At 38.7% G+C, this 72,089-nt stretch overlaps 2 pseudogenes; both read right to left on the bottom strand.

The window, feature by feature from the left end:
- Window positions 1–18,454: 18,454 nt before the first annotated feature.
- On the bottom strand, window positions 18,455–31,637 carry LOC148106947 (kinesin-like protein KIF2A pseudogene; annotated as a pseudogene).
- Window positions 31,638–32,444: 807 nt separating this feature from the next.
- LOC123797344 (kinesin-like protein KIF2A pseudogene) lies at window positions 32,445–35,290 on the bottom strand (annotated as a pseudogene).
- Window positions 35,291–72,089: the final 36,799 nt, after the last annotated feature.

A 72,089-nucleotide genomic window follows, 5' to 3' on the forward strand; every position in this document is an offset into this window, starting at 1 on the left:
ATCAAGAAGCCCACATCCCAAAGGTCCCTATAAAACAAGAGCACACTGCCTGGGTCCTGGTCAATAACTTGGACTCTGGGCAACCCTGCAACCTCTTCTCATCAGAATGACAAGGAGGAGAAATCCCACCGAGTAAAGAAAAGATAATGAGTCTGTGGCCTCTGCCACAGAACTGGTGGATATGGATATAACCAAATTGTCAGAAATGGAGTTCAGAGTAACAATGCTCAAGATGATGTGTAGGCTTGAAAAAAATATTAACGAGGGGCAACTGGGTGGCTCAGTCGTTAAGCGTCTCCCTTCGGCTCAAGGAGTGATCTCCAAGTCCTGGGATCGAGCCCTGCATTGGGCTCTGCTGGGAGCCTGCTTCATCCCCTCCCACTCCCCCTGCTTGTGTTCCCTCTCTCGTTGGCTGTCTCTCTCCCTCTGTCAAATAAGTAAATAAAATCTTAAAAAAATATTAACGAAAATATTAATGAGAATATAGAATCTCTAGGGGCAGAAATGAGAGAGAATCTGGCAGAAATTAAAAATGCTATGAATCAAATGCAGTCAGACTAGATGCTCTGATGGCCAGGCTAAATGAGGCAGAAGAACGAATTAGTGAATTGGAGGATGGGATGGTAGAAGAGAAAGTTAAAACAGAAACTAGGCTAAAAAAAATCAAACCTCAACAATGTAGATTATGGGAGATTACTGACTCAACGAAACGTTCCAAAGTCAGAATCATAGGCATCCCGAAGGGGGTGGAGAAAGACAAAGGTCTGGAAGAGATATTTCAGCAAATTGCAGCTGAAAACTTCCCTAATCTGGCAAAGGAAACAAGATTTGTGTCCAAGAAGCAGAGAGGACCCCTCCTAAGGTCAATCATGGCAAACCTACACCATGTCACGTCATAGTGCAATTTGCAAATATTAGATCCAAGGATACAGTTTTGAAGGCGGCCAGGGCGAGGAGATTTCTCATGTACAGAGGCAAAAATAACAGAAAAATGTCAGACCTGCCTGCACAGACCTGGAAAGAGAGGAAGAGTTGCCAGGGTATTTTTAAAGCTCTATCCAAGAAGAACATGCAGCCAAGGATCCTTTATCCAGCAAGGCTATCATTCAGAATTGATGGAGACATAAGGAACTTCCAGGATTGGCAGAAACTGACAGAATTCATAACCGTGAAACCAGCCCTACAGGAGATATTAAGGGGGGTTCTATAAAAATAAAAAGGCCCCAGAGTGATACACAACAGAAATTTACAATCTATAGAAACAAAGACTTCACAGGCAACATGACATCATTAAAATCATATCTCTCAATAATCACGTTCAATGTGAATGGCTTAAATGCTCCCATAAAATGCCAAGGGTTGCAGATTGGATAAAAAGACATGACACATCCATTTGCTGTCTACAAGAGACTCATTTTGACCCTAACAATCCATCCAGACTGAAACTGTAGGGATGAAAAACCATTTTTCATGCCAATGGACCTCAAAAGAAAGCTGGGGTAGCAATTCTCATATCAGACAGATTAGATTTTAAACTAAAGACTGTAGTTAGAGATACATAAGGACACTATATTTTTCTTAAAGGATGTACCCAACAAGTGGATATGAAATTATAAATATCTATGCCCCCAACAGGGGAGCAGCTAGATACACAAGCCAACTCTTAACCAGAATAAAGAGACATATAGAGAATAATACACTAAGTAGGAGACCTCAGCACTCCACTATCAGCAATAGACAGATCACCTAAGCAGAAAATAAAAAAGAAACAAGAGCTTTGAATGACATGTTAGACCAGATGGACTTCATAGATATACACAGAAAAACTACACCCCAGAACAACAGAAAACTCATTCTTTTCGAATGCACATGGAACTTTTTCCAGAATAGACCGTATACTGGGTCACAAAACAGGTCTCAAACAATACCTAAAGAATGAGATTATTCCCTGCATATTCTCAGACCACATTGCTTTGAAATTGGAACTCAACCACAAGGAAAAATTTCAATGAAACTCAAACACTTGGAAACTAAGAACCATCCTGCTCAAGCAGGATTGGGTAAACCGGGGAATTAAAAATAAATTTACACAATTTATGGAGACCAACAAGAATGAAAACACAGCAGTTCAAAACCTATGGGACACTGCAAAGCTGGTCCTAAGGTGAAAACACATAGCCACCCAAGCCTCACTCAAAAGAATAGAAAAATCTAAAATGCAGTTTTTATATTCTCACCTCAAGAATCTGGGGCTGGAAGAGCAGAACAGGCCTAACGCACAAACGAGAAAGCAGTTGATCAAGATTAGAGCAGAGATCAATGAATTAGAAACCAGGAGCAAAGTAGAGCAGATCAACAGAACTGGAAGCTGGATCTTTGAAGGAATAAATAAGATTGATAAGCCACTGTTGAGACCTATGCAAAAGAATAGAGAAAAGACCCAAATTAATAAAATTATGAACGAAAGGGGAGAGGTCACAACCAACACCAATGAAATTGGAAGGATTATTAGAAACTTTTATCAACAGCTTTATGCCAATAAATGAAACAACGTGGAAGAAAGGGATGCCTTCCTGGAAACCTATAAACTACCAAGACTGAACGAGGAAGAAATTGATTTTTTAAACAGGCCAATTAATTAGGAAGAGATTGAAGCAGTGATCAAAAACCTCCTCAAGAACAAGAGTCCAGGGCCTGACGGATTCCCTGGGTAATTCTACCAAACGTTCAAAGAAGAAATAATACCTATTCTCCTAAAGTTGTTTCAAAAAATAGAGACAGAAGCAAAACTACCAAACTCATTCTATGAGGCCAGTATTACCTTGATCTCCAAACCAGGCAAAGACCCCATCAAAAAGAGGAATTACGGACTGATATCCCTGATGAATATGGATGCCAAAATTCTCAAAAAGATCCTAGGTAATAGGATCCAACAGTACATTAAAAGGATTATCCATCATGATCAAGTGGGATTCATCCCTGAGATGTAAGCATGGTTCAACATTTGCAAATCGAGCAGTGTGATACATCATATCAACAAGAAAAGAGTCAAGAACTATATGATACTCTCAATTAATGCAGAGAAAGCATTTGACAAAATACAGCATCCTTTCCTGAGTAAAACCCTTCAGAGTGTAGGGATAGAGGGTACATTCCTCAATTTCACAAAAACCATCTATGAAAATCTACAGTGAATATCATTCTCATGGGGAAAATCTGAATTTTTTTCCCTTAAGATCAGGAACATGACAAGGATGCCCACTATTGCCATTATTATTCAACATAGTACTCGAAGTCCTTGCAACAGCAATCAGACAACAAAAAGGGATAAAATGTATCCAAATTGGCAAAGAAGAAGTCAAACTGTCTCTCTTCGCAGATGACGTGATACTTTATATGGAAAACCCAAAAGAATCCACCCCCAAACCCCTAGAAGTTATAGAGCACTTCAGTAATGTGGCGGGATACAAAATCAATGCTCAGAAATCAGTTGCATTTCTATACACGAACAATGAGACTGAAGAAAGAGAAATTAGGGAATCCATTTCATTTACAATAGCACCAAAAATTCTACATTATCTTGGAATTAACTGAAGCAGAGATGTAAAGTATCTATATTCTAGAAACTACAAATCACTCTTGAAAGACATTGGAGAAGACACCAAAAAATGGAAAAATATTCCATGCTCATGGATTGGAAGAATAAACATAGGTAAAATGTCCATGCTACCCAGAGCAATCTACACTTTCAATGCCATCCTGATCAAAATACCAATTTTTCAAAGAACTGGAACAAATGGCCCTTAAATTTGTGTGGAACCAGAAAAGGCCCCGAATCGCCAAGGAATTGTTGAAAAGGAGAAACAAAGCTGGGGGCATCATGTTGCCAGATTTCAAGCTATACTACAAAGCTGTGATCACAAAGACAGCATGGTACTGGCACAAAAACAGACACATAGACCAATGGAACAGAATAGAGAACCCAGAAATGGACCCTCGGCTCTTTGGGCAACTAATCTTTGACAAAACAGGAAAAAACATCCAGTGGAAAAAAGACAGTCTCTGCAATGAATGGTGCTGGGAAAATTGGACAGCTATATGCAAAAGAATGAAACTTGACCAGTCTCTCACACCATACACAAAGGTAAACTCCAAATGGATGAAACACCTCAGTGTGTACAGGAATCCATCAAAATCCTAGAGGAGAACATAGGCTGCAACGTCTTTGACACTGGCCACAGAAACATTTTTCATGACACATCTCCAAAAGCAAGAAAACAAAAGTAAAAATGAACTTGTGGGAATTCACCAAGATCAAAAGCTTCTGCAATCCAAGGAAACAGTCAAAAAACTGAGAGGCTGCCCACAGAATGGGAGATGATATTTGCAAATGACACTACAGTTAAAAGACTGGTATCCAAGATCTACAAAGAACTTCTCGAACTCAATTACACGTGATACAAATAATCAAATCAAAAAATGGGCAGAAGATATGAACAGACACTTTTCCAATGAAGACGTACAAATGTCTAACAGACACATGAAAAAATGTTCAAAATCATTAGCCATCAGGGAAATTCAAATCAAAACCACACTAAGATACCACCTTACGCCAGTTAGAATGGCAAAAATTGGCAAGGCAGGAAACAACAATTGTTGGAGAGGATGTGGAGAAAGGGGATCCCTGTTACACTGTTGGTGGGAATCCAAGTTGGTACAGCCACTTTGGAAAACAGTGTGGTGGTCCCTTAGAAAGTTAAAAATTGAGCTACCCTATGACCCAGCAATTGCACTACTGAGTCTTTACTCCAAAGATACATACATAGTGAAGAGAAGGGCCATATACACCCCAATGTTCATAGCAGCGTTGTCCACAATAGCCAAATTGTGGAAGGAGCCAAGATGTCCTTTAACAGATGACTGGATTAGGAAGATTTGGTCCATATATACAATGGAATATTACTCAGCCTTCAGAAAGAACAATTTCACAACATTTGCAGCAACATGGACGGGACTGGTGTAGATAATACTAAGTGAAATAAGTCAAGCAGAGAAAGATAATTATATGGTTTCACTTATTTATGGAACATAAGAAGTAGGAAGATCAGTAGGTGAAGAAAAGAAAGAAGGAAGAGGGGGTAAACATAAGGGGGAATGAACCATGAGACACTATGGAATCTGGGAAACAAACTGAGGGCTTCCGAGGGGAGGGTGGTGGGGGAATGTGATAGGGTGGTCATGGATATTAAGAAGGGCACGTATTGCATGGTGCAGTGGGTGTTATACACAAGAATGAATCATGGAACTTTACGTCAAAAACTTGGGATGTACTGTATGGTGTCTAACATAACATAATTAAAAATTATTATAAAAAAAGAATTTTTGTTCACCCTTCCTGTGAATGAGAATTTTTATCTCAGGCATGTGACTGAGTTTCAAAACTCCAAATTTTAGAGACTCCCATGGTGGAGATCCATGCTTTTCCTCGGGAAGGAGGTGTCTCAACACACTTCTGCCTTTTGTTGTACCCCTCCAAGGAAAGCAGTTGCTGGACAGTGCAGCAGTTCACAGTGTATGGCAACATAGAGCAGAAAGCCAGCATCTAGACTCAGTGTTCTCTGCTGGCTTCCCTGCTCCTTTTCCCTGGAACTCTGGCACATTCAGGCACCACCCATTCTTGTGACCCTGGGGATCCTAAGGTCACGGTGGGATTCTACCACTTTTCACCACCTGAACACCTTTAATCCAGGCACGTCCCCCACTGTAGCAGACTTCTAAAAGTCCCAGTTTTGTATTCTGCTGCTTAAAATATTTTGCAGTAGCCCCCTTAAACAGGCTCCCTCCCCTCAGCTGCATCTGCAGCTATATCACACTGGATTCAAATCTCCACATCTCTGACCTTCCAAATGATGGTCACTTTTCTATGTGTAGACTTGCAATGTTTGTTTTCTCTGATCTCTGATTGATTTCATGGGTGTTCAGATTGATTTGACAAATATCTAGCTGTATTTGTGGGACAAGACAAACGTAAAGACCCCCTACTCCTCTGCCATCTTAACTCCTCCTTCAGGTCAGCCATAAAAAGGAATGAAATATTGACATTTTCAACAACATGGATGGAGTTAGAGAAAATTATAAAATGTGAAATAGTTCAGTCAAACACAAATACCATATGATTTCACTCATAGGTGGAATTTAAGAAACTAAACAGATGAGCATAGTGCAAAAAAGAAATAAAAAGATGTGCAAACCAGAAAACAGACTCTTGAGTATAGAAAAAAAAAAACTCAGGGTTACTGGAGGGGAAGTGGGTAGAGGGATGGATTAAATGGAAGATGGGTATTAAAGTGGGCACTTGTGACAAGCACTGCATTTTGTATGTAAGTGATGAATCACCAAATTCTACACCTGAAACTAATATTACACTGTATGGTAACTAAGTGGAATTTAAATAAAAAATTTAACAAGGAAACATAAAGAAGTATATGCTAATAAAGTGAACAACTTTGCATCAATGCATAAATTTCCGCAAACATGCAATCTTCTAAAACTGAATCAGGAAGAAATAGAAAATCCAAATGGACCAATTACTAGTAACAGAATTGAATCACTAATCAGAAAACTTCCAAGAACCAAAAGTCCAGGGCTAGAAGGATTCACTGGTGAAATCTACCAAGCATTTAAAGAAGTGTTAATACCTATTCTCTTTATTCCAAAAAATCAAGAGGAAGGAAGCTTTCAAATACTATGTACAAGGCTAGAATTACCCTGATACCAAAGCCAAACAAGAACACCATGAAAAAGAAAATTACAGGTTAACATTCCTGATAAACATGTGTACAAAAATTCTTGACAATACATTAACAAACTGCATTCAGTAATTGAACATTAAACATTGAAAGGATTATTCACCATGATCAAGTTGGAGGTATTCTGGGATGCAAGGAAGGTTCAACAACCACAAATAAATGAACTTGATACACCACATTAACATGAGAAAAAATAAAAATTACATAATCATCTTAAAATGTGCAGTTAAAGTATTTCACAAAATTCATCAACCATTTATTATAAAAATTCTCTAGGAAACATACCTTTGCATAATGAAGGCCATATATGAAAACCCACAGCTAGCATCATACTCAATATGAAAAAAAGAGAATATTTCCTCTAAGATCAGAACCAGAATAAAGATGTCCACTCTTTCCACTTTTATTCAACACAGTAATGGAAGACCTAGCCTGTCCAAATTGGCAGGATGTAGAATTGTCACTATTTTCAGATAACATGATAATAAATACAGAAAACCCTAAAGTGTCTGTCAAAACACTACTAGAAATAATAAATGAACCAATAAGTTTGTTGGATACAAAATTAATATACAGATATCTGCTGCATTTCTATACACTAATCACAAATTAATAGAAAAAGAAATTAAGAAAGCAATTCTATTTACAATTGCCCCTAAAAGAATAAAATACCTAAGAATAAGCTTAATTAAGGAAGTGAAAGACCTATACTCTGAAAACTATAAAACATTGGTCAAAAAATTGAAGACAACATAAACAAACACAACCACATTCCAGGTTCATGAATTGGAAAAAAAATTAATGTTGTCAAATGTTCATACTACTCAAAGCAACCTACAGATTCAATGCAATCCCTATCAAAATACAAATAGTATTTATCACAGAACTAGAACAAATACACCTAAAATTTGTATGGAACCATGAAAGATCCTGAATAGCCAATGCAATCTTGAGAAAGAAGAACAATGTTGAAGGTATCACAATTCCAAATATCAAGATATACTATAAAGTTATAATAATTAAAGCTGTATTGTACTGGCATAAAAGTAGACACATAGATCAATGGAACAGAGTACAGAACCCCAAAACAAACCCAATATGGTCAACTCACCTATGACAAAAAGACAGTAATATAAAGGGGAAAAGGGAGTTTCTTCCATAAATGGTGCTGGGGAGACTGGTCACCTACATGCAAAAGAATGAAGCTGGACCACTTTCTTACACAATACACAAAAGTAAACTCAAAATGGATGAAGTCCTAAAGGTGAGGCAGAAAACCATAAAACTCCAAGAAGAAAACAGGCTGTAATCATATTTACATGCCCTTAGCAACATTTTTCTATGTATGTCTCTTCAGGCATCAAAAACAAAAGCAAATATAAACTGTTGGAACTACACCAAAATAAAAATATTTGGCACAGTGAAGGAAACCATCAACAAAACAAAAAGGCAACCTACTTAATGGGAAATGATACTTGCAAACGATATATCTGATAAGGGGTTAATAACCAAAATATATAAAGAACTTATACAACACAACACCAACAAACAAACAAACCACGAAACAAAAAACAAAACCAAATTATCTGATTTAAAAAAAATGGGCAGAGGACCTGAATAGACATTTTCCCAAAGACATACAAATAGCCAACAGATGCACAAAAAGATGTTCAACATCACTAATCATGAGGGAATGTAAATCAAAACCAAAATGAGCTATCACCTTATACCTGTCAGAATAGCTACAATAAAAAAGATTCTAAGAATTAACAAGTGTTGGGGAGGATGTGGGGAAAAAGGAACCCTCCTGCACTATTGGTGGGAATGTAAATTGATGCAGCCACTAGAAAACAGTACGGACATTCCTCAATAAGTTTTAAAAAGGAAAAAAAAAAAGCAGAAGAAATGATCCAGTAATTTCACTACTGATTATGTACCCAAAGAAAATAAAAACAATAATTTTAAAAATATAAGCACCCCTATGTTATTTGGAGCATTATATGCAGTAGCGAGGATATGGAACAAACCCAAGCACCCATTGATAGATGAGTAGATAGAGAGGTGGTGATACACACACACACACACACACACACACACACACACACACACACACACAGAAGAATAGACGAGATTCTGCCACAAAAAAGATGAGATTCTGCCATCTGTGACATGAGTGGACTTAGAAGATATTATACTAAGTGAGATATGCCAACAAAGCAAGATAAATACCATTTTATTTCACTTATATGTGTACTAAAAAAAAACGGAAAAAATGGACAAGCAAACAAAAAACATTAATAGACCCATAAATACATAGAACAAATTGATGGTTGCCAGAGGAGAGGAGAAGGGGATGGTTAAAATGTTTCAAGGCGATTGTGAAATACAGGCATCCAGTTGTGTAATGAATAAATTATGGGGATGAAACATACAGTGTAGGGTATAGTGTCAATGATACTTTAATGGTGTTGTATAGTAACATATGGTAGCTACACTTGTGTTGAGCATAGCATAACATAAATTTGTCCCATTACTAAATAGTATATCTGAAACTAATGTAACATTGTGTGTCAAACATACTTCAATAAAAAAGGTATTTATCTTTCTCTGACTTATTCTAATTAACATTATATACTCTAGATCCAGTCTTGTTGTTGTAAATGGAAAGAACTGATTCTTTTTTATGGGCTGGGTAATATTAAATTCTATGTATATATACCACATCTCCTTATCCATTCATCTATGGATGGACAAGGGTTGCATACATATCCTTGGCTATTGTTTTTTTTTAAATATTTTATTTATTTATTTGACAGAGATAGAGACAGCCAGCGAGAGAGGGAACACAAGCAGGGGGAGTGGGAGAGGAAGAAGCAGGCTCATAGCAGAGGAGCCTGATGTGGGGCTTGATCCCATAACGCCGGGATCACGCCCTGAGCCTAAGGCAGACGCTTAATCGCTGTGCCACCCAGGCGCCCCTATCTTTGGCTATTGTAAATAATGCTGCAATAAACATAGGAGTACATACATCTCTTTGAATTAATGTTTTTGCTTTCCCACCAACAGTGCATGAGGGTTATTTTTCTCATGTCCATGCCAACACTTGTTGTTTCTCATGTTTTTATATTATACATTCTGACAGGTGAGAGGTAATATCTCATTGTGGTTTTGATTTGAAGTTCGCTGATGTTTAGTGATATTGAGCATCTTTCTATATGAAGGGATTACAAGTACACCTACCACCAGAGAAGGCAAGATGGCAGTGGAGTAGGAGGACCCTTGGCTGGCCTTATCCTACAAATACAACAAAGATAACTATAAAATCATCCTAAATACCCCAGAAGTTGATCTGAAGACCGGCAGAACAAACTTCACATCTAAAGGTAGAGAAGAGGCCACATTGAAGAAGACAGGTACTGTGGAGACATGCTTTAGGGGACAAATGGATCCTGGCTGCTGTGGAGTGGAGGGAGCCATGGTCATGGAGAAAGTTGAGAAAGAGAAGTACACAGGGGAATGCACTAGGAGAATGATTCCCATTAGACATTGGCTTGCAAAGTGAGAGGGACTGACTTTCATGAGTTCTTGCAACCAGAGGGGCTTGAAGACTGAAGTTTTAACTTTCAGCAGGCTGGGCTCTGGGAGAGTCCAGAAGCATCGAGGCTACTCTTTGAGAGGAGGCAGGCAAACAACCTGGGGACATGCAGTGTGGAAACAGAAATATGAAGAGCACCTGGGGCACACAGTTGGAAGATTACTTATTCTTCTCAGAGCATGCCCCTGAGAGGCAGTATTCATGGAGAGACCTCTATGGGAACAAAGAAGCTGGGCTGTGCATTTACCTCCACTGCCCCTCAGCATAAACACAGAGCCACCTGAGGAAAGCACCACAACATGGAAACTGGCTGCCTAACTTGATTACATTAAGCCAACCCTGCTGCAAGAAAGTGGAACTGCCCTACTCAGTCACAGTTACCTCAGTTCCAGCACAGTGGGCCCCTCCCCCAGATCAGCATAAACCTCTGCCCACGCTTCTTCCAACCAGAGAGTTTTGCAGAACCTCAGTTCCACTAGAGCAATGGACAGATCATCTAAGCAGAAAATCAATAAGGAAACAATGGCTTTGAATGACACTGGACAAGATAGACTTAACATACATTCAGAACATTTCATCCTAAAGCAGAATACTCATTCTTTTCAAGTGCACATGTGCCATTCTCCAGGATAGATCACATACTATGTCACAAGTCAGGACTCAACAAGTACAAAAAAACAGATCATACATACCATGCATATTTTCTGACCGCGACGCTAAGAAACTAAAAGTCCATCATAAGAAAAAATCTGTAGACCACAAATACATGGAGGATAATTAACATGCTACTAAACATGAATGGGTCAATGAGGGGGAAAAAAGAAATTAAAAAAATACATGGAAACAAATGAAAATCCTATGTGGGGAAAAACTGAGAGCTTTTCCTCTATGGTCAGGAACAAGACAGGGATGTTTACTCTCACCAATTTTATTCAACATTTCATTGAAGGTCTAGCCATAACAATCAGGCAACAAAAAGGAAATAAAGGGCATTCAAATCAGCAAGGAAGAAGCAAAACTTCCACTATTTGCGAAAGACATGATACTTTATAAAGAAAACCTGAAAGACTCCACCAAAACACACACACACACACACACACACACACACAAAACCAAAAACCTGGCAGAACTGGTGAACAAATTTAGTAAAGTCAAAGGATACAAAATCAACATACAGAAATCTGTTGCATGACTACACATCAATAACAAAGCAGCAGAAAGAGAAATCAAGGAATTGATCACATTTATAATTTCACCAAAACCATAAGATACCTAGGAGTAAACCTAACCAAAGAGGTGAAAGACATGTACCCTGAAAACAATAAAACCCTGATGAAAGAAATTGAAGATGACACAAAGAAATGGAAAAAAAATATGTGCTCATGAATTGGAAGAACAAATATTGTTAAAATGTCTGTATTACTCAAGGCAATCTACACATTTAAAGCAATCTCTATCAAATAGCCACCAGCATTTTTCACAAAGCTGGAACAAACAATCCTAAAATTTGTATGGAACCATAAAAGATCCTGAATACCAAATCAACTTTGAAAAACAAAAGCAAAGCTGAAGGAATCACAATTCCAGACTTCAAGTTATACTACAAAGCCATAATGATTAAGATAGTATCATACAAAAGATAGACACATAGATCAGTGGAACAGAATGGAGAACACAGAAATGAACCCAAACTACATGGGAAATTAATCTTTGACAAAGAAAGAAAAGAATATCCAATGGGAAAAAGACAGTCTCTTCAACAAATGATTTTGGGTAAACTGAATGGCTACATGCATGAAACTGGACCACTTTCTTACATCATACACAAAAATAAATACAAAATGGTTTAAAGACCTAAATGTGAGACAGTAATCCATCAAAATCCTTGAGGAGAATACTCCTCAAGGCAGTAAATTCTTTGACCTGGGCTATAACATTTTCTTACTTGTTATGTCCTCTGAGGCAAGGGAAACAAAAGCAAAGATAAACTATTGGGATTACATCAAAATAAAAAGCTTCTGCACAGTGAAGGAAACAATCAACAAAACTAAAAACTAAAAGGCAGCCTATGGAATGGGAGAAGATATTTGCAAATGACATATATGATAAAGGGTTAGTATCCAAAATCTATAACAAATTTATCAAATAACACCTAAAAACAAATAATCCAGTTAAAAATGTGTGGAAGACATGAATAGACATTTTTCCAAAGAATATATACAGATGGCCAACAGACACATGAAAAGATTCCCAACATCAGTCATCATCAGGGAAATACAAATCAAAACTACAATGAGATATCACCTCACACCAGTCAGAATGGCTAAAGTTAATAACATAAAAAACAATAGGTGTTGGCAAGGATTGGAGAAAAGGGACCCTCTTGCACTGTTGGTGGGAATGCAAACTGGTGCAGCCAATGTGGAAAAGAGTATGGAAGCTCCTAAAAAGTTAAAAATAGAACTACCCTATGACCCAGCAATTGTAGTATTTGGTATTTATCCAAATGATACAAAATAATAATTTGCACCCCAATGTTTATAACAACATTATCAACAATAGCCAAATTATAGAGAGTGCCCAAATGTCTTTGACTGATGAATGGATAAAGAAGATGTGATATATACATACAATGGAATATTACTGAGCCATAAAAATAATGAAATCTTACCATTTGCAAGGACATGAATGGAGCTAGAGAGTATTATACAGCGCAATATAAGTCATTCAGTGTAAGATAAATACCATCTGCTTTCACATATGTGGAATTAAGAAATACAACAAATGATCATAGAGGAGAAAAGAAGAGAGGAAAACCAAGAAACAGGCCCTTAATTAGAACAAACTGATGGTTACCAGAGGGGAGGTGGGCAGAGGGATGGGTTTGATAGGTGATGGAGATTAAGGAGTGAACTTATGATGAGCACTGGGTGTTGTATGTAATTGTTGAATCACTAAATGGTACACCTGAAACTAACATTACACTGTATGTTTAGTAACTGGAATTTAAATAAAAACTAAAAAAGGGAAAAAAAGAAAAAAAAACAGAGAAAACAGTAGAAATATTAAATTCAGAGAATTTTTTTAATAATACAGAAGTGTTATATCTTCCCAATTTTGCAAATTGTTTTCTCATTACCAAACAATCTCACCCAAACTAAAATCAGAATACTACATAAAATTTAATGTGCTTAGGATACACCCAACACTGCAATTTATTCTAATGGAATGCTTGTATTTGAATATTTTTTTAATATTTCTAGTTCACAGTCATGTAAGGTAGTCATTAACTTTACAGAGATTTGATAAGTGGAAGGATATATTTCCAGGTTATTTTGTGGTGGCAAGAAAATAAAAGCTGTATTAGCAATTAATGGACTAAAGCAAAATGAACTTTAAGAAAAAAAAAGAAATGAAACAAATGAGCAAAGGGAAAAAAGTGAGAGAAGCAAACTAAGAAATAGACTCTTAACTAAAGAGAACACACTGATGGCTACCAGCTGGGAGGTGGGTTGGGGGAATTTGTTAAATAGGTAATGGGGATTAAGGAGTGCACTTGTGATGAGCACTGGGTATCATATGGAAGTACTGAATCATTATGTTGTACACCTGAAACTAATGTTACACTCTATATCACCTAACTGGAATTTAAATAAAAATTATTTAAAAAGTTAAAAATATAAACACCCTATGATCCGGCAATCACACTACCATGTATATACCCAAAGAATACAAAGGGGGGGGTAATCAGAAGGGGGAATAAAGCATGAGAGACTATGGACTCTGAGAAACAAACTGAGGGCTTCAGAGGGGAGGGGTGTAGGGTAATGGGATAGACTGGTGATGGGTAGTAAGGAGGGCACGTATTACATGGTGCACTGGGTGTTATAAGCAACTAATGAATCATCGAACTTTACATCAGAAACCAGGGATGTACTGTATGGTGACTAACATAATATAATAAAAAAACATAAAAAATGAATTTAAAGGGATACATGCAATTTGCTGTTTGTAGCACCATTATTTACAATAGCCAATTTAGGGAAACCACCCAAGTACAAGTGTCCATCAATTGGTGAATGGATAAAGAAGATGTAAAATATATATATATATATACACACACACACACAATAGAATATTACTCAGCCATAAAAAGAATGAAATCTGCCATTTGCAACAACATGGATGGAGTTAGAGAGGATTATGCTAAGCAAAATCAGCCAAAGACAAATACCATATGTTTTCAATCATATGTGGAATTTAAGAAACAAAATGAATGAGCAAAAGGAAAAAGAGAGAGAGAATGTGAGGCAAACCAAGAAACAGACTCAACTATAGAGAACAAACTGTTGGTTACCAGAAGGGAGATTAGTGGGGGAATGGGTGAAAAAGGTAACAGGCAGGGGCGTCTGGGTGGCTCAGTCAGTTAAGCGTCTGCCTTCTGCACAGGTCATGATCTCAGGGTCCTGGGATCGTGCCCCGCACTGGGATCCCTGCTCAGCAGGGAGCCTGCTTCTCCCACTCCCTCCACCTGCTGCTCTGCCTTCTCTCTCTCTCTCTCTCTCTCTGTCAAATAAATAAATAAGATCTTTTTAAAAAGGTGGTGGGCATTTAGTAGTGCACTTGTGATGAGTACCAGTATTGTATGGAAGTTTTGAATCACTATGTTGTATGCCTGAAAGTAATATTACACTGTATGTTAACTAACTAGAATACAAATAAAAACTTAAAAAATAAAAAAAATAGATTCAGTATGACACATACAATATGATATCATTTATGGAACTTAAAGTATAATACACATATTTATATTCTATATTGCTTATGAATATGTATGTAAATGTATAAAAATGGACCGGGTAAAGATATACACTAAAGCTGAAGCAGTGATTTCTACTTGGGTAGTGAGATGTCAGGGATAGAGAATGACATAGTGGACAACTAGTTATTTCCTAAATACCTTACACCTTCTCATTTCTTTGTACAAGTTGTTCTTTATTCCTGGAATACTTTCTCTATGAGTCTATTTGTCAAAAGACTATCCAATTGCAGGTCAGAAGGAGTACGATGATATATTTGTAGTAGACAGGGGGAAAAACACACACCCTGCCAACCAAGAATACTATACCTTGCCAAACTGTCTTTTCAAAGATGAAAAGGAAATAAATATTTTCCAGAAATGCTAAAGGGATTTCTTAAAATCCCTGGTAAAGGAAAATATGAAGACAAATACAAAATATTGTAACACTGCATAAGTGGCAAGTAATTCACTTTTAATTTTAGTATAATTTTTAAGATCTTATTTATTTATTTGAGAGAGAGAGAGCATGAGCAGAGGAGAATGGCAGAGGGAGAGAGAGAAGCAGGCTCCCCACTGAGCAGGGAGACTGACACAGAGCTCAATCCCAGGACCCTGAGATCATGACCTGAGCCAAAGGCAGATGCCTAACCAACTGAGCCATTCAGGCACCCCTAGTATAAAAATTATAGGAAAAAAGTATTAAAAACAACATAATTACAAAATATGTAAATTGATATACAATATAAAAAGATGTAAATTGTAGCATTAGTAAGAATGTGTGGAGTGAGAAGTAAAAGTGTACTTTTTTTAATGTTTTTTTTATTATGTTAGTCACCATACAGTACATCCCTGGTTTTTTATGTAAAGTTCGATGATTCATTAGTTGCGTATAACACCCAGTGCACCATGCAATACATGCCCTCCTTACTACCCATCACCAGCCTATCCCATCCCCCACCCCCTCCCCTCTGAAGCCCTCAGTTTGTTTCTCAGAGTCCATAGTCTCTGATGCTTCATTCCCCCTCCAGATTACCCCCCTTTCTTTATCCCTTTCTTCCCCTACCGATCTTCCTAGTTCTTATGTTCCATAGATGAGAGAAACCATATGATAATTGTTTTTGTTTTTTTAAAGATTCATTTATTTATTTTGAGAGAGAGAGTGAGCAGGGGGAGGGGTGGAGGGAGAGGGATAGGGAAAATCTCCAGCAGACTCCCTGCTGAGCATGGACCCCCCCACACATGGGGGCTCGATCCAATGACCCCAAGATCATGATCTGAGCCAAAATTCAGGGTCTGACTCTCAACCTACTGAGCCATCCAGATGCCCCAAAAGTGTACTGTTTTGTATGGAATTGAAGCTATCATTAGTTTAAAATGGATTTTCATAACTATGACATTTATGTAAACCCCACAGTAACTACAAAGAAAATACCTATAAAAGATACACAAAGAAAGAGTAAGGAACCAAACTATATCAATATACACTGGAAAAAAAATCGATGAAACACAAAGAAAGACAATAGATGAAAAAACTTGGAAAAGAACTATAAAACAGATGAAAATAATTAACAAAATTGTGACAGTAAGTTCTTTCCTATCAATGATTACTTTAAATAAAAGTAAATTCCCCAATCAAAAGACATTGAGTAGCTGAGTGGACTAAAATAATATATCCAACTAGATGCTATCTACAAGAGACTCGCAATAGATTTATGGATACACAAAGGCCAAAATTAAAGAGATAGGAAAAGATACTCCATGCACACATATATAATCCAACAAAATGACAATAAATATACAAAGCAAGGATTCATAGAACTGAAGGGAGAAATACACAACAATACAAAAATGGTATGGGACTTCAATACTACATTTAAAAAAATTAAACAAGCTATTCTATTTTAATATCTTTTTTTACAATATGTCAATATGTTTATATTTTCCAACAGTTATTACTATTGTTTAAAAATATTTTCAGTTGAAACAAAAGCAAGTTATAGAAGAACAAAGGGTATGATCCCATTTATGCAAAGTTAAAATACAGCTACCTATGTTGTTCAGGGATGCTTTCATAGGTAGTAAAACTGTTTTTAAAAAGAGAGAAAGAGAAAAACAAGAAAATTATGCCACAGAAGTCAAGGCAATGTCTACCTTATGGTAGAGGTTAATGGATCTGGATGTGTTATTCGGCATTTGTAATCAGGAGGGGATATATGGGGAAACTTCTAGAGAGGTAGAAATGTTCTATTTCTCAATCTGATGACAGAAATCTTCACTTTATAAGTATTTATTAGATTATTCACTTATGCTTTTGGTACTTTATTCATACATTCTTCCTATTTTAATAAAAGATTAAAAATAAAATTGCCTTAGCAATTAAAATAAATAGGACAAATACTTGTGTTCAACAAAATTAAGAGAATGTCTACAGTAGAAATAGAATACATAGAGGAATTTTGTCTCTAAAATTTAAAATCACAAATGTACTATGTGATAATAGAATTTTAAAGCCATATGTATAGTCATTTAAAACAAGAGCAGTGGGAACAATTTATGGAACAAATATAAATATGCCCATCACAATCTAAAGTTCCAAGGACACTTCATGACTATAGGGAATAAATTAATTTACTAGTCAATAATGTTTTTTGTCCTTTCATTTGTAATAATGTCCAGTAAGGTTTGTAATACTAGTGACATGAATAATAAAATGCAACTCATATAGAGCACCAGAAAGAACTGTGCTATCACTACTCACTCAAACCCTAGATTCCCCATGTACAATTTTTAATTTTTAATATCAGAAATATTTTTTGCATACAGAAAAAACAATTTAAGAAATACAGACTGGTTCTCCCATACTCACTTAGAGTCTTATTATAATAGGAAAAACTTGCATGATTTAAATGTCATGAAATAACGTGAAATATAACTAGGTGAAACAGAGAAATGTAATCATGTTCTAGGATAGAAAGACCAAGTCTACTAAAGATCTAAATCACTTTCCAAATTACACAACACATTTCCATTTATATAACTTATTTTAAAAATTTTTTCAATTCAAATTCAATTTGTATTATTAGTTCCAGGGGTACAGTTTAGTGATTCATCAGTTGCATACAACACCCAGTTATCATTACTTCAGAACTTAGTCAAATGACTCTACATATCATCTTAATGAATAACATGCATTTTTTTAAAATTGAAAGAAAAATGTAATAAAATTTATCTTATCATCTATTAAATCAAACTAAATATTGCTCTATTCCCCTCAAATTTCAAACTGAATAACTATGTCTCATACCTATTTGCATATCTTAATGTATTAAGAGTATTTTCACAGGAATTGTAACAATCATTCAGGTATGATAATTTTCACCTATGAATGAATCTCTTAATGCCTGAGTGAGTTTACTTGCTCTGAAAGGAGTAAGATGTTTATTTCTACCTAAGGCTTTGATGTACTCCTTGAGTGCTAAAAGGCTAATAATTTCAGCACCTTCGAGCTTGGTTTGCCTGTCTACAGTGGAAGTATCAGCTTCTCATTCATGTTCAGCAAAATCAATGAGAGCAAAATTGCCATGTAATTTTCCTTTCTTTCCATGAATAAGTTGAAACACGGCATGGCTTCAAGATGAATGTGCATTTGCAGATGTTTGACCAGATGTTCTTCAACTCTTGCCTATGGCAATGAGTTTCAGTACATCTTCAACACATTTGACCTCCTGTTCCTGTAATCCCACCACTTGAACCTGCTGTTCAACATCTTCTAGCACTCTTAATTTTGTTTTCCTGTTTAGCAAGTCAAACATGTTTCCACCGTAAATTTCAAAAAAAAAAGTTGCATATGCTCAAAGTTCTAACTTCTTATAGTTTGGCTTCCTTAACATTAAAAAGACACCTTGACATTTTTTCTATCCATTTATCTGTTGATGTATAGCTGGGCTCTTTCTGTATTTTGGCTATTGTGGACATCGCTGCTATTAACATTGCGGTGCTTGTGTCCCTTCAAAACATTCTGTTTGTCTACTTTGGATAAATACATAGTAGTGCACTTGCTGGGTCATAGGGTAGTTGTATTATTAACTTTTTGAGGAATATCAAAAATAATAAAATCTTGCCATTTACAATGATGTGGTTGGAACTAGAGGGTATTATGCTAAGTGAAATAAGTCAGTCAGAGAAAGACAAATACTATACGATTTCACCATTATGTGGAATTGAAGAAACAAAAAAAGATAACATTGGGGAAGAAAAGGAAAAATAAAATAAGATAAAAAGAGAGAGGGGGGCAAACTATAACAGACTCTTAACTGTAGGAAACAATCTGAGGGTTGCTGGAGGACACGTGGGTGGGCGGATGGGGTAATTGGGTGATGGTCATTAAGGAAGGCACTTGATGTAGTGAGCCACTGGGTGTTTTTTTAATTATTATTATGATATGTTAGTCACCATTCAGTACATCATTAGCTTTTGATGTAGTGTTCCATGATTCATTGTTGCGTACAACACATAGAGCTCCATGCAATATGTGCCCTTCTTAATACCCATCACTGGGCTAGCCCATCCCGCCCCACCTTCCCCTTAAAACCCTCAGTTTGTTTCTTGGAGTCCATAATCTCTCATGGTTTGTCTCCTCCTCTGATTTCCGCCCCTTCATTTTCCCCTTCCTTCTCCTAATGATCTCCCTGCTATTCTTTATGTAGCACAAATAAGTGAAACCATATGATAATTGGCTTTCTCTGCTTCACTTAATTCACTTAGCATATTTCCTCCAGTTCCAACCATGTTGATGCAAAAGTTGGGTAATTGTCCTTTCTGATGGTTGAGTAATATTCCAATGTATATATGGACCACATCTTCTGTATCCATTCATCTGTTGAAGGGCATCATGGCTCCTTCCACAATTTAGCTATTGTGCACATTGCTGCTATGAACATTGGGGTGCATATGGCCCTTCACTTCACTACATCTGTATCTTTGGGGTAAATACCCAGTAGTGCAATGGCTGGGTCACAGGATAACCATATTTTTTAAATTATTGAGGAACCTCCATACTGTTTTCCAAAGGGGCTGTACCAACTTGCATTCCCACCAATAGTGCAAGAGGGTTCCCCTTTCTCCACATCTTCTCCAACATTTGTTGTTTCTTGATGTGTCAATTTTTGCCATTCTAACTGGCGTAAGGTGGTATCTCAGTGTGGTTTTGATTTGAACTTCCCTGATGGCTAATGATGTTGAACATTTTTTTTTTCATGTATCTCTTAGCAATTCATATGTCTTCTATGGTGAAGTATCTGTTCATGTCTTCTTTTTTTAAAATTTTTTATTATGTTATGGTAGTCACCATATAGTACATCATTAGTTTTTGATGTAGTGTTGCATTATTCATTGTTTGCGTATAACACCCAGTGCTCCATGCAATACATGTCCTACTTAATACCCATCACCGGCCTAGCCCAATCCCCCAACCCCCTTCCCTTTGAAGCCCTCAGTTTGTTTCCCAGAGTCCATAGTCTCTTGTGGTTCATTCCCCCTTCTCCTCACCCCCCCTTCATTCTTCCCTTCATTCTCCTACAGATCTCCCTGCTATTTCTTATGTTCCATAAATGAGTGAAACCATATGATAATTGTCTTTCTCTGCTTGACTTATTTCACTTAGCATAATATCCTCCAGTCCCATCCATGTTGCTTCAAATGTTGGGTAATTGTTCATTCTAATGGCTGAGTAATATTCCATTGTATGTATGGACCACATCTTCTTTATCCATTGATCTGTTGAAGAGCATCTCAGCTCCTTCCACAATTTAGCTATTGTGGACAATACTGCTATGATCATTGGGGTGCACACGGCCCTTCTCTTCACTACATCTGTATCTTTGGGGTAAATACCCAGTAGTGCAATTGCGGGATCATAGGGTAGCTCTATTTTTAACTTTTTGAGGGACCTCCACACTGTTTTCTGGAGTGGCTGTACCAGCTTGCATTCTCACCAACAGTGTAAGAGGGTTCCCCTTTCTTCACATCCTCTCCAACATTTGTTGTTTTTGCCTTGTCAATTTTTACCACTCTAAGTGGTGTAAGGTGGTATTTAAATGTGATTTTGATTTGAATTTCCCTAATGGCTAATAATGTTGAACATTTTTCATGTGTATGTTAGCCATTCATATGTCTTCTTTGGAAAAGTATCTGTTCATGTCTTCTGCCCATTTTTTGACTTGATTGTATTTTGGGTGTTGAGTATGAGTTCTTTATAGATCTTGGATACCAGCTCTTCATCCTTAGTGTCATTTGCAAATATCTTCTCCCATTCCGTGGGTTGCCTCTTTGTTTTGTTAAGTGTTTCTTTTGCTGTGCAGAAGCTTTTTATCTTGATGAAGTCCCAAAAGAACATTTTGTTTTTGTTTCCCTTGCCTTTGGAGACGTGTCTTGAAAGAAGTTGCTGTGGCCAAAGTCAAAGAGATTGATGCCTATGTTCTCCTCTAGGATTTTGATGGATTCCTGTCTCACATCGAGATCTTTCATCCATTTAGTTTTTCTTTGTGTATGGTGTGAGAGAATGGTCGAGTTTCATTCTTCTCTATATAGCTGTCCAATTTTCCCATCACCATTTATTGAAGAGAATGCCTTTTTTCATCAGATGTTTTTTCCTACTTTGTCAAAAATTAGTTGACTACAGAGTTGAGGGGCCATGTCTGGAGTTTCTATTCTGTTCTATTGATCCATGTGTCTGTTTTTGTTTGTTTGTTTGTTTGTTTGTTTTTTGGGTTTTTTTTTTGCCAGTACCATGCTGTCTTGATTATCACAGCTTGTAGTATAGCTTGATTTCAGGGAATGTGATGCCCCCAGCTTTGTTTTTCTTTTTCAACATTTCCTTGGTGTTGGTCTTTTCTGATTCTGCATGAATTTTAGGATTGTTTGTTCCAGCACATTGAAAAATGGCACTAGTATTTTGATCAAGATGGCATTAAAAGTATAGATTGCTCTATACCATAGACATTTTAACTATGTTTATTCTTCTGATCCATGAGCATGGAATGTTTTTCCATCTTTTTTGTCTTCTTCAATGTCTTTCATCAGTGTTCTGTAGTTTCTAGGGTATAGATCCTTCACCTCTTTGGTTAGGTTAATTCCTAGATATCTTATGAGTTTTGGTGCTATTGTAAATGTAATTGATTCCTTAATTTCTTTCTTCAGTCTCCTTGTTAGTGTATAGAAGGGCAACTTATTTATGTGCGCTGATTTTGTATCTTGCCACATTACTGAATTGCTGTGTGAGTTCTAGTAATTTGGGGGTGGAGTCTTTTGGGTTTCCACATAACATATCATGTCATCTGAGAAGAGAGAGAGAGTTTCACTTCTTCTTTGCCAATTTGAATGCATTTTATTTTTTATGTTGTCTGATTGCTGAAGCTAGGACTTCTTGTACTATGTTCAACAATTGAGGCAAGAGTAGGCATCCCTGTCATGTCCCTGGCCTTAAAGGAAATCTCTCAATTTTTCCCCATTGAGAATGATACTTGCTGTGGGCTTTTCATAGATGGTTTTTATGAAATTGAGGAATGTACCCTCTGTCCCTACACTCTGAAGGGTTTTAACCAGGAAAGGATGCTGTATTTTGTCAAATGCTTTTTCTACATCAATTGAGAGGACCATAGGATTCTTGTCTCCTCTCTTATTAATGTGTTCTCTCACATTGATTGATTTGCAAATATTGAACCACACTTGCATCCAAGGGATGAATCCTACCTGGTCGTGATGGATAATCCTTTTAATGCACTTTGGATCCTATTAGCTAGGATCTTGTTGAGAATGTTGGCATCCATATTCATCAGGGATATCGGACTGTAATTCTCCTTTTGATGGCGTCTTTGCCTGGTTTTGGGATCGAGGTAATGGTGGCCTCATAGAATGATTATGGAAGTTTTCCTTCTGTTTCTATTTTTTGAAACAGCTTCAGGAAAATAGGAATTATTTCTTCTTTGAATGTTTGGTAGAATTATCCATGGAATACCTCAGGCCTTGGACTCTTGTTTTTTGGGAGGTTTTTGATCACGGCTTCAATCTCATTACGGGTTATTGGTCTATTTAGGATGTCAAATTCTTCCTGTTTCAGTCTTGGTGGTTTATAGGTTTCCAGGAAGGCATCCATTTCTTCCAGGTTGCTTAATTTATTGGCATATAGTTGCTGATAATAGTTTCTCATGATTGTTTATATTTCCTTGGTGTTAGTCACGATCTCTCCTATTTCAGTCATAATTTTATTAATTTCTGTGTTTTCTCTTTTCTTTTGGATAAGTCTGGCCTGTGGTTTATCGATCATATTAATTCTTTCAAAGAACCAGCTTCTAGTTTCATTGATCTGCTCTACTATATTTCTGGTTTCTAATCCATTGATTTCTACTCTAAGCTTAATCAATTCTCTTTTTGTGTGTGTTAGGTCTCTTCTTTTGTTGCATCTCTAGCTGTTTAAGGTGTGAGTATAGGGTCTGTATTTTATTTTTATTTATTTTTTTAATGATTTTTTATTATATTATGTTAGTCACCATACAGTACATCCCTGGTTTCCGATGTAAGGCTCGATGATTCATTAGTTGTGTATAACACCCAGTGCACCATGCAATACGTGCCCTCCTTACTACCCAGCACCAGCCTATCCCATTCCCCCACCACCCTCCCCTCTGAGGCCTGTGTTTTAGATTTTTCTATTCTTTTGAGTGAGGCTTGGATGGCTATGTAATTCCCCCTTAGAACTGCCTTTGCAGTGTCCCATAGGTTTTGTGCTGATGTGTTTTTGTTCTCATTGGTGTCCATGAATTGTTTAAGTTCTTCTTTAATTTCCTGGCTTACCTAAACATTCTTAAGCAGGTTGGTCTTTAGCTTCCAAGTTTTTGAATTTCTTCCAAATTTTTTCCTGTGATTGAGTTCCATTTTCAAAGCATCGTGGTCTGAGAATATGCAGGGAATAATCCCAGTCTTTTGGTATCAGTTGAGACCTGTTTTATGTCCCACTATATGGTCTATTCTGGAGAAAGTTCCATGTGCATTTGAAAGGAATGAAAATTCTCTTGTTATAGGGTGGAATGTTTTGCATATATATCTATGAGGTCCCTCTCGGCCAGCAAGTCATTCAAACCTCTTATTTCTTTTTTTTTATTTTAATGTTTTTTTTATTATATTATGTTAGTCACCATACAATACATCCCTGGTTTCTGATGTAAAGTTCAATGATTCATTAGTTGTGTATAACACCCAGTGAACCATGCAATACGTGCCCTCTTCACTACCCATCACCAGCCTATCCCATTCCCCCCCCACCGTCCATTCTGAAGCTCTGTTTGTTTTGCAGAGTCCATAGTCTCTCATGCTTCATTTCACCTTCTGATGACCCCCTTTCTTTATCCCTTTCTTCCCCTACCGATCTTCCTAGTTCTTATGTTCCATAGATGAGAGAAATCATATGATAATTGTCTTTCTCTGCTTGACTTGTTTCACTTAGCATTATCTCCTCCACTGCCATCCATGTTGAGACAAATGTTGAGAACTTGTTCTTTCTGATAGCTGAGTAATATTCCATTGTATTTATGGACCACAACTTAATCCAGTCATCTGTTGAAGGGCATCTCGGTTCCTTCTACAATTTAGCTATTGTGGACAATGCTGCTATGAACATTGGGGTGCATATGGCCTTCTTTTCACTACGTCTGTATTTTTGGGGTAAATGCCCAGTAGTGCAATGGCTGGATCATAGGGTAGCTCAATTTTTAACTTTTTAAGGGACCTCCACACTGTTTTCCAAAGTGGCTGTACCAACTTGCATTCCCACCAACAATGTAGGAGGGATCCCCTTTCTCCACATCCTCTCCAACAATTGTTGTTTTTTGCCTTGTCAATTTTTGCCATTCTAACTGGTGTAAGGGGGTATCTCAGTGTGGTTTTCATTTGAATTTCCCTGATGGCTAATGATTTGGAACATTTTTTTCATGTGTCTGTTAGCCATTTGTATGTCATCATTGGAAAACTGACTGTTCATATCTTCTGCCCATTTTATGATTTTTTATTTGTTTCTCACATATTGAGTTTGAGAAGTTCTTTGTAGATCTTGGATACCAGTCTGTTATCTGTAGCATCATTTGCAAATATATTCTCCCATTCCGTGGGCTGCCTCTTAGTTTTTTGGACAGTTTCCTTGGCTGTGCAGAAGCTTATTATCTTGATAAAATCCCACAAGTTCATTTTATCTTTTGTTTCTCTTGCCTTTGGAGATGTGTCATGGAAAAAGTTGCTGTGGTCGATGTCGTAGAGATTGCTGCCTATGTTCTCTAGGATTTTAATGGATTCCTGTCTCACATCGAGGTCTTTCATCCATTTGGAGTTTATCATTGAGTATGGTGTGAGAGAGTGGTCAAGTTTCATTCTTTTGCATGTAGCTGTCCAGTTTTCCCAGCACCATCTATTGAAGGGACTGTCTTTTTTCCACCGGATGATTTTTTCTGCTTTATCAAAGATTACTTGCCCAAAGAGCGAGGGTCCATTTCTGGGTTCTCTATTCTGTTTCTTTGGTCTATGTGTCTGTTTTTGTGCCAGTACCATGCTGTCTTTGTGATCACAGCTTTGTAGTACAGCTCGAAATCCGGCATTGTGATGCCCCCAGCTTTGTTTTTCCTTTTCAACAGTTCCTTGGCGATTCAGGGCCTTTTCTGCTTCCATACAAATTTAAGGACTATTTGTTCCAGTTCTTTGAAAAATGTCATTGGTATTTTGATTGGGAGAGAATTGAAAGTGTAGATTACTCTGGGTAGCATGGACATTTTAACTATGTTAATTCTTCTGATCCATGAGCATGGAATATTTTTCCATTTTTTGTGTTTTCTTCAATGACTTTCAAGAGTGATTTATAGTTTCTAGAATATAGGTCCTTTGTGTCTCTGGTTAAGTTAATTCCAAGGTCACGTATGGTTTTTGGTGCTATTGTAAATGGGATGGATTCCCTAATTTTTTTTTCTTCAGTCTCATTATTCATGTATAGAAATGCAACTGTTTTCCGAGTATTGATTTTGTATCCTGCCACATTATTGAATTGCTCTCTAATTTCTAATAGTTTGGGAGTGGATTCTTTTGGGTTTTCCATATAGAGTATCATGTCATCTGTGGAGAGAGACATTTTGATTTCTTCTTTGCTAATTTGGATACTTTTATCACTTTTTGTAGTCTGATTGCTGTTGCAAGGACTTCTAGTACTATGTTGAATAGTAGTGGCGAGAGTGGGCATCTTTGTCATGTTCCTGATCTTAAGGAAAAGGCTTCCAGCTTTTTCCCATTGAGAATGATATTTGCCATAGGCTTTTCATAGATGGTTTTTATGAGATTGAGGATTGTACCCTCTAACTGTATACTCTGAAGGGTTTTAATCAGAAAAGGATGCTGTATTTTGTCAAATGCTTTTTCTGCATCTATTGAGAGATTCATATGATTTATGAATTTTTCGTTCTGGATAAAATCTAAGACACTGATAGATTTGCGAATGTTCAACCACCCTTGCATCCCAGGGATGAATCCCACTTGATCATGATGGATAATCCTTTCAATGTACTGTTGGATTCTATTTGCCAGGATCTTATTGAGGATTTTGGTGTCCATATTCATTAGAGAAATCGGTCTGTAATTCTCCTTTTTGTTCGGTTCTTTGCCTGGTTTGAGGATCAAGGTAATATTGGCCTCATAGAATGAGTTTGGTAGATTTCCTTCTGTTTCTATTTTTTGAAATAGCTTTAGGAGAATAGGTATTATTTCTTCTTTGAATGTTTGGTAGAATTCCCCAGGAAAACTGTCCGGTGCTCGAGTTTTTTTTTTTTTTGGAAGGTTGTTTATCACTGACTCAATCTCTTCATAATCAATTGGCCTGTTTAAAAAATCAATTTCTTCCTGTTTCAGTCTTGGTAGTTTATAGGTTTCCAGGAAGTCCTCCATCTCTTCCAGATTGCTTAATTTATTGGCATAAAGCTGTTGGTTAGAGTTTCTAATAATCCTTCCAATTTCATTGGTGTTGGTTGTGACCTCTCCTTTTTCATTCATAATTTTATTAATTTGGTTCCTTTCTCTATTCTTTTGGATAAGTCTTGCGAGTGGTCTGTCAATTTTATTAATTCTCCAAAGAACCAGCTTCTAGTTCTGTTGATCTGCTCTACTGTGCTCCTGGTTTCTAATTCATTGATTCCTCCTCTAAACTTGGTCAACTGCTTCATCGTGTGTGGATTAGGCCTGTCTCCCTGCTGCTCTTCCAGCTTCTTGAGTTGAGAATATAAAAACAGCATTTTAGATTTTTCTATTCTTTTGAGTGAGGCTTGGATGGCTATGTATTTCCCCCTTAGGACTGCCTTTGCAGTATCCCATAGGTTTTGGACCATTCTGTTTTCATTCTCGTTGGTCTCCATGAAATGTTTAAATTGATTTTTGATTTCTTGGTTTATCGAGTCATTACTGAGCAGGATGGTTCTTAGTCTCCATGTGTGAGTTTCTTCCAAATTTTTCCTTGTGGTTGAGTTCCAATTTCAAACTATTGTGGTCTGAGAATATGCAGGGAATAATTTCAGTCTTTTGGTATCAGTTGAGACCTGTTTTGTGACCCAGAACATGGTCTATTCTTGAGAATGTTCCATGGGCATTAGAATACAATTAGTATTCTTTGGTTCTGGGGTGTAGTGTTCTATATATATCCATGAGGTCCAACTCGTCTAGTATGGCATTCAAAGCTCTAGTTTCTTTGCTGATTTCTTGCTTAGGTGATCTGTCTATTGCTGATAGTGGAGTGTTGAGGTTTCCTACTATTAGTGTATTTTTATCTATATGTGTCTTTATTCTGGATATGAGTTGGCTTGTGTATCTTGCTGCTCGCCTGTTGGGGGCATAGATATTTATAATTCTCATATCTGCTTTTTGGATACATCCTTTAAGAATAATAGAGTGCTCTTCTGCATCTCTAACTGTAGTCTTTAGATTAAAATCCAATCTGTCTGATATGAGAATTGCTACCCCAGCTTTCTTTTGAGGTCCATTGGCGAGAAAGATGGTATTCCATCACTTTACTTTCAGTCTGAATGTATCTTTAGGTTCAAAATGAGTCCCTTGTAGACAGCAAATGGATGGGTCATGTCTTTTTATCCAATCTGCAACCCTGTTGCATTATGGGAGCATTTAGGCCATTTACATTGAGACTGATTATTGAGAGATATGATTAAAATCATATGATGCCATGTTGCCATTAAAGCCTTTGTTTTGGTTGTGACTTTCTTTTCTGTATCACTCGTGGGGCCTTTTTACTTTTATAGAACCCCCCTTAATATCTCTTTTAGGGCTAGTTTTGTGGTTATGAAATTGGTCAATGACTGGCAATTCTGGAATGTTCTTTATTTTTCCGTCAATTCTGAGTGACAACCTTGCTGGATAAAGGATCCTTAGCTACATGTTTTTCTCTGAAAGAGCTTTAAAAATGCCCCCCCAACCCATTCTCTCATTCCATGTCTGTGTAGACAGGTCTGACGTAATTCTGATACCTTTGCCTTGGTACATGAGAAATTTCTTTGCCCTGGGTGCTTTCAATACTGTATCCTTGGATCTAATATTTGCGAAATGCACTATGACGTGTCATGGCATTGGTTTGTCGTGGTTGAGCTTGGGAGGGGTCCTCTCTGACTCTTGGACACGAATGTTTGTTTCCCTTCTAGATTAGGGAAGTTTTCAACTACAATTTGTTCAACTATCTCTTCTAGACCTCTGCTTTTCTCCACCCCCTCGGGGATGCCGATGATTCTGACACTGGAATGTTTCATTGAGTCAGTAATGTCCCGTAACCTACATTCTTGAGCATGGATCTTTTTGAGTCCAGATTCTATTTTAGCTTTCTCTTCTACTAACCCATCCTCCAATTCGCTGATACGTTTTTCTGCCTCATTCACCGTGGCCGTCAGAGCCTTTAGTTTTGACTGCATTTGGCTCTTAGAATTTTTAATTTTTTCCAGATTTTCTCTCATTTCCACCCTTAGAGATTCTATATTCTTATTAACATTTTCGTTAATACTTTTTTCAAGTCTACACATCATCTTGTCCATTGTTACTCTGAATTCCATTTCTGATAATTTGGTCATATTCATATCCATTAGTTCTGTGGCAGCGGCCACAGACTCATTGTCTTTTCTTTGCTGGCGGGGGATTTCTCCTTCTCTTCATTCTGATGAGAAGAGGTTGTGGGGTTGTCTAGAGCCCAAATTATTGACTAGGACACAGGCCGTGCGCCCTTGTTTTCTAGGGATCTTAGGGATGTGGGCTTCTTGATTTTTCAGCCTTCCCTCTGGGGGAGGGGCCTGCTGCGCCGATACTCAGGCAACCCTGTTTGGGTAGAGTCTCCATGTCCCCTGTGAGGGGGATGGGTGTGGGCACACTGTGAGCCCTTATTTCCATGCTTTTTTTCTCTGGCGGCTTTCCCTGGCGGATTGCTGTGCTTCTTCTGAGAGTCAGAGCAGCAGTGGCCGAATCTCAGCCTCTGTCTCAGAACAGAGGGATTGCAGACTGTTCTCCACTGATGTTCTGGCCAATTTAATTCTGTCTCTTTTGGTGCTGCTCAATGCAGTAGCGTCCTGGGATGTGCGCCCCACACCCGGTGTTCCAGCCCTCACTTCCAGGACCAGCTTGTCTCTGTTCTTTGTGTTTCTAACACCGCCAGCCGCCAGCTGCCTGCCTCCCCAGAGAGCTCCCGGAGGTCCTTGTCTCAAGTCTGTTTCTAGTGAGCCCACTGGAGCTCTGTTTCAGTCTGGTGGTGCGCGTTCCCCAGCTCACGGTTTCAGTCTGCTCTCTCGCGGGTGCCGGTCCGCAAGTCTGCCTGCTCCCCAGTGCAAGTGGCTACCGCTTCCTCGCGCCCGAACTCGGCGGCTCCCTCCCCCTTCTGTTTATCTTCCGATATCTGTGCGCGGTTCACGGCTCCCTGCTTCGTACCTCAATACTCAGCGCTGGAGATGTTCATTTGTAGAGATCCAGATGTATCTTCCTGCATCTCAGGCTGATTCCGTGGATGTTCAGGCTGGTCTGGTACCTATCCAGCTTGACTCAGGGGACCGGCTGAAAAAGTGGTCCCCTACTCCTTCACCATCTTAACTCCGAGGGTCAAAGCTCTTATTTCTGTGTTGATTTTCTGCTTAGATGATCTGTCTATTGTGGAGAGTGGAGTAGTGTTTATTATTAACATATTCTTATCTGTATGTTTCTTTACTTTGGTTATCCGTTGGCTTATGTAGTTGTCTGCTCCCTTGTTGGGGGCATAGATATTTATAATTTTTAGGTCCTCTTGTTGGATATACCCTTTAAGAATAATATATTGTCCTTCTATATCTCACATCACAGTCTTTAGCTTAAAATCTAATTTGTCTGATCTGAGAATTGCTACTTCCCTTTCTTTTGAGGTCCATTGGCATGAAAAATGGTTCTCCATTCCTTCATTTTCAGTCTGGATGTATCGTTAGTTTCAAAGTGAGTAGACAACATGTAGATGGGTCATGTCTTTGTATTCAATCTGCAACCCAGTGACATTTTATGGGAGCATTTACGCCATTCACATTCAGAATGATTACTGAGAGATACGATTTTAATGTCCTCATGTTGTCTGTGAAGTCATTGTTTCTATAGATTGTCTCTCTTAATTTCTGTTCTGTATCACTCTTGGGGTCTTTCTTCTTTTATGGAATACCCCTTAATATTTCTTGCAGGGCCAGCTTGGTGGTCACATATTCTTTCAGTTTCTGTTGGTCTTGGAAGCTTCTTGTCTCTCCATCCATTCTGAATGACAGCCTTGCTGAATACAGTGTCCTTGGCTTCATGTTCTTCTCATTTAGTACTCTGAATATGTGTTGCCAGCCCTTCTGGCTTGCCAGGTCTCTGTGGACAGGTCTGACATTATTCTGATAGTCCTCCCACTATACATAAGAAATCTCTTCCCCTCACTGTTTTCAAGATCTTTTCCTTGGATCAAAGATTTGCAAATTTTACTACTATAAGTCATAGTGTTGGTCTGTTCTCATTGATCTTGGGAGGGGTCCTCTCTTTCTCTTGGACACAAATGCTTGTTTCCTTCACCAGATTAGGGAAGTTCTCAGCTATGATTTGCTCAAAAATATCTTCTAGACCTCTCTCTTTCCCCACCCCCACAGGGATTCCCAATAATTCTGATACTGGAACATTTCATTGAGTCAGTAATCTCCTTCAGCTTAGTTTTTGGAAATTGGATTCATTTATCCCATGCCACCTCATTTTCCTTCTTTTCCATCATGTTATCCTCTAACTCACTAATTCGTTCTTCCACCTCATTTACCCTTGCAGTCAGAGCATCCAGTTTAAACTGCATTCCATTCATAGCATTTGTAAGTTCTGCCAGATTCATTCTCATTTCAGCCCTTAGAGAGTCTATATTTTTGTTAATATTTTTCTCAAGCCTATACATCATTTTGATAATTGTTACTCTGAAATCCATTTCTGACATCTTGGTTATATCCATATGCATTAGTTCTGTGGCAGAGGCTACAGTCTCTCCTTCTTCCCTTTGTTGGGGGTTCCTCCTCTTTGTCATTCTTATGAGGTGCGGTTGCGGGAATGTACAGGGTCCAAATTATTGACCAGGACCCAAGCAAGATGCACCTCTTTTATAGGGACCTTAGGGATATGGGCTTCTTGTTCTTCCAGCCTGCTATCTGGAGGAGCAGCCTGCTGCGCTGAAACTCAGGCAACTCTGTTTGAGCAGAGTTGCCCTTCCCCCTGTGTGTGGGGGATGCACTCAGTGAGTACTGGTTTTGGGGGTCTTTTGTTCTCTGGTGGTTTTCCCTGGAAGCTTTTGTGTCTTTTCTGAGAGTCGGAGCAGAAGTGTCTGCATCCAAATCTCTGTCTCAGAACACAGAGATCACAGCCTCCTCCTCATTGAGCTCTCCAGGTCACAGTGACTCCGTTTCTGTCGTTGCTGCTAAAAACCCATAGCATCCTGGGTTGTCCTCCCCACAGCTGCTCTCCTAGTCCTCGCACCCAGGGCTGGGCACATCTCTGCCCTTTGTGCTTCTAAAACCACCAGTCACCCCCGGTTCACATGTGAGCTCCAGAGCTCCAGGTTTCAGTCTGGGGGGCAGTGTCCTAAAGACCTTTCCATGCTGCTACTGGTCTGCAAGTCTGTGTCTGCTCCCCAGTGTGGGAGGCTTTTGCCTTCCTGGCACAAGTTCACAGATGCTCCCTCCCCCTTCCGTTTGTCTTCCAATATCTGACCGCAGACTCTCTGCTCCCCACTTCATACCTCGAGACCAAGCACTGGAGAAGTTCTGTTTGTAAAGATCCATATATATCTTTTTACATCTCAGCCTGATTCCATGGGTGTTTAGAATGGTCTGATAGATATCCAGTTCGTTTCAGGAGACCAGTGGAAATAGGGTCCCCTATTCTTCTGCCATCTTTCCCCTCTCATTGCCACCAGGTATTATATGCAAGTGATGAATCACTAAATTCTACCCCTGAAACTAATAGTACACTACATGTTAACTAAATTGAGTTTAAATTTTTAAAAAATTAAAAAGACATCTCAAGCTGCTAATGCATAAAAATTTCTTTAGAATAATCTTATTTTGTTCCTGAAAAGTCGCCTCCCAAAGTGTCAGTTTTTCCACTTCCAGTTTGCCTATAAGCAAAGCATGTAGCCATTCCACTTCAAATATAGTTTCCACTAGTGGCCTCCCTGTAAACCTGTAAACCATTTCATTAGGAGCTGAGTCATCAAAGGTTTAATAAAATGAAATGTTTGGTTCTCTAGGTACCTTGTTAAATCTACTTTTTGTTTTGGCTCATGTATCATCACAACATCTTTACTAGGGATTTTGATTACATCAAGATCTTTCATTGAAGTTCCTTTTTTATTAAATAGTCATTTTCTTACACAAACACATATCCTATGTTCAACAGTAGAATCTGTTGTTGTTAACGGTCTATAATCCAAACTTCCTCCATAATCTCTGATCAGTCACATAAGTTCATAGTTTGGCTTTGTAACATCAACATCCCAGTCTCACTCTCTCTCTCTCTTGCTCTTATTTTTCCCGCTAAGTTCTTACTATTGTAGTCTCCTTTCTTTCCTTTTTTCCCCTTTCTTTGTAATTTTTCTACTTTTCTCACACAATTAGATATTCTAGGTTGAGGGGGTCCAAATTCCTTTTTTTGCAGCGTGAACTGGATATATATGTGAAATACTGCCATCGTGTTGTGCAGAGGAAGACTGCTCAGGAAGCTAACTAGGCTGTGCATGTGTGGAACCAACCACTTTGTTATCTCTTGGAGGAGAGTCATTCATAATAGAAACCACAGTCTGACGATTCTTAAGAATTTTGTTTAATTTGGCTGATGATGGTGGAGGTAGAGATGTTCTGTAATGGGTTCAATTTCCTCATCAGTTACAAGGTTAGGGTTAACTGGAAAGGCTTCCTCTCACACCATACACATAGATAAACTCCAAATGGATGAAAGACCTTGATGTGAGACAGGAATCCATCAAAATCCTAGAGGAGAACATAGGCAGCAACCTCTCTGACATCGGCCACAGCAACGTTTTTCAAGACACAACTCCAAAGGCAAGAGAAACAAAAGATAAAATGAGCTTGTGGGACTTCATCAAGATCAAAAGCTTCTTCACAGCCAAGGAAACAGTCAAAAAAACTAAGAGGCAGCTCATAGAATGGGAGAAGATATTTGCAAATGACACAACAGATAAAAGACTGGTATCCAAGATCTACAAAGAACTTCTCAAACTCAATACACAAGAAACAAATATACAAATCATAAAAAAGGCAGAAGATATGAGAAGACACTTTTCCAATGAAGACATACAACTGGCTAACAGACACATGAAAAAATGTTCCAAATCATTAGCCATCAGGGAAATTCAAATAAAAAACACATCAAGATTCCACCTTATGCCAGTTAGAATGGCAAAAATTGACAAGGCAGGAAACAACAAATGTTGGAGAGGATGTGGAGAAAGGGGATTCCTACTACACTGTTGGTGGGAATGCAAGTTGGTACAGCCACTCTGGAAAACAGTGTGGAGGTCCCTTAAAAAGTTAAAAATTGAGCTACCCTATGATCCAGCCAGTGCACTACTGGGTCTTTACCCCAAAGATACAGACGTAGTGAAGAGAAGGGCCATATGCACCCCAATGTTCATAAAAGCATTGTCCACAATAGATAAATTGTGGAAGGAGCCAAGATGCCCTTCAACAGATGACTGGATTAAGAAGATGTGGTCTAGGGAGGAGTAGGGGTCCCCTTTCTCAGCTGGTCCCCTGAGTGGAGCTGGATAGGTACTGGACTATCCTGAACACACACGGAATCAGCCTGAAACATAGGAAGATACACCTGGACCTATACAAATGCACATCTCCAGCACTGATTACTGAGGTAAGAAGTGGGGTGCCGTGAATCCGCGAACAGATATCAGAAGATAAATGGAAGGGGGAGGGAGCCTCCGTGCACAGGAGCTGGGAAGCGGTAGTCACGGGGACTGGGGAGCGGGCGGACTCACGGACCAACACCCACAAGAGAGCAGCCTGAGACCGGAAGCCTGGGAACGCACACAAGCAGTCTGAAAACCAGAGCTCCAGATTGTGTGCAAATCACACTGAAATGGAGCTCCGGAGTGTGCTTGGGGTAGTATGGCGGCTGGCGGTGTTAGAAACACAAAGGACAGAGATGTGCTGGCCCTGGAAGTGAGGGCTTGGACGCCGGGTGTGGGGCGCACATCCAGGGATGCTAGAGAGTTTAGCAGCACCAAAAGAAACAGAGTTAAAGAGGCCAGAAGGGCTCAGTGGCGAGTGGACTGTGATCTCTCTGTTGTCAGACAGAGGCTGGGATTCGGCCGCTGCTGCTCTAACTCTCAGAAGCGGTACAGCAGGGGAGCCACCGTGTTAGGTGCCGGAAGCGGTAGCCACTTGCACGGGGGAGCGGGCGGACTCACGGATGGCACCCGCAAGAGAGCGGATTGAGACCGGATAGCCGGGAGCACGCGCCACCAGGCATCTTGCGGAATACCGGAATCCCGGTGCGCTCACTGGATCCAGACTGAGACCAGGAGATCCTGTAGCGCGCAGGGTGTCTGGCAGCTGACGGGCCACCTGCACGGGGGAGCGGGCCGACTCGCGGTCAGCACCCGCGGAACAGCAGACTGAGACCCTGAACTGGGAGCGCGCGCCACCAGGCTTCTCATGGAACTCCAGAATCCCGGTGTGCTCACAGGAAATAGACTGAGACGCGGAGATCCAGGAGCGCACGGGGGCGGCTGGCGGCTGGTGGCTGGTGGTGTTAGAAACACAAAGGACAGAGACGCGCCGGCCCTGGAAGTGAGGCCTGGGACGCCGGGTATGGGGCCACATGCCCGGATGCTGCACGGTTGAGCAGCACCAACAGAAACAGAGTTAAAGTGGCCAAAACATCAGTGGAGAACAGGCCACAATCCCTCTGTTCTGTGACAGAGGCTGAAACTTGGCCGCTGCTGCTCTGACTCTTGGAAGAGGCACAGCAAAACGCCAGGGAAAGCCACCAGAGAACAAAAGCCTGGAAATACCGGCTCACAGTGTGCCCATCCTCATCCCACCTCCCAGAGAACATGGAGACTCTACCCAAACAGGGTTGCCTGAGTATCGGCGCGGCAGGCCCCTCCCCCGGAACACAGAAGGCAGGCTGAAAAATCAAGAAGCCCACAACCCGGGGCGCCTGGGTGGTACAGTCATTGAGCGCCTGTCTTCGGCTTAGGGCATGATCCCACATTCCAGAAAGGAGTCCCTCATCGGGCTCCTCCGCTGGGAGCCTGCTTCTTCCTCTCCCACTCCCCTGCTTCTGTTCCCATTCTTGATGACTGTCTGTCTCCCTCTCTCAGATAAATAAATAAATAAAATCTTTAAAGAAGAAGCCCACATCCCTAAGATCCCTATAAAACAAGGGGCACGGCCTGGGACTCAGTCAATAATTTGGGCTCTGGACAACCCCGCAACCTCTCCTCATCAGAAGGACAAGAAGGAGAAGCCCCGCACAGCAAAGAAAAGACAGTGAGTCTGTGGCCTCTGCCACAGAAATAATGGATATGGATGTAACCAATTTATCAGAAATGGAATTCAGAGTAATGAGGGTCAAAATGATGAGTAGAATTGAAAAAACTATTAACGAAAACATTACTGAGAATATAGAATCCCTAAGGACAGAAATGAGAGCGAATCTGACAGAAATTACAAATTCTATGAGCCAAATGCAGGCAAAACTAGAGGCTCTGATTGCCAGGGTCACCGAAGCAGAGGAATGTATTAGTGAATTGGAGGATGGGTTAATAGAGGAAAAAACAAAAATAGAGGCTGGTCTTAAAAAAATCCACACCTACACCACGTCACATCATAGTGCAATTCGCAAATATGAGATCCAAGGATACCGTATTGAAAGCGGCCAGGGCAAAGAAATTTCTCACGTACCAAGGCAAAGGCATCAGAATTACGTCAGACCTGTCTACACAGACCTGGAATGAGAGAAAGGGTTGGGGGGGGGCATTTTTAAAGCTCTTTCAGAGAAAAAAATATAGCCAAGGATCCTTTATCCAGCAAGGCTGTCATTCAGAATTGATGGAGAAATAAAGACATTTCAGAATTGCCAGTCATTAACCAATTTTGTAACCATGAAACCAGCCCTACAGGAGATATTAAGGGGGGTTCTATAAAGGTAAAAAGGCCCCAAGAGTGATACAGAAAAGTCACAACCGATACAAACAAAGACTTTACTGGCAACATGGCATCATTAAAATTCTCTCTCTCAGTTCTTAGTGCCAATGTAAATGGTTTAAATGCTCCCATAAAACACCACAGGGTTGCCGTTTGGATAAAAAGAAATGACCCATCCATTTGCTGTCTACAAGAGACTCATTTCGAGCCCAAAGATGCATTCAGACTGAGAGTAAGGGGATGGAGTACCATCTTTCACGCAAATGAACCTCAAAAGAAAGCTGGGGTGACAATTCTCATATCAGATAGATTGGATTTTAAACTAGAGATTATAGTTAGAGACACAGAAGGGCACTATATTATTCTTAAAGGAAGTATTCAACAAGTGGATATGACACTTATAAATATATATGCCCCCAACAGGGGAGCAGCAAGATACACAAGCCAACTCTTAACCACAATAAAGAGACATATAGATAAAAATACATTAATACTAGGGGACCTCGACACTCCACTATCAGAAATAGACAGAACACCCAGGCAAAAACTAAGCAAAGAATCAAAGGCTTTGAATGCCATACTCGACGAGTTGGACCTCATAGATATATATAGAACACTACACCCCAGAACCAAAGAATACTCATTCTATTCTAATGCCCATGGAACATTCTCAAGAATAGACCATGTTCTGGGACACAAAACAGGTCTCAACAGATACCAAAGATTGAAATTATCCCCTGCATATTCTCAGACCACAACACCCTGAAATTCGAACTCAACCACAAGGAAAAATTTGGAAGAAACTCAATCACTTGGAGAATAAGAACCATCCTGCTCAGGAATGACTCGATTAACCAGGAAATCAAAAATCAACTTAAACAATTTATGGAGACCAATGAGAATGAAAACACAATGGTCGAAAACCTATGGTAGAGCACAAAGGCAGTCCTAAGGGGGAAATACATAGCCATCGAAGCCTCACTCAAAAGAATAGAAAAATCTAAAATGCAGTTTTCATATTCTCACCTCAAGAAGCTGGAACAGCAACAGAGGGACAGGCCTAATCCACTCACGAGGAAGCAGTTGACCAAGATGAGAGCACAAATCAATGAATCAGAAACCAGAAGTACAGTAGAGCAGATGAACAGGACTAGAAGCTGGTTCTTTGAGAGAATCAATAAAATTGACAGACCACTGGCAAGACTTATCCAAGAGAAAAGAGAAAGGACCCAGATTATTAAAATTATGAATGAAAAAGGAGAGGTCACGATGAACACCATTGAAATTGGAAGGATTATTAGAAATTTTTATCAACAGCTATATGCCAATAAACTAAGCAATCTGGAAGAGATGGAATCCTTCCTGGAAACCTATAAACTACCAAGATTGAAACAGGAAGAAATTGATTTCTTAAACATGCCAATTAATTATGAAGATATTGAGTTAGTGATAAACAACCTTCCAAATAACAAAACTCCAGGCGCGGATGGTTTTCCTGGGGAATTCTACCAAACGTTCAAAGAAGAAATAATACTTATTCTCCTAGAGCTATTTCAAAAAATAGAAAGAAAAGGAAAGCTACTATACTCATTCTATGAAGCCATTATTACCTTCATCCACAAACCAGGCAAAGACCCCCTCAAAAAGGAGAATTACAGACCGATTTCCCTAATGAATATGGATGCCAAAATCTTCAACAAGATCCTGGCTAATAGAATCCAACAGTACATTAAAAGGATTATCTATCATGATCAAGTGGGATTCATCCCTGGGATGGAAGCGTGGTTCAATATTCACAAATCAATCAGCGTGATAAATCATATCAAAAAGAAATGACTCAGGAACCATATGATTCTCTCAATTGATGCCGAAAAAGCATTTGACCAAATACAGCATCCTTTCCTGATTAAAACCCTTCAGAGTGTAGGAATAGAGGGTACATTTCTCAATCTCATTAAAGCCATCTATGAAAAGCCTACTTCAAATATTATTCTCAATGGGGAAAAGCTGGAAGCCTTTCCCTTAAGATCAGGATCACGACAAGGATGCCCACTCTCGCCACTATTATTCAACATAGTACTAGAAGTCCTTGCAATAGCAATCAGACAACAAAAAGGGATAAAATGCATCCAGCTTGGCAAAGAAGAAATCAAAATGTCCCTCTTCACAGATGACATGATCCTCTATATGGAAAACCCAAAGAATCCACTCCCAATATATTAGAAGTTATAGAGCAATTCAATAATGTGGCAGGATACAAAATCAATGCTCAGAAATCAGATGCACTTCTATACACAAATAACGAGAATGAAGAAAGAGAAATTAAGGAATCCATCCCATTTACAATAGCACCAAAAACCATACGTTACCTTGGAATTAACTTAATCACAGACGTAAAGGACCTATATTCTAGAAACTATAAATCACTCTTGAAAGACATTGAGGAAGACATAAAAAGATGGAAAAATATTCCATGCTCATGAATCGCAAGAATTAACATCGTTAAAATGTCCATGCTACCCAGAACAATCTACACTTTCAATGCTATCCCGATCAAAATACCGAGGACATTTTTCAAAGAACTGGAACAAATAGTCCTTAAATTTGTATGCAAACAGAAAAGGCCCCGAATCTCCAAGGAACTGTTGAAAAGGAAAAACAAAGCTGGGGGCATCACAATGCCGGATTTCGAGCTGTACTACAAAGCTGTGATCACAAAGACAGCATGGTACTGGCACAAAAACAGACACATAGACCAGTGGAAGACAATAGAGAACCCAGAAATGGACCCTCGGCCCCTTGGGCAACTAATATTTGATAAAGCAGGAAAAAACATCTGGTGGGAAAAAGACAGTCTCTTCAATAAATGGTGCTGGGAAAATTGGACAGCTACATGCAAAAGAATGAAACTTGACCAATCTCTCACACCGTACACAAAGATAAACTCCAAATGAATGAAAAACCTCGATGTGAGTCAAGAATCCATAAAAATCCTGGAGGACAACATAGGCAACAACCTCTATGACATCTGCCAAAGGAACCTTTGTAATGACACATCTCCAAAGGCAAGAGAAACTAAAGATAAAATGAACATGTGGGACTTCATCAAAATAAATAGCTTCTGCACAGCCAAGGAAACAATAAAAAAAAAAAAAACTAAGAGGCAGCCCAGAGAATGGGAGAATATATTTGCAAATGATGCTACAGATAAAAGACTGGTATCCAAGATCTACAAAGCACTTCTCAAACTCAATACATGAGAAACAAATAAACAAATCATAAAATGGGCAGAAGATATGAACAGACACTTTTCCAATGAGGACACACAAATGGCTAACAGACACATGAAGAAATGTTCAAAATCATTAGCCATCAGGGAAATTCAAATGAAAACCACACTAAGATACCACCTTATGCCAGTTAGAATGGCAAAATCAGCAAGGCAGGAAACAGCAATTGCTGGAGAGGATGTGGAGAAAGGGGATCCCTCCTACATTATTGGTCGGAATGCAGGTTGGTGCAGCCACTTTGGAAAACAGTGTGGATGTCCCTTAAAAAGTTAAAAACTGAGCTATCCTATGACCGAGCCATTGCACTACAGGGTATTTATCCCACAGATACAGACGTAGTGAAGAAAGGGGCCATATGCACCCCAATGTTTATAGCAGTATTATCCACAATAGCTAAATCATGGAAGGAACTGAGATACCCTTCAATAGATGACTGGATTAAGAAGCTGTGGTCCATATATACAATGGAATATTATTCAGCTATCATAAAGAATGAGTTCTCAACATTTGCTGCAACATGGACGGCACTGGAGGAAATAATGCTAAGTGAAATAAGTCAAGCAGAGAAAGACAATTATCATATGATTTCTCTCATCCATGAACATAAGAACTAGGAAGATCGGTAGGGGAAGAAAGGGATAAAGAAAGGGGAGGTAATCAGAAGGGGGAGTGAAGCATGGGAGACTATGGACTCTGAGAAACAAACTGAAGGCTTCAGAGGGGAGGGGGTGGCGAATGGGATAGACTGGTGATGGGTAGTAAGGAGGGCACATATTGCATGGTGCACTGGGTGTTATACGCAACTAATGAATCATCGAACCTTGCATGAGAAACCAGGGATGTACTCTATGGTGACTAACATAATGTAATAAAAAAACATTTAAAAAAGGTAATAAAAATATGATTTCACTCCTTTATGGAATATAAGAAGTAGGAAGATCTGTAGGAGAAGAAAGGGATAAAAAAAGTGGGGGTAATCAGAAGGGGGAACGAAGCATGTGAGACTTTGGACTCTGGGAAACAATCTGAGGCCTTCCGAGGGGTGAGGGTTGGGGCAATGGGATAGGCTGGTGAAGGGTAGTAAGGCGGGCAGGTATTGCATGGTGCACTTGGTGTTATACGCAACGAATGAATCATGAAACTTTACATCAAAGCCAGGGTTGTACTGTATGGTGACTAACATAATATAATAAAAATATTATTAAAAACATAAGAAAATCAATAAGGAAACAATGGACTTGAAAACACCATAGAACAAATGGATCTAATTGACATAAAACATTCGATTCAAAAGCCATAGAATATATATTATTTTCAAGTGAGCACATAATATTTTCCAAGAGAACTCACATGTTAGGTCACAAAACAAGTATTATGCAACTAATGAATCATCGAACTTTACATCAAAAACCAGGGATGTACTGTATGGTGACTAACATAATATAATAAAAAAATTAAAAAAAAACCAAACTCTAAAAGATTGAAATCATAACAAGTGTCTGACAACAGCTGAATACTAGAAATCAACAGTAGAAGAAAAACTGAAAAATAAAAATATATGTGGAAATTAGAGAACACACTCCTGAATAATCAATGGATCAGAGAAGAAATCAAAGGAATGTAGAAAATACGGGAGTTATAAAATTAAAAATGTGATATATCAAAACTCACAGGATGCAGCAAAGGCAATACTGAAAGTGAAATTTATACAGATTAAAACCTACATAAAGAAAAAAAAGAAGGTCTCAATAAAACAATCTAACATTATAACTTAAAGAACAAGAAAAGGAACGAAACTCAAAATTAACAGAAGTAAGGAAATAATAAAAAAGAGAACATAGACAAAAGAAATAGAGAATAGAAAAAAGACCAACAAAAATAAGTTTTTAAAAAGAAAATTGACAGACCATTAGGTAAATTATGAAAAAAAAGGACTCAAATAAATAAAGTAGAAATGAAATAGGAGACACTACAATTACATTATAGAAATTTTAAAAAGCAGTTTTAAGACAAAATGATGAACAATTGCACAGTAACAAATTGTAAAACCTAGAAGAAATGGATGAACTCCTAGATATACACAATCTACCAAATCTTAATCATGAAGAAATAATAAATTAAAGCAGATCTATGTCTAGTAAGGAGTTTGAATCATTAATTAAAAATCGTGTAATTAAGAAAAGCTCAGAACAAGATGCCTTCCCTGGAAAATTCTATCAAACATTTAAAGAAGAATTAATGCCAACCTTCCTCAAGCTTGGAAAAATTGGAAGATATGAGAATGCTTCCAAACTCACTTTGAATGCCAGCATTACCCTAATACTAAAGTCAAAGACACTGTAAGAAAAGGAAATTATTAGCCAATTACCCTGCTGTATGTAGATGGAAAAGCCTTCCACAAAATCCTGGCATAGCAAATTCAACAGCATATTAGAAAGGAACAAACAACTATGACCAAGTGGAATTTAACCTTGGGTATGAGGATGGTTCAATAAAAAAACAAATTATTGTAATACACCACATTAACAGAATGAGAAATAAAAACACAGAGCCACTTCAACAGATGCAGAAAATGCTTCTGATAAAATTCAACTTTCTTTCATGATAAAAACTCTTAACAAACTAGGAATTTAAGAAAATTGCCACAACATAATAAAAACCATGTAGAAAAAGCTGGCAGCTGACATCATAAACAATGGTTAAAACTGAGAAACAAACAAACAAACAAACAAACAAACAAAATGAAACAAAAGTCTGAAAGCTTTTTCTCTAAGTCCAGGTACAATAAAAGGATTCCCACTCTCACCAATTCTATTCAACATAGTACAAGAGGTTGTAACCCATACAATTGTGCAAGAGAAGAAAAGACATCCATATAGTAAAGAAGTTAAATTATTTCCGTTTGTAAATTACATGATCCAATGCATAAAAAATTCTAAAGATTCCAGAAAAACATGCACACACACACACACACACACACACACACACACACACACACACTGTTAGAATTAATAAACAAATTCAGTAAAGGTGCAGGATACAAAATCAATACACAAAAATCGCTTGTGCTTATATACACTAATCATGAACCATCCAAAGAGGAAATTAAGAAACATTCTCATTTACAATAGAATCAGTATGAATAAAATACTTAGGAACAAACTTAATTGAAAGAAGTGAAAAACTTGTATACTAAAAACTATAAAGCATTGATGAAATAAAGAAGACAAAAAATCAATAAAAGGACATCCCATGTTCGTGGAACAAAAGAAAATATCATTAAAATGACGATACTACCTAAAGTGATTTATAAATTCAATACGATCCTTATCAAATACCAATGACTTTTTTTTACAGAAATAGAAAAAAATTCATACATTCATATGGAACAACAAAGGACACTGAATAGCCAAAGCAAGTTTGAATAATAACAGCAAATATGAAGACACCACACTGTTTGATTTCAAAATATATTATGAATCTACAGGAATTAAAATAGTAAATTACTGATATAACAGATGTATAGAAAAATGGAACAGAAAGAGAGCACAATAAAGCCATGCATACACAACCAACTGATCTTCAACAAGGACCTCAAGAATACACAATAGGGAAAAGATAGTCTCTTCAACAAATGATGTTGGAAAACTGGATATCCACATGCAATATAATAAAACTGAACATTTATCTTATGCCATAAAGAAAAAATCAACTCACAATTGATTGAAGACTTAAAATGTGAGACTTGAAACTGTAATACTCCTAGAAAAACTTAAGGAAAAATCTCCATGACATTGATCTCAAAAATGATGTTTCGGACATAACACCAAAAGCACAGGAAATAAAAGCAAAATTAGACAAGTGAGATTACATCAAACTAAAAGTTCTGCACAATAAAGAAAACAATTAACAGAATGAAAAGGCAATCTAAAGAATGGAAGAAAATATTTGGAAACCATATATTTGATGAGATGTTAATATCCAAAATATAGAAGAATTTTTTCAACTTATTAACAATAAACAGCAACAGCAAACACAATTACACAATTTTTAAAAAGGCAAGGGCTTGAATGCACATTTCTCCAAAGAAGACATACAAATAGCCAACAGCTATATAAAACGGTGCTCAACGTCACCAAGCATCAGGGAAATGCCAATCAAAACCATAAGATATCATCTCATAGTTGTTATAGTGGCTATTACTTTAAAGAGAGAGAGAGAGAGATGGCTACTTTTGGCAAGGATATGGAGAAATTAGAACCTTCTTTTTCTAAGGTGAGAATGTAAAATTGTGCAGCCACTATGAGAAAAGCATCCACAGAAAGTTCCACAGAAAGTTAAATATAGACCTACCATAAAGTCTAGCAATGCTACTTCTGGATATTTATTCAAAAGAACTGAAATCAGGATGACAGATATTTGCACTCCTATGTTCATTGCAGCACTATTCACAATAGACAAGAAGTGGAAACAACCTAAATATCCACTGAGGCATAAATGGATAAAGATAATGTGGTAAGTAGGTGTACATATATACTGAGGAACATTATTCATCCTTCAAATTGTAAGGAAATCCTGCCTTATGCAGTAAAATGGATGAAACATAAGGACATTATGCTATGATAATTAACATGAGAGTAGATCTCATGTTAAGTGATTTTACCTAAATTTAAAAAAAAAAATACAAGGAGATGTGACTACAATACAAAGTTGCAGCCACCACAGTATTGGAAAATTTATGAAAACCAGATATAAAGCCTTAAAAATGGAATGTGAACCTGAAGTACAGTCTTCATATGAAATATTCCACTTTGTAACAAAAAATAATATAAATGGGTTAATATATCTAATAGAGTAGTGGAACAGAGAGTCAAGTCAGTGTTAGTAAAATGACAGATTTCACATGTCATCAAAGTTGTCCTGAAAAAGCTTCTGTGCTTAATGATGTCTAAACAAAATATGAAATTCCTTCCAATGCATGAAGGACAGTGTTATGACAGTCAAATCAGACTGCAAAATATAAATACCATATGATTCCTCTCACATGTGGAATCTAAAAATAATGAATAAATAAGCAAAAAGAAGAACCATAGCTATAAAAACAGAGCAAACTGATGGTTGCCAGATTGGCATAGGGTGGGAGGATGGGAAAAATGGGTGAAGATGAGTGGGAGATGCAAGATTTCAGTTATGGAATAAGTAAGTCATGGGAATAAAAGGTACAGCATAAGGAACATAGTCAATGATATTGTAATAGCATTGTATGGTGACAGATGGTAGCTAAAATTGTAGTTAGCATAGCATAATGTATAAACTTGTCAAATTACTATGGGGTACACCTAAAACTAATGTAATATTGTGTGAAAACTATACATCAAACAATTTAAAAATAAAAACGATTCTGTCACACACACACACACACACACACACACACACACACACACACCATATGAATTCAGCAGTATTCATTTTCCACATCAGTAATGTTCTTGATATGTCTTACAAACCCCAAAGTACTAGAAAGCAAACTCCCATTAAAAAGCAGTGTACTGGGGCACCTGGGTGGCTGAGTCAGTTAAGCATCTGCCTTCAGCTCAAGTCATGATCCCAGGGTCCTGGGACTGACACTGCTTCTCCCTCTCCTCCCCTCTCATTCTCTCTCTCGCTATCTCTGCCTCTCTGTCTCTCTCTCAAATAAATAAATAGAATCTTTTTTAAAAAGTGGTGTACCTTTAAAATATTGTGAATGCTATTAATTTTGTATCCATTTGAAATATATGTTCTAATAAAAACAGAGAAGATGGCAGTGGAGTAGGAGAACCCTAAGTTTGCCTTGAGCCACAAACACAACTAGATTACTATCAAATCATCCAAAATACTCTAGAAATTGACCTGAAGACTGATGGAACAAACTCCATAATTAATGGGGCAGAAGAGGCCACACTGAAGAATGTAGGAAGTGCAGAGATGTGCTTTAGGGTAGAAAGGGATTGCAGGTGCTGCAGAGGGGAGGAAGCCATGGTCAAGTAGAAGGGCAAAAGAGAGAGGAACACACAGGGGAACACACAATAACAACGTTTCCCCAAAGCCATTGGCTTGGAAAATGAGAGGCGCTGAATTTCATAAGTTCTCACAACCAGCAAGGCTTAAAGCCTTGAGTTTTAAAGGTTAGTGGACTTGGCTGGGATAAAGCACTGTGGGCACTGTGTTGCTCCTGGAGAGTAGGTAGGCAAACAAGATGGGGGCAGACAGCATGGAAACAGCAATCTGAAGAGTGTCTGGGACACAGAGTAGAAAGATTATTTGCCTTCTCAGAGTGCATCCCAGAGAGTCAGCATTCATGGAGACACTGTTCTGGGAAAAAAGGGGCTGGCCAGAACCATTTCCTTCCCCAGCCCCTCAGCATAAACAGAGAAACCTGCAAGGAAGCAGTGAAGCACCCACACTGGCTACCTACCATGCATACACCAAGACCCAGCACTCCCCACACTCTGGTGAGACTTCCCTAATCAGTCAGACTTGCCTTTGTCTCAGATAGGCAGGCCCCTTCCACCGAAGGCCAACACAAAGCCCTGCCCATAACATGTCTCTAGACCAGAAGTGCTACAGAGCCTCAGCTCTGGTGAAGGTGCAATCAGCGTTCATTTCAAAGGCAGACCTGAGCACACCCAGTTACAACTCACCACATGCAGTCTGGGGACCAAACACTGCCCACAGCAGGCAAGGAGAGCCTCTGCAGATGACTGGACTGAAGGATAGAGCAGCCAGAACACAAGAGCAGAGCACATGTAGCACACCAGAGACACTCTGTGGAGTACCAGGCCCTGGGATCTAAATGACCTCTTTTTCATAAGGCCATTACTTTCAGGGGCAGGATACACAACTGAATTTTCTTTAAAAAATTTTTAAGTTTTTATTTAAATTCTAGTTAGTTAACATATAGTGGAATATTAGTTTTGGGAGTAAAATTTAGTGATTCATCACTTACATTAATAATCAGTGCTCATCACAAGTGCCTTCCTTAATTGTAATAGCCCATTTAGCCCAGCCCCCAACCACCTCCCCTTGAGCAATCCTCTTTGTTCTCTATAGTTCAGAGCCTCTATTATGATTTGCCTCACTTCCTTTTTTTCTTTCCCTTATGTTGATCTGTTTTGTTTCCAAAATTTTACATGTGAGTGAAATCATATGGTATTCGTCTTTCTCTGGCTGACTTATTCCACTTAGCAAAATATACTCTAGCTCCATCCATATCATTGCAAATGGCAAGATTTCATTCTTTTTATGGGTGAGTAATATTCCATTGTATATATTCGATATTTTTTCTTTCAATATTTTATTTAAATTAAAGTTAGTTAACATATAGTATAATACTAGTTTCAAGTGCATTTAGTGATTCATCACTTGCACAAAACACCCAGTGCTCATTACAAGTGCCTTCCTTAATGCCCATCACCCATTTACCCCATCCCCCCACCCACACCCCTCTAACAACCCTCAGTTTCCTATTGTTAAGAGTTTCTTATGGATTGTCTCCATGTTTTTATCTTACTTTCTTTTTCCTTCTTTTCCCTATGTTCATCTGTTTTGTTTCTTAAATTCCACATAAGAGTGAAATCAGATGGTATTTGTCTGTCTCCAACTGACTTATTACACTTGGCATAATACACTCTAGTTCCATCCACATCATTGCAAATAGCAAGGTTTCATTATTTTTGATGGCTAATATTTCATCGCGTATAGATACCACATCTTTATACATTGATTAGTTGATGGACATCTGGGCTCTTTCCATAATTTGGCTATTGTTGATAATGCTACCATAAACACTGGGGTGGATGTACCCCTTCAAATCAGTATTTTTGAATCCTTTGCATGAATACCTAGTAGTACATGTTGGGGTTAATATAGAGCATGAAGTCAGCCATAATACCTGGCTTGCTAAAATGTAACACAGAGGCTGCTGAGGGCGAGGGAGGGTTTCAGAGAAGAGTGTAGGCCTTTGGAATGCTGAGGCCTGTGTGACCACTCTGCCATTGGAATGCTGCAGGGAGTTGCATTCCCCAAAGCTTTCTTGGCCCAAACAGAGGCCCTGTGATCTAAGATGCATGCATTGTCCCTTATGCTATGTTTAGCAGAACTCATAGAACACACAGATTAACATATCTTATCTTTCCCATAAACAGATCCTCCCAGTTTCAGTAAGACCCCTTGTCACACATCACGTGCTTAAGAAACAGTGATAAGTATTTGTGATTATCCTGAAGGACCAACAAAAGTGTTAGCAAAGGGTCTTTGTCTCTGAGAGTTGACCCCCTTGCCTTCTCCTCTTTTTCACAGCAAAGTTTGGAGTAATCTTTCACCCATCAGTACAGGGATTGCTGGCCATACCCGGCAGTACAAATGCTGGGTAGCTCTATTTTTAACATTCTGATGAAACTCCATACTGTTTTCCAGAGTGACTGCAACAATTTGCATTCCCACCAACACTGGAAGAGGGTTCCCCTTTCTCTGCATCCTCACCAACTTCTGTTGTTTCCTGTGTTATTAATTTTAGCCATTCTGATAGGTATGAGGCTGTATTTCATTGTAGATTTAATTTGTATTTCCCTGATGATAAGTGATGTTGAGTATCTATTCATGTGTCTCAGCCATCTGGATGCCTTCTTTGGATAAATGTCTGTTCATGTTTTCTGCCCATTTCTTAACTGGATTGTTTTGTGGGTGTTGAATTTGACAAGTTCTTTACAGATTTTTGATACTAACCCTTTATTAGATATATCATATGCAAATATCTTCTCCCATTCTGAAGGTTGTCTTTTACTTTTGTTGATTATATGCAGAGACTTTTAATCTTGATAAAGTCCTAATAGTTATCTTTGCTTTTGTTTCCCTTGCCTCCTGAGATGTGTCTACTAAGTTACTAGGGCTGATGTCAAAGATGTTGCTGCCTATGTTCTCCTCTAGGATTTTGATGGATTCCTGTCTCACCCTTAGATCTTTCGTCCATGTTGAATTTATTTTTGTGTATGGTGTAAGAAAGTGATCCAGTTTCATTCTTCTGTATGTTCTTATCCAGTTTTCCCAACACCATTTGTTGAAGAGACTGTCTTTTTGAAGGTGGATACTCTTTCTTGCTTTACTGAAGATTAGTTGACAATAGTTATGGGTCCATTTCTGGGTTTTCTATTCTGTTCCATTGATCTATGTGTCTGTTTTTGTGCCAGTACCATACTGTCTTGATGACTACAGCTTTGCAATACAGCTTGAAGTTACAAATTGTGATGCCTTCAGCTTTTCTTTTCTTTTTTTTTTTTAAATTTTTTATTATGTTATGTAACTCACAACTTTGCTTTTCTTTTTCAAGATTGCTTTGGCTCTTCAGCATTTTTTGTGGTTCCATACAAATTTTAGGATTGCTTGTTCTAGTTCTGTGAAAAATGCTGGTGGTATTTTGATAGGGATTGCACTTAATGTGTAGATTATTTTGAGCAGAAATTTACAGAGACAATCTATAGAAACAAGGACTTCACAGGCAACATGACAATAAAACCATATCTTTCAATAATCATTCTTAATGTGAATGGCCTAAATACTCCTATGAAAAGGCACAGGGTTACAGATTGGATAAAAAGACATGACCCATTCATATGCTGTCTACAAGAGACTCATTTTTTTAATAATAATATTTTTATTATATTATGTTAGTCACCATACAGTACATCCCTGGTTTTGATGTAAAGTTCGATGATTCATTAGTTGCATATAACACCCAGTGCACCATGCAATACGTGCCCTCTCCTTACTACCCATCGCCAGCCTATCCCATTCCCCCATCCCCCTCCCCTCTGAAGCCCTCAGTTTGTTTCTCAGAGTGCATAGTCTATTTTGAACCTAAAGATACGTCCAGAGTGAAAGTGAGGGGATGGAAAACAATTCTTTCATGCCAACAGATCTCAAAAGAAAGCTGGGGTAGCAATTCTCATATCAGACAATTAGATTTTAAGCTAAAGACTGTAGTACAAGATGTAGAAGGACTCTATGTCATTCTTAAAGGGTCTATCCAACAAGAGGATCTAACAATTGTATATATCTATGGCAGCAACATGGGAGCAACCAACTACATAAACCAACTGTTAACAAAAATAAAGAGACATATGGATAAAAATACGTTAATAGTAGGAGACCGCCACACTCCACTCAGCAATAGACAGATAATCTAAGCAGAAAATCAACAAAGAAACAAGAGCTTTCAATGACACACAGGACCAGATGGCCTTCATTGATATATACAGAGCATTCTACCATAAAACAACAGAATACCCATTCTTCTTGAATGCACATGGAACTTTCTCCAGAAGAGACCACATACTGAGGCAAAAATCAGGTCTCAACCAATACCAAAAGTTTGAGATTATTCCCTGCATATTCTCAGATCACAATGTTTTGAAACTGGAACTCAATCATAAGAAAAAAAATGGAAGGAATTCAAACACTTGGAAGGTAAAGACCATCCTGCTTACCAATGTTTGGGTCAGAAGGAAAAAAAAAGAGGCCAGAGGAGTAGGGGACCCTTTTTCAGCTGGTCCCCTGAATTGAGCTGGATAACTACCAGACCATCCTGAACACCTGCGAAATCAGCCTGAGACATAAGAAGATACATCTGGATCTCTACAAACAAACATCTCTAGCGCTGGGCATTGAGGTACGAAGTGGGGAGCCGTGAATCTGTGCACAGATATCAGAAGATAAATGGAAGAGGGAAGATACTGCTGCTCTCAGGTGCTGGGAAGCAGTCACCTCCTCTGCTGAAGAGTGGGATGGACTCATGATCCGGTAGCCACGAGGAAACCAGACTGAAACCAGGAGTTCAGGAGCGCGTGTGGGAGCTGGGGGCGGCTGGTGATGTTACAAGCACATAAGGCAGAGATGTGCTGGCCCTGGGACCAAGGACTGGGAGAAGGGCTGTGGGGCACACAACCCAGGATGCTGCAGGGTTTTTAGCAGCACCGACAGAAATGGAGTTAGAGTGGCCAGGAGAGCTCAGTGAAGAGCAGGCTGCAATCTGCCTATTCTGAGACAGAGGCTTGAATACAGTCACTGCTGCTCTGACCCTCTGAAGAGTCACAGAAAGCCACCAGGGAAAGCTGCCAGAGAACAAAAGCCTGGAAAAACCCGTTCTCACTGTGACCATCCCCCCTACCCCAAAGGGGACAGGGAATCTACACCCAAACAGGGTTGCCTGAATATCAGCACAGCAGGGCCCTCTTCCAGAACGCAGGCTGAAAAAGAAGAAGCCCACATCCATAATGTCCATCTAAAACAAGAACATCTTGCTTGGGTCCTGGTCAATAATTTGGGACATGCACATCCCCGCAACCACATCTCATTAGAATGAGAAGAAGGAGTAACCCCCAACGAAGGAAAGAAACAGAGACTGAGGCCTCTGCCACAGAACTAGTGGATATGGATATAACCAAATTGTCAGAAATGGATTTCAGAGTAACAATGGTCAAGATGATGTGTAGGCTTGAAAAAAATATTAACAAAAATATTAACGAGAATATAGACTCCCTAAGGGCAGAAATGAGAGTGAATCTGGCGGAAATTAAGAATGCTATGAATCAAATGCAGTCTAAACTGGATGCTCTGACGGCCATGGTAAATGAGGCAGAAGAACGAATTAGTGAGTTAGAGGATGAGATGATAGAAAAGAGAGAAAGAGAAGAAATATCACTTAAGAAATTCCACCTTCAAGAAATAAGACTACAGGAGATTACTGACTCAATGAAACCTTCCAATGTCAGTATCATCAGCCTCCCCAAGGGGGTGGAGAAAGAGAGAGGTCTAGAAGAGATATTTGAACAAATTGTAGCTGAGAACTTCCCTAATCTGGTGACAGAAACAAGCATTCATGTCCAAGAGGCAGAGAGGACACATCCCAAGATCAATGAGAACAGACTGACACGCCACATAACAGTACAATTCACAAATCTTAGATCCAAGGAAACAATCTTGAAAGCAGCCAGGGGGAAGAGAATTCTCACGTACAGAGGGAGGAACATCAGAATAACTTCAGACCTGTCTACAGAGACCTGACTAACTAGAAAAAGTTGGCAAGACATATTCGGAGCACTAAGTGAGAAGAGCATGCAACCAGGGATTCGTTATCCAGCAAGGCTGTCATTCAGAATGGATGGACACACAAGGAGCTTCCACAACCAGTAGAAATTGAAAGAATATGTGACCACCAAGCCAACCCTACAAGAAATATTAGGGGGGGTTCTATAAAAGTAAAAAGGCCCCAAGAGTGATACAGAACAAAAAGTCACAATCTATAGAAACAAAGACTTCACAGGCAGCATGACATCGTAAAAATAATATCTCTCAATCATCACTCTTAGTGTGAATGGCCTAAATGCTCCCATAAAATGCCACAGGGTTGCAGATTGGATAAAAAGATATGACCCATCCATATGCTATCTACAAGAGACTCATTTTGAACCTAAAGATACATCCAGACTGAAAGTGAAGGGATGGGAAACCATTTTTTTCATGCCAATGGACCTCAAAAGAAAGCTGGGGTAGAAATTCTCATATAAGACAGATTCTATAATAAACCAAACACTATAGTTAGAGATACAGAAAGACACTATATTATTCTTAAAGGGTGTATTCAACAAGTGGATATGACAATTTTAAATATCTGTACCCATAAAAGGGGAGCAGCTAGATACACAAGCCAACTCTTAACCAGAAAAAAGAGACATATAGATAATAATACATTAACAGTAGGGGACCTCAACACTCCGCTCTCAGGAATAGACAGATCACCAACAGAAAACCAACAAAGAAACAAGAGCTTTGAATGACATACTGGACCAGATGGACCTCATAGATATATACAGAACACTACACCCCAGAACAACAGAATACTCATTCTTTTTGAATGCACATGGAAATTTCTCCAGAATAGACCATATACTGGGTCACAAAACCGGTCTCAACCAATACCAAAAGACTGAGATTATTCCCTGCATATTCTCAGACCACAATGCTTGGAAACTGGAACTCAATCAAAGGAAAGGTTTGGAAGAAATTCAAAACACTTGGAAACTAAGAACCATCCTGCTCAAGAATGATTGGTTAAACCAGGAAATTAAAAATCAGATTAAACAATTTTTGGAGACCGATGAGAAGGAAAACACATCGGTCCAAAACCTATGGGACACTGCAAAGGCAGTCCTAGGGGGACAATACATAGCCATCCAAGCTTCACTGAAAAGAATAGAACAATCTAAAATGAAGTCCTTATATTCTCACCCTTGAGAAGCTCGGGATAGGCTGGTGATGGGTATTAAGGAAGGCACATACTGCATGGTGCACTGGGTGTTATATGCAAGTAATGAATCTTGGAACTTTACATAAAAAACTTGGGATGTACTGTATGGTGACTAACATAACATAATAAAAAATTTAAAAAAAGAAGCAGGAGATGGAACAGAAGAACAGGACTAACCCATGCAGAGGAAGACAATTGATTAAGATTAGAGCAGAGATCAATGAATAAGAAACCTGGAGCACAGTACAGCAAATCAACAAAACCAGAAGCTGGTTCTTTGAAAGAATTAATAAGATTGATAAGACACTGGCCAGACTTATTCAGAAGAATAAAGGACCCAAATTAATAAAATTATGAATGAAAGGGGAGAGATCATGACCAACACCAAGGAAATAGAAACAATCATTAGAAACTATTATCAACAACTATATGCCAATAAATTAAACAACCAGGAAGAAATGGATGCCTTCCTGGAAACCTATAAACTACCAAGACTGAAACAGGAAGAAATTGATGATCTAAACAGACTGATTAATCATGAAGAGATTGAATTAGTGATCAAGCACCTCCCAAAAAACAAGAGTCCAGGGACTGATGGATTCCTTGCGGAATTCTACCAAAGATTCAATGAAGAAATAACACCTATTCTCCTGAAGCTGTTTCAAAAAATAGACACAGAAGGAAAACTACCAAACTCATTCTATGAGGCCAGTATTACATTGATCCCCAAACCAGGCAAAGACCCCATAAAAAAGGAGAGTTACACACTGATATCCCTGATGAATATGGATGCCAAAATTTTCAACAGGATCATAGCTAATAGGATGGAACAGTACACTAAAAGGATTATTCATCACAACCAAGTGGGATTCAACCCTGGGATGCAAGGGTGGTTCAACATTTGCAAACTGATCAGTGTGACATACCACATTAATAAGAGAAGAGACAAGAACCATATGAGCCTGTCAATTGATGCAGAAAAGGCATTTGACAAAATACAGCATCCTTTCCTGATTAAAACCCTTCAGAGTGTAGGGATAGAGGGTACATTCCTCAATTTCATAAAAATCATCTATGAAAAGCCTACAGCAAATATCATTTTCAATGAGGAAAAGCTGAGAGCATTTCCCTTAGGATCAGGAACACAATAAGGATGCCCACTCTCACCATTATTGTTCAACATAGTATTAGAAGTCCTAGCAACAGCAATCAGACAACAAAAAAGAAAACAATGTATTCAAATTGGCAAAGAAAAAGTCAAACTCTGTTTCTTCGCATAAGACATGATACATTATATGGGAAACTCAGAAGACTCCACCCCCAAATTACTAGAACTCACAAGAATTCAGTAATGTGGCAGGATACAAAATCAGTGCTCAGAAATCAGTTGCATTTCTATACACAAACAATGAGACTGAAGACAAAGAATTACGGAATCAATTCCATTTACAGTAGCACCAAAAACCATAAGATATCTCAGAATAATCTTAACCAGAGACGTAACGGATCTATACTCTAGAATGTACAGAACACTGATGAAAGACATTGAAGAAGGCACAAAAAGATGAAAAAACATTCCATGTTCATGGATCAGAAGAATAAACATAGTTAAAATGTCTACACTACCCAGAGTAATCTACACTTTCAATGCCATCCTGATCAAAATACCAATGACATTTTTCAAAGAACTGGAACAAACAAGCCTAAAATCTGTATGGAACCAGAAAAGACCCCGAATTACCAAGGAAACAAAGCTGAAGGTATCACATTGCCTGATTTCAAGCTATACTACAAAGCTATGATTACCAAGAGAGCATGGTACTGGCACAAAAACAGACACATTGACCAATGGAACAGAATACAGACTCCAGAAATGGACCCTAGACTTTATGGTCAACTAATGTTTGACAAAGCAGGAAAAAACATCCAGTGGAAAAAAGACAGTCTCTTCAATAAAAGGTGCTGGGAAAATTGGCAGCTATATACAAAAGAATGAAACTTGACCACTCTCTCACACCATACACAAAGATAAACTCCAAATAGATGAAAGACCTCAAAGTGAGACAGGAATCCATTAAAGTTAGAGGAGAACATTGGTTATAACTTCATCAACATCAGCCACAGTTACTTCTTTCATGACATGTCTCCAAAGGGAAGGAAAACAAAAGAAAAAAATGAACTTTTGTGACTTCATCAAGATAAAAATCTTCTGCACAGCAATGGAAACAGTCCAGAGAACAATGAAGCAACCCACAGAATGGGAGAAGACATTTGCAAATGAAACTACAGATAAAAGACTGGTATCCAAGATCTACAAAGAACTTCTCAAACTCAATACATGAGAAACAAATAATCAAACTAAGAAATGGGCAGAACCTATGAACAGACACGTTTCCAATGATGGCATACAAATGGCTAACAGACACATGAAAAAATGTTCAACATCATTAGCCATCAGGGAAATTCAAATAAAAACCACATTGAGATTCCACTTTATGCCAGTTAGAATGCCAAACATTGACAAGGAAAGAAACAACATATATTGGAGAAGATGTGGAGAAGGGGCACCCTCTTACACTGTTGGTGGGAATGCAGGTTGGTACAGCCACTCTGGAAAACAGTGTGGAGGTCCCTCAAAAAGTTAAAAATAGAGCTACCCTATGATCCATCAATTGCACTACCGGGTTTTTACCCCAGAGATACAGACATAGTGAAGAGAAGGGCCATATGCACCCCAATGTTCATAGCAGCATTGTCCACAACAGCTAAACTGTGGATGGAGCCAAGATGCCCTTCAACAGATGACTGGATTAAGAAGATGTGGTCCATATATACAATGGAATATTACTCAGCTATCAGAAAGAATGATTACCCAACATTTGCAGCAACATGGATGGGACTGGAGGAGATTATGCTAAGTGAATTAAATTAAGCAGAGAAAGACAAGCATCAGATGGTTTCACTCATTTGTGGAATTTAAAGAATAGCAGGGAGATTGGTAGGAGAAGGAAGGGAAGAAGGAAGGAAGGTAAAGAGAAGGGGGAATGAACCACAAGAGACTATGGACTCTGAGAAAAAAGTGATGGTTTCAGAGAGGAGGGGGGTGGGGGATGGGGATAGGCCAGTGATGGGTATTAAGGAGGGCACGTATTGCATGGCGCACTGGGTGTTATACGCAAATAATGAATCATGGAACATTACATCAAAAACTAAGGATATACTGTATGGTGACTAACATAACATAATAAAAAGTTATTTAAAAAAAAACCCTAAGATGTACTGTATAGTGACTAACATAGCATAATAAAAAATTAAATGAAGAAAATAAAAATAAAGATGAGGACAAAAAAAATATTTGGGCCAACCAGGAAATCAAAGAAGAACTTAAGCAATTTATGGAAACAAATGGGAACAAAAACTCATCAGTCTGATACCTATGGGACACTGGAAAGGCAGTCCTAAGGGGTAAATACATAGCCATCTAAGCCTCACTCAAAAAAACTGAAAAATCCTGAATACACTAACTTTACACCTTACAGAACTAGAGAATGAACAACAAATAAAGTCTAAGCCATGCAGGAGAAGAGAAATAATAAAGGTTAGAGCAGAGATCAATGAATTAGAAACCAAAAATACAGTAGAACCAATCAATGGAACTAGAAGCTGGTTCTTTGAACCAACTAATAATATCAATAAACCACTGCCCAGACTTATCCAAAAGAAAAGAGAAAGGACCCACATTAATAAAATTATGAATGAAAGGGGCAGGATCACAACTAACAACAAGGATATAGAAAAAATTCTTAGAAACTATTTTCAATGACTATATGCTTATAAATTAAGCAACCTGGAAGAAATCGGTGCCTCCCTGGAAATCTATAAACTACCAAGAATGAAACAAGAAGAAACTGAAACAAGAAGAAACCGGGGATGTACTGTATGGTGACTAACATAATATAATAAAAAATCATTATTAAAAAAAAAAAGAAGAAGAAGAAACTGACAACCTAAATAGACCAACAACCAGTAACAAAATTGAAGCAGCAATCAAAACCCTCCCAAAAAACAAGAGTCCAGGGCCTGCTGGATTCCCCGGGGAATTCTACCACACATTCAAAGAAGAATACCTATTCTCCTGATGCAGTCTCAAAAAATAAAAACAGAAGGAAAACTTCCAAACTCATTCTATGAGGCCAGAATTACCTTGATCCCTAAACCAGGCAAAGACCCCATCAAAAAGGAGAATTACAGACCAATATCCCTGATGAATATAGGCCTCAAAATTCTCAACTTCAAGTTGGTACAGCCACTCTGGAAAACAGTGTGGAGGTCCCTTAAAAAGTTAAAAATTGAGCTACCCTATGACCCAGCCATTGCACTACTGGGTATTTACCCCACAGATACAGATGTAGTGAAGAGAAGGGCCATATGCACCCCAATGTTCATAGCAGCATTGTCCACAATAGCTAAATCGTGGAAGGAGCCGAGATGCCCTTCAACAGATGACTGGATTAAGAAGTTGTGGTCCATATGTACAATGGAATATTACTCAGCTATCAGGAAGAATGAGTTCTCAACATTTGCTGCAACATGGATGGCACTGGAGGAGATAATGCTAAGTGAAATAAGTCAAGCAGAGAAAGACAACTATCATATGATTTCTCTCATCTATGGAACATAAGAACTAGGAAGATCGGTAGGGGAAGAAAGGAATAAAGAAAGGGGGGGTAATCAGAAGGGGGAATGAAGCATGAGAGACTACGGACTCTGAGAAACAACCTGAGGGCCTCAGAGGGGAGGTGGTTGGCGAATGGGATAGACTGGTGATGGGTAGTAAGGAGGGCACGTATTGCATGGTGTACTGGGTGTTATACGCAACCAATGAATCATCAAACCTTGCATCAGAAACCAGGGATGTACTGTATGGTGACTAACATAATATAATAAAAAAAACCATTAAAATAAAAAAAATTCTCAACAGATCCTAGCCAATAGGATCCAACAGTACATTAAAGGATCATCCACCAGGAACACGTGGGATTTATTACTTGGATGCAAGGGTGGTTCAACATTCTCAATCAATCACTGTGATAGAATACATTAATAAGAAAAGAGACAAGAAACCTATGATCCTCTCAATTGATGCAGAAAAAGCATTTGATAAATTATAGCATCCCTTCCTCGGAAGATTAAAAGTCCTCAGAGTATAGAGATAGAGGGACCATTCCTTAAATTCATAAAAACCATCTGTGAAAAGCCCACAGCAAATATCATTCTCAACGAGGAAAAGATTTTCCCCTAAGATCAGGAACACGACAAGGATGCCCATTCTCGCCATTATTATTCAACACAATACTAGAAGTCCTTGCAACAGCAATCAGACAACAAAAAGAAATAAGAGGCATTCAAATTGGTAAAGAAGAAGTCAAACTCTCTCTCTTCACAGATGACATGATATTTTATGTGGAAAACCCAAAGACTCTACCCCCAAATTACTAGAACTTATATAGCAATTCAGTAATGTGGCAGGATACAAAATCAATGCAGAGAAATCAGTTGCTTTCTTATACACTAACAGTGTAACTGTAGAAAGAGAAATTAGGGAATCGATTCCATTTACAATAGCACTGAAAAACATAAGATATCTTGGAATAAACATAACCAAAGAGATAAAGGATCTATACTCTAGATACTGCAGAACACTATGAAAATAATTGAAGAAGAAACAAAAAGATGGAAAACCATGCATTTTCATGGATTGGATGAATAAACATTGTTAAAATGTCTATCCTGCCCAGAGCAATCTATACTTTTCAACACCACCCTGATCAATATACCAATGGCATTTTTCAAAGTGCTGGAACAAACAATCCTAAAATTTGTATGGAACCAGAAAAGACACCAAATCGCAAATGAATTGTTGAAAAGAAAAACAAACCTGGGTCCATCACATTGCCTGGTTTCATGCTATATTACAAAGCTATGGCCAAAAAGACAGCATGTTAATGGCACAAAAACAGACACATAGATCAATGGAAGAGAATACAGAACTCAGATATTGACCCTCAACTCTAAGATCAACTAATCTTTGACAAAGCAGAAAAAATACCTTGGAAAAAAGACAGCTCTTCAATAACTGGTGCTGGGAAAATTGGACAGGTATATACAGAAGAATGAAACTCAACCATTCCCTTACCCCATACACAAAGATAAACTCTAAATGGATGAAAGACCAAAATGTGAGACAGGAATCTTATCAAAATCTTAGAGAAGAACATAGGTCGTAACCTCTTCGACATGGGCCACAGCAAAGTCTTTCAAGACACATCTCCAAAGGCAAGGGAAACAAAAGGGAACATGAAGTTTTGGGACTTCATCAAGATAAAAAGCTTCTTCACATCAAAGGAAACAGTCAACAAAACAAAGAGGCAACTCACGGAACGGGAAAAGATATTTGCAAATGACACTACAGGTAAAGGGCTGGTATCCAAGATCTATAAAGAACTTCTCAAACTCAACACGCAAAACACAAAAAATCAAGTAAAAAAATTGGCAGAAGATATGAACAGATAATTTTTCAAAGAAGACATAAGAATGGCTAATGGACACATGAAAAAATGTTCAATATCATTAGCCATCAGGGAAATTCAAATCAAAACCACATTGAGATACCACCTTACACCAGTTAGAATTGTAAAAATTGACAAGGCAGGATACAACAAATGTTGGAGAGGATGTGGAGAAGGGGCACTCTCTTACATTGTTGGTGGGAACGCAAGTGGGTACAGCCACTATGAAAGACAGTATAGAGGTTCCTCAAAAAGTTAAAAATAGAGCTACCTTACAGCCCAGCAATTGCATTACTGGGTATTTATCCCAAAGATACAGATGTAGTGAAAAGAAGGGTCACATGCACCCCAATGTTCATAGCAGCAATGTCCACAATAGCCAAACTGTGGAAGGAGCCAAGATGTCCATCAAACAAATGGATAAAGATGATATTGTCCATATATACAATGGAATATTACTCAGCCATCAGAAAGGACAAATACCCACAATTTGCATCACCATGGATGACAATGGAGGGGATTATGCTAAGTGGTATAAGTCAAGGAGAGAAAGACAATTATCATATAGTTTCACTTATATGTGGAGCATAATGAATAGCATGGAGGACATTAGGAGAAGGAAGGGAAAACTGAAGGGGGAATCAGAGGGAGAGATGCACCATGAGAGATTATGGACTCCGGGAAACAATTTGAGTGTTTTGGGGGGGGTGGATTAGCCTGGTGATGTATTAAGGAGGGCACATTTTGTATGGAGCACTGGGTGTTATATGCAAAGAATGAATCATGGAACACTACATCAAAAACTAAGGAAGTACTGTATGGTGACTAACATAGTAAAATAAATAAATAAATAAATACTCCAAAGAATTAACAATAAAAAGTCCAAAAAGCAAATTAAGGAAATGGTTCCATTTACAGTGGCATAAAAAGTATTTTGGAAGTAACTTAACCAAGGAGGAGAAAGACTTATAATCTGAAAACCACAAAACACTGCTAAAGAAATGAAAGAGGACACAATTAAATGGAATGATACCCGTTGTTCATTGACTGGGAAACTGTATTATTATTATTATTATTATTATTATTATTATTATTATTATTTAAATATTAAAATATAATTCACGTATCATACAATTCACCCATTTTTAAAAGTTTTTATTTAAATTCCAGTTAGTTAACATACAGTGAAATATTAATTTCTGGTGTACAATTCAGTGAGTCAACACTTCCAAACAGCACCCAGTGAGGTAAAAATGTTATTAAGATGTCAACACTATCCAAAGATAATTTAGAGATTCAACACAACCGCCTATTAAAATCACAATGGAAATTTTGGAAAAAACAGAAAATTTATCCTAAAACTCATGTAATATTATGTGACCACCAATAGAGATAGCAATTTTGAAAAAAAGAATACATTTGGAAGCTTCATATTTCCTGATTTAAAAACTTCCTACAAGGTTGCAGAAATCAAAACAGTGTTGCACTGACATATAGACAAATAGATCAGTGGAATTGAATAGAGAGCCCAGAAATAAAGTTACCTATATTGTCAAATGATTTTAAATTAGAGTACAAAGACCATTCAATAGGGAAAGGACAGTTTCTTCAGCAAATGGTTTTGGAAGACTGGTTATCCACATACAAAATAATAAAATTGGACACTTATCTTACACGGTATACAAAAATTTAAATCAAAATGGATTAATGTCTGAAACATAATACCTATAACTTGAAAACTATATTTATTTACTTAAGAGAGAGAGTGAGTGAGAGAGAGCACAAGTGGGGGGAAAGACAGAGGGAGAAAGAGAAGCAGTCTGTCTGCTGAGCAGGAAGCCCAATGCAGGGTTCAATTCCAGGACTCCAGGATCATGACCTGAGCTGAAGGCAGATGCTGAACCAACAGAGCCACTCAGGTGCCCTTATTCTGCTGCTTTTAGATGGAATATTCTACATATATCTATTAAGTACATCTTGTCTAATGTGTCATAAAAGGCCAATATTTCCTTATTGATTCTCTGCCTTGATAATCTATCCATTGATGTAAGTGGGGGTATAAAAGCCCATTACTGTTATTGTATTGCTGTCAAATTTCCCTGTAGGAATGTTAGTCTTTGTTTTATATATTTTGGTGCTCCTATGTTGGGTGTATATACATTTATAAATGTTATATCTTCAGGATGGATTGAGTTTTTTATTATTTGTAGTTTCCTACCTTGTCTTTTACTACACACTTTGTTTTAAAATATATTTTATCTTTTTTAATAATAATTTTTTATTGTTATGTTAGTCACCATACAGTACATCCCTAGTTTTTGATGTAAAGTCCCATGATTCATTACTTGCATATAACACCCAGTGCACCATGCAATATGTGCCCTCCTTAATACCCATCACTGGCCTATCCCGATCCCCTACCCCCTCCCCTCTAAAGCCCTCAGTTTGTTTCCCAGAGTCCATAGTCTCTCATGGCTCATTCCCCCTTCTTTTTAGCCCCCTTCCTTCTTCCCTTTCTTCTCCTACCGATCTTTCTACTTCTTCTGTTCCATAAATGAGTGAAACCATATGATAATTGTCTTTCTCTGTTTGACTTATTTCGCTTAGCATTATCTCCTCCAGTCCTGTCCATGTTGCCGCAAATGTTGTGAAGTCGTTCTTTTTGATGGCTGAGTAACATTTCATTGTATATATGGACCACAAAGATACAGGCGTAGTGAAGAGAAGGGCCATATGCACCCCAATGTTCATAGCAGCATTGTCCACAATAGCCAAATTGTGGAAGGAGCCGAGATGCACTTCAACAGATGACTGGATTAAGACGATGTGGTCTAAAATATATTTTATCTAATATGAGTAGAGCTAAACAAGTTTCACCTTCATTTACATTTGCATGAAATATCTGTTTCTGTCCTCTCACTTTTGGTCTATGTGTAGCCTTATTCCTGAAGTGAGTCTCTTTTAGGTAGTATATAGTTGAGTCTTGTTTTTTTTTTTAATTTACCCAGTTACTCTACAAGTTTTAATTGGAAAATTGAGTCCATTTATATTTAAAGTAAATATTGATAAGAATGTACTTATTTCCATTCTGTTAATTATTTTTTCGCTATTCTTATAATTCCTCTCTTTTTTTCTTTTTCTCTTCCGTGGTAGTATAATGCATTTCTTTAGTGTTATGGTTAGATTCTTTTCTCAATTTGGTTTGTGCACTTACTGTAATGTTTTGCTTTGGACTTACCACGAGGGTCACCTATATCAATCTGTGTATAAAACAGTATATTTTAGGATGATAAAAACTTAAACTTGAACACATTCCAAAATTCTACATTTTTACTCCCCAGGAATTCCAGAGAGATTCAAATAAAATAAACCAAAGAGACCCACACCAAGACACATTATTATTAAAATGTCAAGAGTTAAAGCTAAAGAGGAAACCTAAAAGCAGCAAGAGAAAAGCAACTTCTTGCATACAAGGGAAACCCTATAAGGCATCAGAAGATTTTTCAGCAGAAATTTTGCAGGCCAGATGGAGTGGCATGACATATCAAAGTACTGAAAGGAATAAACTTCCTACCAAGAATACTCTACCTGGCAAGCTTATCAATCAGAATTGAAGGAGAGGTAAAGAGATTTCCAGATAAACAAAAGCTAAAGGAATTAATCACCACTAAACATGCCTTACAAGAAATGTTAAATGGACTTTCTCTAAGCTGAGAGGAAATGGCACTAATTAAGTACATAACGAAAACATGAAAGTAAAAATCTGACTGGAAAAGGCAAATATATAGTAAAAGTAGTGGACAGATCATTTATAAAGCTACTATGAAGGTTAAAGGACAAACATAGTAAAATTAAAATTAAAATAGTTAATGGATTCATAAAATTTTTAAAAAGGTAAAATGTGACATCAAAAATCAAGGATTAAAAAAAAAAAGAATCCTGGGGTGCCTGGGTGGCTCTGTCAGTTAAGCGTCCAACTCTTGATTTTGGCTCAGGTCATGATCTCAGTGTTGTGAGATAGAGCCCTGCATAGGGCCCCATGCTGAGCAGGGAGTTTCTCTCTCTCTCTCTCTCTCTGTCTCTCTGTCTCTCTCCCTCCCTCTTGTGCTGACCCTCCCCCAGCTCATGCTCTTTCTCTCTCTCTCTAAAATAAATAAACAAATAAAAATATTTTTTTTTAAAAAAGGAATCTTAAAGACAGCCAAGAAAAAAAATGTAAAAAAATAGATTGTAATCACCATGAGGTTATTAGTAGATTTCTCAGCAGAAACCACACAGATTAGGAGAGAGTGGAGTGGAATATTAAAAATACTGAAAGATAAAAATGCCAGCCAGGAATATTCTATGGCAAAGTTAACCTTCATAAATGAAAGAGAAATATTTTCCTAGGTAAACAAAAGCTAAGGGAATTCATCACTACTAGTTTTGACTTGTAAGAAATATAGAAAGGGGATAGGGAGGGAGTTAAGATGGCGGAGGAGTAGGGGACCCCTTTTTCAGCCAGTCCCCTGAGTCAAGCTGGATAGGTACCAGACCAGCCTAAATAACCACAGAATCAGCCTGAGACGCAGGATGATGCATCTGGATCTCTACAAATGAACATCTCCAGCGCTGAGTATTGAGGTACCAAGAGGGGAGCTGTAAACCGTGCACAGATATCGGAAGATAAACGGAAGGGGGAGGGAGCCGCCGCGTTTGGGCGCCGGGAAGCGGCAGCCACCTGCACGGGGGAGCGGGCGGACTCACAGAGGGCACCCGTGAGAGAGCGGACTGAGACCGGTGAGCCGTGAAAGCGCGCCACCAGGCATCTTCCGGAACACCGGAATCCCGGTGTGCTCACGGGATCCAGACTGAGACCGGGAGCTCCTGGAGCGCGCGCTGGGCGGCTGGCGGCTGGCGGGCCACCTGCACGGGGGAGCGGGCGGACTCGCGGTCGGCACCCGCGAAACAGCAGACTGAGACCCTGAACCGGGTGCGCGCGCCACCAGGCTTCTCACGAAACTCTGGAATCGAGGTGTGCTCACCGGGCATAGACTGAGACCGGGAGACCCGGGAGCGTGCGGGGCGGCCGGTGGCTGGCGGCATTAGAAACACAAAGGACAGAGACGCGCCAGCCCTGGAAGTGAGGGCAGGGACACCGAGTTGGTGCGCACATCCCGGGACGCTGCAGAGTTGAGCAGCACCAACAGTAATAGAGTTAAAGTGGCCAGAACATCAGTGGAGAACGGGCCGCAATCCCTCTGTTCTGTGACAATGCAGCCTCTGCTGCTCTGACTCTCAGAAGAGGTATAGCCGGCCACCAGGGAAAGCCGCCAGAGAACAAGCGTCTGCCTTCGGCTCAGGGCGTGATTCTAGTGTTATGGGATCGAGCCCCACATCAGGCTCCTCTGCTATGAGCCTGCTTCTTCCTCTCCCACTCCCCTTGCTTGTGTTCCCTCTCTCGCTGGCTGTCTCTATCTCTGTCGAATAAATAAATAAAATCTTAAAAAAAAAAAAAAGAAGAAGCCCACATCTCTAAGATCCCTATAAAACAAGGGGCACAGCCTGGGACCCAGTCAATAATTTTGGGCTCTGGACAACCCCGCAAACTCCCCTCATTAGAATGACAAGAAGGAGAAGCCCCCCCCCCAGCAAAGAAAAGACAGTGAGTCAGTGGCCTCTGCCACAGAAGTAACGGATATGGATATAACCAAATTATCAGAAATGGAATTCAGAGTAACAATGGTCAAGATAATGAGTAGACTTGAAAAAAGTATTCAGGAAAATGTTACTGAGAATATAGAATCCCTAAGGGCGGAAATGAGAGCGAACTTGACAGAAATTACAAATTCTATGAGCCAAATGCAGGCAAAACTAGAGGCTCTGACGGCCAGGGTCGCGGAAGCAGAGGAAAGGGTTAGTGAATTGGAGGATGGGTTAATAGAGGAAAAAATAAAAATAGAAGATGGTCTAAAAAAAATCCACGCCCACGAATGTTGGCTATGGGAGATTACTGACTCAACGAAACGATCCAATGTTAGAATCATCGGCATCCCCGAGGGGGTGGAGAAAAACAGAGGTCTAGAAGAGATATCTGAACAAATTGTAGCTGAAAACTTCCCTAATCTAGCAAGGGAAACAAAAATTCGTGTCCAAGAGGTAGAGAGGACCCCTCCCAAGCTCAACCATGACAGACCTACACCACGTCACGTCATAGTGCATTTCGCAAATATGAGATTCAAGGATACAGTATTGAAAGCGGCCAGGGCAAAGAAATTTCTCACGTACCAAGGCAAAGGCATCAGAATTACGTCAGACCTGTCTACACAGACCTGGAATGAGAGAAAGGGTTGGGGGAGCATTTTTAAAGCTCTTTCAGAGAAAAACATGCAGCCAAGGATCCTTTATCCAGCAAGGCTGTCATTCAGAATTGATGGAGAAATAAAGACATTTCAGAATCGCCAGTCACTAGCCAATTTCGTAACCATGAAACCAGCCCTACAGGAGGTATTACGGGGGGTTCTATAAAAGTAAAAAGGCCCCAAGAGTGATACAAAACAGAAAGTCACAGCCAATACAAACAAAGACTTTACTGACAACATGGCAGAATTAAAAGCATATCTCTCAGTACTCAGTCTTAACATTAATGGTTTAAATTCTTGCTTTAAACGCCACAGGGTTGCAGATTGGATAAAAAGAAATGACCCATCCATTTGCTGTCTACAAGAGACTCATTTCGAACCCAAAGATGCATTCAGACTGAGAGTAAGGGGATGGAGTACCATCTTTCATGCAAATGGACCTCAAAAGAAAGCTGGGGTAGCAATTCTCATATCAGATAAACTGGATTTTAAACTACAGACTATAGTTAGAGACGCAGAAGGGCACTATATTATTCTTAAAGGAAGTATTCAACAAGTGGATATGACAATTATAAATATATATGCCCCCAACAGGGGAGCAGCAAGATACACAAGCCAACTCTTTTTTTTTTAAAGATTTTATTTATTTATTTGACAGAGAGAGAGACAGCCAGCGAGAGAGGGAACACAAGCAGGGGGAGTGGGAGAGGAAGAAGCAGGCTCCTAGCGGAGGAGCCTGATGTGGGGCTCGATCCCACAACGCCGGGATCACACCCTGAGCCGAAGGCAGATGCCTAACTGCTGTGCCACCCAGGCGCCCCCCACAAGCCAACTCTTAACCAGAATAAAGAGACATATAGATAAAAATACATTAATAGTAGGGGACCTCAACACTCCACTATCAGAAATAGACAGAACACCCTGGCAAAAACTAAGCAAAGAATCAAAGGCTTTGAATGCCATACTCGACGAGTTGGACCTCTTAGATATATATAGAACACTACACCCCAGAACCAAAGAATAGTCATTCTATTCTAATGCCCATGGAATATTTTCAAGAATAGACCATGTTCTGGGACACAAAACAGGTCTCAGCTGATACCAAAAGATTGAAATTATCCCCTGCATATTCTCAGACCACAACGCTCTGAAATTGGAACTCAACCACAAGGAAAAATTTGGAAGAAACTCAAACACTTGGAAACTAAGAACCATCCTGCTCAGGAACGACTCGATAAACCAGGAAATCAAAAATCAAATTAAACAATTTATGGAGACCAATGAGAATGAAAATACAACAGTCCAAAACCTATGGGATACTGCAAAGGCAGTCCTAAGGGGGAAATACATAGCCATCCAAGCTTCACTCAAAAGAATAGAAAAATCTAACATGCAGTTTTTATATTCTCACCTCAAGAAGCTGGAACAGCAACAGAGGGACAGGCCTAATCCACGCACAAGGAAGCAGTTGACCAAAATTAGAGCTGAAATCAATCAAGCAGAAACCAGAAGTACAGTAGAGCAGATCAACAGGACTAGAAGCTGGTTCTTGGAGAGAATCAATAAAATTGACAGACCACTGGCAAGACTTATCCAAAAGAAAAGAGAAAGGACCCAGATTATTAAAATTATGAATGAAAAAGGAGAGGTCACGATGAACACCATCGAAATTGGAAGGATTATTAGAAATTTTTATCAACAGCTATATACCAATAAACTAAGCAATCTGGAAGAGATGGAATCCTTCCTGGAAACCTATAAACTAACAAGATTGAAACAGGAAGAAATTGATTTCTTAAACAGGCCAAATAATTATGAAGAAATTGAGTCAGTGATAAACAACCTTCCAAATAACAAAACTCCAGGCCCGGACGGTTTTCCTGGGGAATTCTACCAAACATTCAAAGAAGAAATAATACCTATTCTCCTAAAGCTATTTCAAAAAATAGAAACAGAAGGAAAGCTACCAAACTCATTCTATGAGGCCAATATTACCTTGATCCCCAAACCAGGCAAAGACCCCCTCAAAAAGGAGAATTACATACCGATTTCCCTAATGAATATGGACGCCAAAATCCTCAACAAGATACTTGCTAATAGAATCCAACAGTTCATTAAAAGGATTATCCACCACGATCAAGTGGGATTCATACCTGGGATGCAAGCGTGGTTCAATATTCACAAATCAATCAGCGTGATGCATCATATCAACAAGAAAAGACTCAAGAACCATATGATCCTCTCAATTGATGCCGAAAAAGCATTTGACAAAATACAGCATCCTTTCCTGATTAAAACCCTTCAGAGTGTAGGAATAGAAGGTACATTTCTCAATCTCATAAAAGCCATCTATGAAAAGCCTACTGCAAATATTATTCTCAATGGGGAAAAGCTGGAAGCCTTTCCCGTAAGATCAGGAACACGACAAGGATGCCCACTCTCGCCACTATTATTCAACATAGTACTAGAAGTCCTTGCAACAGCAATCAGACAACAAAAAGGGATCAAAGGTATTCAAATCGGCAAAGAAGAAGTCAAAATGTCTCTCTTCGCAGATGACATGATACTCTATATGGAAAACCCAAAAGAAGCCACTCCCAAACTATTAGAAGTTACAGAGCAATTCAGTAACGTGGCGGGATACAAAATCAATGCTCAGAAATCAGTTGCATTTCTGTACACGAATAACGAGAACGAAGAAAGAGAAATTAGGGAATCCATCCCATTTACAATAGCACCAAAAACCGTACGTTACCTTGGAATTAACTTAACCAGAGACGTAAAGGACCTTTATTCTAGAAACTATAAATCACTCTTAAAAGACATTGAGGAAGACATAAAAAGATGGAAAGATATTCCATGCTCATGGATCGGAAGAATTAACATAGTTAAAATGTCCATGCTACCCAGAGCAATCTACACTTTCAATGCTATCCCGATCAAAATACCGAGAACGTTTTTCAAAGAACTGGAACAAATAGTCCTTACATTTGTATGGAACCAGAAAAGACCCCAAATCTCCAAGGAACTGTTGAAAAGGAAAAACAAAGCTGGGGGCATCACAATGCCAGATTTCGAGCTGTACTACAAAGCTGTGATCACAAAGACAGCATGGTACTGGCACAAAAACAGACACATAGACCAATGGAACAGAATAGGGAGCCCAGAAATGGACCCTCAGCTCTTTGGGCAACTAATATTTGATAAAGCAGGAAAAAACATCCGGTGGGAAAAAGACAGTCTCTTCAATAAATGGTGCTGTGACAATTGGACAGCTACATGCAAAAGAATGAAACTTGACCACTATCTCACACCATACACAAAAATAAACTCCAAATGGATGAAAGAACTCGATGTGAGACAGGAATCCATCAAAATTCTAGAGGAGAACATAGGCAGCAACCTCTACGACATCGGCCAAAGCAACCTTTTTCATGATACATCCCCAAAGGCAAGAGAAACAAAAGATAAAATGAATTTATGGGACTTCATCAAGATTAAATATTTCTGCACAGCCAAGGAAACAGTCAGAAAAACTAAGAGGCAGCCCACGGAATGGGAGAAGATATTTGCAAATGACACTACAGATAAAGGACTGGTATCCAAGATCTACAAAGAACTTCTCAAACTCAATACACGAGAAACAAATAAACAAATCAAAAAATTGGGCGCCTGGGTAGCGCAGTCGTTAAGCGTCTGCCTTCGGCTCAGGGCGTGATCCCAGCGTTCCGGGATCGAGTCCCACATCGGGCTCCTCGGCTAGGAGCCTGCTTCTTCCTCTCCCACTCTCCCTGCTTGTGTTCCCTCTCTCACTGGCTGTCTCTCTGTCACATAAATAAATAAAAAATCTTTAAAAAAATGGGCAGAAGATATGAACAGACACTTTTCCAATGAAGACATACAAATGGCTAACAGACACATGAAAAAATGTTCAAAATCATTAGCCATCAAGGAAATTCAAATCAAAACCACACTGAGATACCAGCTTACGCCAGTTAGAATGGCAAAAGTAGACAAGGCAAGAAACAACAATTGTTGGAGAGGATGTGGAGAAAGGGGATCCCTCCTACATTTTTTGGTAGGAATGCAAGTTGGTACAGCCACTCTGGAAAACAGTGTGGAGGTCCCTTAAAAAGTTAAAAATTGAGCTACCCTATGATCCAGCCATTGCACTACTGGGTGTTTACCCCAAAGATACAGACGTAGTGAAGAGAAGGGCCATATGCACCCCAATGTTCATAGCAGCAATGTCCACAATAGCTAAATCATGGAAGGAGCCGAGATGCCCTGCAACAGATGACTGGATTAAGAAGTTGTGGTCCATATATACAATGGAATATTACTCAGCAATCAGAAAGAATGAGTTCTCAACATTTGCTACAACATGGACGGCACTGGAGGAGATAATGCTTAGTGAAATAAGTCAAGCAGTAAGACAACTATCATATGATTTCTCTCATCTATGGAACATAAGAACTAGAATGATCAGTAGGGGAAGAAAGGGATAAAGAAAGGGGGGGTAATCAGAAGGGGGAATGAAACATGAGATACTATGGACTATGAGAAACAAACTGAGGGCTACAGAGGGGAAGGGGGTTGGGGGAATGGGATAGGCCAGTGATGGGTAGTAAGGAGGGCACATATTGCATGGTGCACTGGGTGTTATACACAACTAATGAATCATCGAGCCTTACATCGAAAACCGGGGATGTACTGTATGGTGACTAACATAATATAATAAAAAATCATTATAAAAAAAAGAAATATAGAAAGGAATTATTCAAGCTGAAATGAAAAACCATTAATCAGTGACATGTAACCATTCAAAAGAATACAACACACTGGCACATGTGAAAAACATAGTCCAATTTAGAAAACTCTATTTTATAGGAGGGTGTGTTAACCACTTGACTATTGTATAAACATTAAAGGAAACAAGTATTAAAAATAACTATAGCTACTGTAATTTGTTAACAATTATACAATATAAAAAGAGGTGAAGTGATATAAAAATATAAAAGGAAAAAAAGGGTGGAACCACTGTATGTGATAGAATATAAGTTGCTATGAGCATAAAATGGATATGTCATAAAATCTATGATATGCATAATGTAAATTTCATGGTAACAAATAAAAAATCTAGAATAGATGTAGGAGAGATTTTTTACAAAGAGGAAACAGAGCATATCTGAATGCAAAATCACCAATTTATAAGGATAGGAAGAAATACAGAGAAAAAAATAGAAAAACAAAACAGGAGGATCTATGATAGCAGCATTTTAAGAAGACCCTAGGCTTATCCCTCAAACACATCCCTCAAACACAACTAGATAGCTATCAAATCATTCAGAATTCCCAAGATGTCAACCTGAGGACTGACAAAACAAACTCTACAACTAGAGGGAGAGATGAGGCCACATTGAGGAAGGTAGGAAGTGCAGATACATGGTTTGGGGGAGAAGTCGATCGTGGGTGCTGTAGAGGGGAGGGATCATGGTCAAGGAGAAAGGCAAGAGAGAGAGAGGCACACAGGGGAATGCACAAAGATAACACTTCCCAAAGCCAATACCTGGGA

The sequence above is a fragment of the Ursus americanus genome, chromosome X, assembly GCF_024610735.1.
Source record: "Ursus americanus isolate L20-20 chromosome X, mUrsAme1.1.p, whole genome shotgun sequence".
In the NCBI taxonomy this organism is placed as follows: domain Eukaryota; kingdom Metazoa; phylum Chordata; class Mammalia; order Carnivora; family Ursidae; genus Ursus; species Ursus americanus.